We start from the raw sequence: 72,089 nt of genomic DNA, 5'->3' as shown, positions 1-72,089 counted from the left end.
CGCCACTGCGGCGGTCTTGGCAAAAGACCGCCAAACTCGTAATGACCCCCAAAGTCTTTTGCCATTTGTACATCAAAATCTTTAAGCACAGGATTGACACAGTGCCATCCTCGCCAAGCTGTAAAATGACATAAACTTCATTTTTTGTGACTTTAATGTATGCGTCACTCTAACCCTGAAAGGGTTTTGTTTTTATATATATATATATATATATATAGCTACAGAGGTTGGGGTATCTGAGGCATGTGGTTACATGTATATTATATATATATATATATATATATATATATATATATATATATATATATATATATGTTTCGGTCACACCGGACCTTGTTCACAGGTCCTGTGAACAAGGTCCGGTGTGACCGAAACGCGTCAGGAGATTCCTGCTTGTCTGTTTCTGTTGTGATTTCACTAATGGAATTAAAACTGAATGAATTATGGCACAACGATGGAGTGCGTTTTTTCTCTTTTTGAATTCGAAAGAGAATCCTTTTTTTGCAATATGGTACGTCCTGCCTAAAACCAGCACCACTGGAGCAACAAGTGCGCCTTAAACACGCTTTTCAGGACAACCTTTCATTTTGTATATATATATATATATATATATATATATATATATATATGTATATAAAATAAAACATAAAAATATTAACAATTAAATTACAAAAAATCATATAAATTACTGAAACTAAATAAATTAAATAAAAATTAAAAATTATAAAAAATATATAAAACTTTTGAAACAAATAAAAATACAAACAAATACTATAAAATTAATATTATAAAAAATAATAATAAATATATTTAAAAAAAAATTGGAAATGTATTTAAGTCTGGGAATAATACATAAACTATTCCCACTTTGGACTGTGCAACAGTAGGGAAAGCGGTACTCTTCAGAGAGGTTAAAATTACTATTCCTTCTGCAGTCTGTGCAACAGTATGGACAGTGTTAGACATTGGAGGGTTTAAATTTACTATTCCCTCTCCATTCGGTGCAACAGAGTAGGGAAAGCACTGGACTTCAGAGGAGTCAATTTGCTATTCCGACTCCCATCTGTGCAACAGTAGGGAAAGCGTTAGATTTCAGAGAGATTAAAATGACTGTCCCCTCTGCAGTCTGTGCAACAGTAGAGAGAGTGTTAGACTTCAGAGGGGTTACATTTACTATTGCCTCTCCAGTCTGTGCAACAGTAGGGAAAGTTCTGGACTTTGGAGGGGTTACACTTACTATTCCCACACCATTGTAAGCAACTTAAGGGATAGCGCTGGAGGGGCAAAACGTACTATTCCGACTCCAGGCTGTGCAATAGTAGGGAAAGAGCTGGATTTTGGAGGGTTTATAATTGCTATCGCAGATGTCAGATGCAGGTTGCATGATGTGCCCTGCACCTACAGCGTTGAGTGAAGGGGTTAGTTACCGAGCTGGTCACCAACAAGCCTTGTCAGCTGTAAAGGTGCAGGAATCCTTTGGGAAGTTACCGGGTTCCGAGGGAGTAAGGCAGCAGCCTGAAACTTGAAGGCAAGCTGGACTACGACCCCCAGAAGACACTGGACCACCTGGGCCAAAGTAACTTCGGATCCTTCTGTCGTTTTTACTTGCAGTTTCAGGGCACTGGTGCCACCAGATCAGGGGAGATTGAAGGCACTTCGGGCTTCCTGAAGTGTCCCTCTGGTCGGGAGTGAAAAGTTTCAGCCAAGGACGAAGGTTCAGTTGTCGATGATGCAGAGCTTCTGTGGGTCCTTGTTTGAAGTTGGTCGATCAGATCTGAGGTTCAGAGGTGTCCTTTAAATCCTGGATTTAGGGGAGCTAGGGGTGGAAACTAGTGGCCAACAGGCAGCTAGCTCCTACAGCTAATCCGCCCCTCAGGTGACCACATCTTGTGTAACTGCTCACCTTTAGCTACCCAGAACCCTCTATTCTGCCACTCCTAAAATGGCAGTAATCAAATTATAGTGCACAGACTGGGCTGCTCACTCTAGAGGTGTGGTGAGCCTGTTGTTGGTGTGGAAAGTCCTGCATACCTAATTTCCTACCTGGCCACGGACAAATGTCCCTGGGGCAGAGGGAGGGCTATTTCATCACTGGACGACAGGGCTGATGGCTTTCAGGGGCAGTGAAGTCTTTGAAGAAGAGGTCTACTTTAGGGGTGTCTGATATACTTATAAGGCAGTGCATGGGACTGTGCCACCTTGGTGGGTGCAAAGTTGAATTCAAGCAGTTTGCGCCGCTCTGGCAATCTGCAATGGCAGGCCGGCCATAAATACTTTGGGAGGGTCAACCAGGGTGGCACAAACTGGTTCTGCAGCCCGGGGGACCTTGTTACCACCTATGCTCTGGGTACCATATTGCCAATCAGGTAATCACCAAGTCGACATAACAATTTAGGGAGTGAGCACAGGCACTGGGGCCTGGATAACAGGCTTCCAGCCCACTAGCAGAGTCATACACATCAGCATTGGGGGCAAAAAGTGGGGGGTGACCATACATAAAGAGGCACCTTCCTACAAGTAGGACAGGTGCTGGACTTCGGAGAGGGTAACATTTACTATTTCCACTTTAATCTCTGCAACATTAGGGAAAGCGTTGGACTTCGGAGGTATTAAAATTTGTATTTCCTCTGCAGTCTCTGCAACAGTAGAGAAAGCATTAGACTTTGGTGGGGTCACATTTACTATTCACACCCCAGTCTCTGCAACTAGACTTTGAAGGGGTTACAAATTACTATCCCCATTCCAGTTTAAGCAACATTAGGGAAAGTGTTAGACTTCTGAGGTGTAAGATTTAGTATTCCCACTCCAATCTAAACTACAGTAGGTAAACTACTGACTTCAAACACATTACATATTTACCTACCCATATTAATTTAGAAAAAATATAAAACTCTTAATATAAATCTTGTTTCTTAACATAATATAAATATATATATATTAAAAAAATAAAAACAATTAACCAATTTACAAAATTCATAAACAGTGTAATTATTAATTTTCAAATTAAAAGTAATAGTTATTCAATTATTACTTAATGAACTTGCAGACCTATACCCCTCCAAGCCTAGCAACCCACAACTATTGTAAGTATAACACAATTTACATAATTGATAAATAAATAGCTAAAAAGAAATATTTAATTATACTATAATTATTATGTATTAAATGTTACTTAATTAACTTCTCACCCTACTCCCCTACAAATCTAGCAGCTAGCAATTAAAATACAACTAAATAAATTATTACATAATGTGTATAATTAATAACCACTTCAATAATTTATAACAAATTAGGAATTTATTATTAATAATTACCTAATAAACTTCTCACCCTGTACCCCTACAAACCCAGCAGTCCACACCTAAAATGTAACTAAAATAAATTATTATTACATAAGTTACATAATTAATAATCAATTAAATCGTTCATAAAAAAATAAAATTAATTGGTAATTAATTAATACCTAATTACCTTCCCACCGTATACCCCTATAAACATAGCAACCCGTACCTAAAATATAATAGCCCTATCCTAGAGATTCGCAGGCCAAAGGTGGTGCCCAACCTGGTATACGGAAGCAAGACCCTTCGGGCGTGGTCTCAAATATCCTGGACACAACCATCGCAAGAATATACTGGGAAACTTTACAACTCTCTAACTACACATCACCTGACCAAATTAGGCTGGAGTTCGGTTTAGTCAAACAGTCATTCGCCAGGTGTGCTGGGTTCGCCATTATTTGCTACACTCTCAAGTCTGCCAAGAAGAACACCATAAACAACGTATGGTTAGAAATAACTAATAGATCCCACTCAGCGGACAGAGATGACCTCAATGGATCAATTGACTTATTTGGACTAGCAGAACTGTGGCCTGCAGCCCCTAGCTACATAATCTTCAAAAGAGCTGTCGTCAAAACGTCAAAACTACTATCGTCTTTAAACATCAGGGCAAGTCTAGAGAGAAGTGAACATGCCTAGATGGTATTAAACAGCTACACATCCCTGAAGGAAGCCACAGCAGTACTTGGGATTGGCCTTTAGCAGTTCTTGAAATACCGTCTAGGGGTCCTTCTGTCAAATTCACACGCCATCCCCTGGTCAAGGGCAGAAGGGGTGGCGGCCTGCAGGCTGTGCGGTCACCCAAAGGAGGATGCAATTGACACCATTTGCATCAGCAGGTCTACTCTAAGCCTTGCTGCTGGCTGTGGCCCCCTTGGAATCAGGCAGGGGTGCACTACTGCAGACAAGCCATTCTAGCCTGCCTAAAATTAGCTGATCTACAATTCATTTTCTGAATACTGAAGTATCGCCAGAAGGTCGAAATGGCCTTCAGGAATCACTTGACCAGACTGAACATAATAACCCCTCCTGAACCTCTGCCCCATTTAAGGATGGGAGAGATACACCCACCTCCCCAGATGAAACCAGTGACACCAGTTAAGCAATCTCTCTGGCACTCCTGGGCAGACTGGAATTAAACTCCCCACATGAAATACCGCCCCAACAAACAAAGAGGGAGAGGCCTCTACCTTAAGACCAAATTTGGCACTTCAGCTAACAATCTAGTGGCTCTCCGGGGTAGCTCAATTGCACTTTAACCGTCATTTCTTTCACAACCTATCCCCTCCAGGCCTGAACAAAGTACAACAGAAGGCCAGGAACCCAATCCAAGTAAAGACCAAAAACCCAAAAACAAGTATCCCGGGCAAGCTAGCCTGCACACTGCACTGCTAGAAGACAATCACTTTTAACTTGCTGCTTTAAAACTGCAGTTTGCATAAGTTTGTTATTGCACAAGCATTTCTTCTCTGGACTAGAACTCTGTTCCCAGCTGGGGCACACTTGCATGTAATGACCTCACAGATTATGCCCATTTATGGCGTTGATTTAAAATGTGAATTTATTCAAGGCAACCTGACTTTGTAGGCTTGCCCTGACAAACAATAACCCATCTCACCTTGTTTTAAAGCCTTTTTATTGCTTTCAAGGATGAGTCTGCTCATGAAAGGTTTCTGCAATTTGCACAGAAGACTTTTCACTACCTTACCTGGCTAAAGTCAAATCCAAAAGGAGAGTAGAATAGGACACTGCCTACTCCATTTCTTTTTATGCAGTCCGCTTACGATCGGTCCCCATCGCCAGCTGGAAAGCCTTTTTTTATTTATGATATTAAAAAGCCTTTTTATTGCCCATTATTTATTTTATTGTATGTATATCCCTAGTATGAGGTACATTGTAGTGACTTTAATTAATCGAACAATAAAGATTCTATTATATTCTAAATCAGTATTACATAACATTCATAATAAATATTATTCACATACTTACTTAAAGATTATTGATTGACAAATAATTCGTATTTAATTAACGTCCCACCCTATCGCCCTACAAACCCAATAACCCACTACAACACTATAAATAACTATTAACAATTAAATAAAAAATTCTAAATCACTTAAAACTACAAACTATTTTTTGAAAATTAATAAAAATTATATAGACAATAATACATACAATTGATACATGAGCAAAAATACACTAAAATAATTTTTAAAACAATATGCTTTACAACCTTATTATTAAAAACTATATTAACAACGATATCCTTAGTAACGATATTACTTACATGAAAAAACAATATTCAACAAGGATATTTCTGCATCACAATATTTTACTATCACAATATTTTTTTCTGATATATCTGTGTTCTGATATTCAATATTTTGTCCATATTCCCATGAAAGTAGAAGATGTTTAGTCAGTACCTGGAGGCTCCTTTGACAAAGAAAGCGGTTCCCATTCCCTGATGAACTTCTTTAAAAGATGCATGTGGGCCCTTTTTCTAAATAAACGTGTTTAGAAGTACTTGGATCTTCTCATCTTTGACAAGCCTAGGAACAGACAGTCCATAAGAACCTCAGAGGTCTGAATAGCATTAATACATCTTGGTAGCATTTTATTTCTTTAGACCCGTCAGCACCAAATTATTTTGGTTTTCACAAGCACATTTTTCTGCTTTCCAGACATCATGGCTCCTTCAAACTCATAGGCTCTTTTTCGTACGCACTTGAACATGTGACTGGGGTTGGCAGACGTACAGACCTACAGCTTGACGGCTGATAGCGTGTCCAGTCCTTATAAATTACTTATACTTGGACACGCCGGAGGTCGGTGAACCTTTTGACCGGGTTGAGTTCTCCTCATCCAAAGAATTGTCGGATCCCTCAAATCAATAATCAATAATCATTTATAATCAATAACCAATACTCAATCAGTAATCAATCAACAAATTAAACAGAAAATCAGTAATTAGACACCCCATGATCTTTCAGTCATGAATAACCACACCTGTTTATTAAAGGTTAATGAGTTTATTTCCTTATATTAACAAAGCTAAGACAATGTAAGTAAGTCTCAAAATCAAATGATATACGTATACGAACATTATTAGCTGTCCATAACGACGGAAGAAATGCAATCTACGCAAAACCTGGATTAAAATGCACTCGGCTATAGCAATGCAAATCACTAATAAAAGTAACTGAAGTTGACTAATTGCATACATTGCTCAGCATAACAAGATTTCAATTCAGCACGATGCATCAAATGAATACCTCAACTAACCTCTGATTAGCATTGGCATGTGGGGCTTCATGCAAAAAATGAATTTAATCAACATAAATTTAGAAAACTTCTAGCTTAGGCTCTGTCAAAAATAAGCAGTTGGTACCTAAGAAGGAAAATACAACGAATAATACATTTATCCTTTTATAATTACCAAATACAATCAGCATTCAAGGAAAGTCTTCGTCCTTCAGGTACCGGTTGGATCAGCATGGGGCAGACTTCAAGGGGCAAGGTTTAAGGCAAGTTTTCCTTGCAGCAGCAAGGAAAATGGGGGTGCAAAAGTTACTGAATGGGCAAGGCAAGGTCAAAGTTAAAGTTAAAGTCTCTAGGGTGAGAATTCTCTAAAGTCTCTCTCTCTCTCTGGGATAGAGAAAAAACATCAAAGTGTCATCAATATGGCTTCTCGAATCTGGCTTCAAAATGGCATCAAGGAAAATGTCTGGCTTCTCTTTGTCCGGTGGGATTAAGTAAGAAACGTTCCAAATGCTTCAGGTTCTTCCAATGGAGGGTCCATGGGGTGATTTCTCTTTGACCAATGAGTAGTGTCTTTTCTCCTAATACCCATCTACGCATAAGGTGTCCTTGGAGTTTTGGAACACAAGTAGCAACAAAGTTGCCAATTAATTCTGCATCAGTGTCTTTATTGTCTGCACCTGCAGAAACTGACCTTGCTTCAAAGGGGATGAAAGGTGCCTAACACGCAACCTTGAGATAAGTGTATTAGTCATTCTACTGGAAAAATACAGCTTTTAAAGGTTTAAAACACCTCTTTGTTAATACAAGTGAAAACTACGCAGTTAAAATTGAGACCAGGCAACTAGGCCAAAGCCTCTGCTAAATTTAAGCTAAGCATGTAACAGTTTAACAAGAAAATCATAGAATATAGCTGCAATTATGACATTGTAATACATTTGTTGTTTTTCATGATTAATTAAGCTTGTTTATACTAATGCCGATCTACTTCGTGGGCACATTTTCTACATACATTATTTTTCTTTGCTAAAATCACATTGTCTTATACGATTTTTTTGCATGATATATGAATGTTTGTTAGTCTTTATTTTTCCTCTTCATCACCGCATTGGCCACGAACTCTGCATCCGAGGTCCTGTGGCTTGGGTCGGTTGGTCGACCCTCACCTTCCCTACTCTGTTTGCCTGTCTGCTCTGCTCCAGTCGCTGTATTGGGGGCCTCAGTCTCTTAGGATGGGTGGCCAAAAACAGGAGCGGAGCAGGCTGTGTTGGAGATCCACGTCTGGTGTGGCAGCCACCGTGAAGAGGCGAGGTTGCAGCGCAGTGGAAGCGGCACACCAGAGCGGAGAGGCGAGGTCCACAGAGGCGACCAGCCCATGTGTTTGTGTGGCCGGCTCACCACACAGCCTTTCCCGCCTTCTTCCATTTCGTTTCTCTGAGCCAGCAGCGTGCAGCTACATCCTGGCCACCCCTGGTTAGGACTGCTATGCCGCACCATAACGACTGGTCGCGAAAGGTGAGGAGGAGGAGGAGAGGCTCAAGCGGGGCCAGAAGGCTCAATTTAAAGTGTGTATTTGCTGCCAGCTACCTAGATGCTACCTCGCCCAGCTTAACAGTGGAACTACACAATCATGCATGTGTGAAGGCTGTCCGAATCTGAGGATTCACTCAATAAAGTGATGTTGTAAAGGAACTGAAGATGTAAGGGACGCCTCTTTCAATTACTTTTATGTTTATGTTTACATGTGTCTGCTTGCACAATCTTTCACCACCTTTGAGTCTGATTTGGAAGCAGTAAACCAAAAACCTGTGCTCTTCATGGGATGGTGAAAGCCGTTGCTATTGACCTACTGTGTTGCTGTACTCTTCCGGATAACAGAACTATGCACTTCAGGATAGGGTAAGGCACAATGTAAAGCAATCACTCTCAGACACCCTACTGAGTAGAATAATCAAGTTTATTTAAGGGGCAAATTCTCATATGGCAAAACTAACCACACTAATATATCAAGAGAATAACATGAGAATAATGGTGAGAATATAAGCACTCTGTGATATCATGAATAATAGCATGAAAATATCTGCAAGAATAAGTGCATATAACACACGCACACACAATATACTTCAATGAATAATAGCATGAGAATAACTGCAAGAATAAGTGCATATAACACACAATATACTTCAATGCTTATAAATTGAAAGGCTTCACCGAAAAGAGATTCTGCATCCCTCCGCCGCACACCAAGCCGGGGAACCCAAATCGACTGGCACAGGGAGTCTCCTTCGGGACAATCAGTCCTCCTGGCGTTGCGTCCAACCCAGAAGAGAGTTCCTAAACCAGTCCATCCAGGCTCCTGACCTTTATAGTATTTACTAATGCCCAGGAGTCTTTTCTAGAAAAAGACCCCCTCCTTTACAAATTGTGCAATCGGCGGTACCTTGTTCACCCTTCGAGACGTCTCCTCAGAACGGGCCAGGTTCCCAGGAGAGGGCTCCAAGGTGAAGTTTGCATTCCTCCTTGAGTACAGGCGCATCCCCCTGTTGTCCTAACTGATAGCTCGTGGAATGTAAATAGCGCCCTTCGTATCAGGCAGATGGAGCGAAGTTGAGCAGAAAAACACCCCACCCTGCAGCTTGCCGAAGCTTGTGGAAAAACACAGAACAGTGCCTTACGCACAGAACCAGACCCGACAAAATGGAGTCGTGAACCAAAATGGAAGCGAAGGCCAATGGAAGCAGAGGCCAATGGTCCACACCCTGCACCACTGTTTACCTTGCACGTAGTGCATGTAGCAATACATTCCACCCTTGGACCATTTGGCCAACTTACAACTAAGTATATCCTATGAGCTGAAATGGCAATGCTCTTGGGTGACACTGAGATAGAAGGTTAGGCACACACTGAATACAACAACATATCAAAATTAAAATAACTGTTACGATAATGATTACACCAAGGATATAACGCAGTTGGCCTAAATTAGGCAGCCATCCAAAAGCCCAATCCCACCACCCCTTGTCAACATCCTGCTGCACCCCCTTCACTAACTTATGCAGGGCCTCTATATGGGAGTTGATTGATATGGAGTGGTCGGATAAATTGAAGCAACACAACCCTTCAAAATCACTGCAGCCATGGTTGTGTTTAAGCAGTAAATAATCAATAGCAGCGCGATTCTGCAAAGCAGCTTTCCTAATTCCCTGTACATCTAATAACAGCTCAGCTAAGGCAGCTGATGTATAGTTAATATTCTTGACTACTAAACATGCAAGTTTATTAATAACTCTGGTATTATATACTGCAAGTCCTGGCACCCCTACGATAGAACCAGCTAAACTGACATATTCTGTTTTGGAAAGCAATGAAATTTCAGAATCACAGTCCGTAGGTAATTGAATAGTGTCTCTGGTATACCGAGGGTGTAGAGCAGTATCCATAGGAAACATGAGAAAGCCTAAGCGTGACCAGGCACAAGGCCCTCCGGTTAGATTGGCTGGAATATAAGTAAAAGAAAGGTTACCACAAGAAAAGAGCCAACCTTTAGGCAACTTAACATTTTGAATGTGGCTGGCAGAAGGCACCACATTCTGGCAGAACATTGAATTATTTACATTCAAACAGGTCAGGTCATTCCGTGAGTGGCACAATGTCTGTTGTGCAGCAGTTAAGTTTTCGTCTCTTTTCTCCAATTTGAGCTGAGCACATTTACCTATCTTCATAGGATCATAGGTCAATGAATAGCACACATCCCCATTTGAGATGTTAAACGTGAGTATAGATGTCATGTTCCTCCACAACCGCCTGCCCACCTCCGGGCAATGACGGCAGTACTCATAGAGTGACAGATGGGAGCGAACGTCACTCACATCCACCATTCCATCCTGGTTTGTATTGTTAAAGATGTGCAATAATATAGCAGCAGGAGTGGGCACTGCCACTAGACAAGTGGTAATCAGATCTTGAACGCTTTGCATGTTACTCATACAGAAGTGAGATATATTCAGCACTTCCTGCGCTAGATGAATCCAAACATTGTTCGGTTGATGCAGTAGCGTCAGCATCTGCGGCTGACGGTTGAATTTTTGGGCTATGAGCCCCTCCCGCTCCCCGGTGGAGTCTCCCGAACGGGCTCCATACACCACACTCATGGCACAGGCACTCCACAGGATGATCTGAAAAGAACAAAGGACAAAACACGTATTATCATTCTCGCAAATAGCATTTGTCAGTGGGAACATGTTCCCATTTGTCTTGACCAGGTCGCATAACTACCAGGACATTGTCTGGTCCAGTGGCGATGACATCAGCGGGTTGAGGAGGGTTATTTGGGGATTCAATCCACACTTTGGCTCCTGGGTTCTTATCAGTAGATCCGAACCCTCCTTTGCCTCTTACAGTGAGAAGAGTGGGGCGCTCCCCTTCTTAACAACACCTCCATAAACCGGCATGATGACAATTTGGGCAACGCGATCACCAGGTTGCACCACTAGGTCTGCGTCACCACTGTTCAAGAGAATGACTTTTATCTCGCCTTGGTAGTCTGCATCTATCACGCCTCCTAAAACTTGGATGCCTCTCAGGGCAAGCCCAGATCGAGGGGCGATCAGACAGTAATGCTCAGGGGGAATCTGAATTCCCACCCCAGTTTCAATCAGAGTGATGTCTCTAGGCTTCAATCGATGCATGTGTAAAGCATGCAAGTCAAGTCCTGCAGATTCTGGTGTAGCTCGATATGGGGCCAAAGCTCCTGGAGCTGTTTCCCAATACACAATGGTATTGCTCGCTGTAAACGGATTAATCTGTAAAGCAGGTGTGAGCATTCTCATGAGAGGTGTCTCGGCATTTGTAAGGGGTCGGTTGTTCAAAATTTGCAAAGCATCGTACAAATTATCCCTCCACCCCTTCAGTGTCCCATCAGACAGTTTACGCAATTGTTCTTTCAACAACCCATTCATTCTCTCAATCAGTCCTGCTGCTTGTGGGTAGTAAGGTATGTGAAAAATCCACTCAATATTGTGTTGTGCACAATAGTCCTGCACTAGTCTGCCCTTAAAGTGGCTGGCGTTATCACTTTGAATCTGGAGTGGCACCCCATAGTACAGTATCAACAGATCTAATGTTTTCAGGGTGCTCTGCTGGGTTGCGCGCTTGCAGGGAAAGTCTATGAGATAACCAGAGTAAGTGTCTACCACTGTGCAGGCATACTGACACCCTCTGCTCACTGGCATTGGTCCAATGTAATCAATCTGCCATATCTGTCCTGGCAATTTACCTCTGCCTAGCTGGCCTCTCACCACCTGTGGGACCGGTCTGTGCTGTGTATGCTGACAAATGGGACATTCAATGATTGTTGTTTTAATCAAATCTAGGGGAAGATGCATCCCTCTAATCTCGGCCCACCTGTGAGTAGCCTTTTCTCCAAGATGTCCGCATTTCTGGTGTGCCCATTTAGCCATTCCCACCAAATCAGAATTCTGCGCCTCCACTTCAGCCTCTTGAATCTTGGCTCGATCGTCTGCAAGACAATTGAACCATCGGTCTAATGAATCAGTTGGACAGTGAGCGTCCACATGATAGACAGTTATGGTGCTTTGAGGTAACATTTCCCAGATCTCCTGCCATAACTCCTTCCCCCATACCTCTTTGTTATGGATTTTGTACTGATGTGCATGCCACGTGGGAAGCCAAGTAGCTAACCCATTGGCGGTAGACCAGGAATCTGTATAAATGTGACATTTTCCGGATAGCTCTTGTTTTAAAGCCTGATACACGGCATAAAGCTCTGCAAACTGGCTACTTCTTCCCTGTCCTGTAGTTGTCAAAAGCTTCTTTGTAACAGTATTATAGGACACTGCCTTCCAGTGCCTTTTCGCTCCAACATATTTTGCTGAGCCATCTGTAAACCACACATGTTTTTTGTCATCTGCAGACAAGTCTGCGAACGGCTGGCCCCACCCTACTGGGGATTCACACACTGAAGGTACATCGTGCAACATTTCGGAATTCTCCACTGGAGCCTGCGCTACCTGCTCATGCAAAACGGCGGTTCCTTTTGGACCCGCTCGTGCCCTGTCCTGGACATACCATTTCCATTTTATAATGCTGGCTTCTTGTGCATGTCCAATTCTATGAGTCTTAGGGGAACTCATCACCCACTGCATGATGGGAATTTCAGGCCTTAAAATCACATTGTGTCCCAGTGTAATTTGCTCCGTATCAACCAGGGCCCAATAGCAGGCCAGCAGCTGCTTCTCAAAGGGAGTATATCGCTCTCCTGCCTCGGGTAACTTCTTTGTCCAAAATCCCAGGAGCACCCTCTTTCTTCCTTGTTTTTGCCATAAACTCCAATTAGCATGCTGCCCCTGGACTGTCACATTCAACTCGATGTCTCCCTCCCGAATCGGCCACAAATCCAAAGCATGCTGAATGGCATCTTGTGCCAATTCAAACGCGCGCTGCTCCTGCTCTCCCCATTCAAACGCATTCTTCTTTCGTGTAAGTTTGTACAATGGGGCCAAAATCTGAGACAAATGGGGTATATGCTGTCTCCAATACCCGAATAGTCCAATAAAACTCTGGGCTTCCTTCCGATTTTGCGGCACTGCAAATTCCTTAATCTTTTGTTTCACTTTTGGCAACACTTCTCTGTGTCCCTGATTCCACTGAATGCCTAAAAATTTCACGCTCTGAGACGGTCCCTGCACTTTCTCGGGGTTAATCTCCCACCCTTTATTCTGCAAATGTTCCACCACCCTGTCTAGCTGAATCTGCACCTGTTCTTGTGTCTCTCCCTGCATCATCACGTCATCTATATAGTGAGAAATTTGCACTCCGGGAACCACTGGTACTTCATCCAAATGCTCTGCCACCAGCCGGTGACAGATAGTGGGGCTGTGTAAATACTCCATGGGCAACCTACAGAAGGTGTACTGGCGCCCCGCCCACTGGAATGCCAGCTGAGGCTGGCTCTCAGTAGCTATTGGTATCGTAAAGAACGCATTGGCAATGTCAATGGTGGCATACCAAGTCCCACTGTGTTTCTGTATGTTCTCAATCAAGGTAATGGTGTCTGGGACCGCTGCAGTCAGAGGAGGTGTATATTTATTCAATTGGCGATAATCAATGCAAATCCTCCAACTGTTATCACTTTTACGAACAGGCCAGAGGGCATTATTCCACGCAGTGGTGGTGGGAATTATTACCCCGGCCTCCAGTAAGTCATGTATAGTCTGGCTAATCTCCTCATGTCCTCCCGGTATTCTGTACTGTTTCATTTGAATCACCTTAGTATCTTGGGGAAGTGTTACTGGAGGAATCTTCAACAGCCCCACCCTTGCGGCGGCTATTGATATAAATCTTTTGGAACCAAATTGATAACATCCATCTTCCAAATGTAGGGTCATCCCTTTCAAAATGTCAATTCCAATAATGTACTCGGGAATGGGCACAATCAAGACAGTGTATTCTCTCTTTGGAAGTGCCCCTATTTTCATGGGAACCACTATCTGCAATACGGGGGTTTCTTTTCCGCCCAATCCCGTAATGGTGAAGTACTGTCCCCTGAATTTTCTTGGGTTTCCATGAATCAAAGAGGCCTCCGCTCCGGTGTCAACAAGGGCTTGAACTTTTTGAACATTTCCAAGTTTCCAATAAATTTCTACTTTGACATAAGGTCTGTTATCTTTGCGAGCCCATCCCTGCACCAGAGTTTGACCTGTTTCCTAATCTATTTTCACTCTGCGCACATCAGAGTCTGCCCAAGTCAGATCTGGATACAGTTTGCGGTAATTCTCAGGGAATTCCTCCTCCCTGTCTCTGCTTCGCCACCTCTCTGAGCTTACCAGCTCCCTCTCCCACTCTCTTCCTCGAGTTTTCTCAGAACTTGTCAGTTCCCGGTCTCTCTCCCTGCTCCGGGTTCCCTCTGAGCTTTGGTGCTCCTGCTCCCAATCTCCATCATCTGGGGATCTCTCTCTACTGTGGGGCTCTCTCTCTCTCTCTCTCTCTCTCTCTCTTTTCACCCTCACGCTCCTCCCATCCTGCCTTTCTCTGGTTCACCACCTTGTTATCCTTCTTGTTCCCTTTCCTGCTCCCCTCCTTTTTATCCAAACTGCGTTTGCGGTACATCTCCCACATGTCCTTGGTGGTTATCCCATCAATGTCATCCCTGGCCACCCCATCTTTCAGCAAGGCTAGAAACATATCCCGCCTTGACACCCTGTTGTTATCAGTATGATTCTCGGACCGTGAATTCCTCTCTGGCTTAGCCCACTCTCCTAAATCACTTAACTCACGCACCGCTTCTACCACCTGAGACAATGGGTTACCCGTCTGATTGATTAACAAGGTCATGATGACATGCTTATATGCAGGAGGAGCGGCCCTAATCAACCGGTTTCGCACAGACACATTCAAAATTCCATTCATCAAATTATGAGCATTACCCATAAAGATAGCTGTTTTCATCCCTTCTTCCTTCAATCTCTGTACTGCATCTCTCAAAGTATACCAAGGTTTATCGTTAGGCGGCTAGTCTGACTCTGTCGGATACTTCTGAGCACACCCTTGCGCTGCTAACTCCAACAAATTGGTCATGGGACCATTCCCTGGATAAGTTCTAAACTCATTTTGGATAACCGGGTCTGTACTTAACATACAAAGCCTCGGGGCGTCGCCGTGATCCAATTGGACCCCCTGAACCCCCATATCATGCACTCGCACCATCCATGTAAGCAATGTTTCCCCAGACCTCTGTCAAAATCTGTCTATCACATCACTTAGTTCTTGCTGTGTATAATCCTCCAGGGCATCCAGCATCACCCCTCCAGGGTTAGCTGGGCTATGCTGTAACTTTCGCCGATATATGAGCTGCGCACGGACAACATTCCTGCGCTCTGTCTTTTCCTGACTAACATCTTGCCAGTTATCACCCCCGGACTCATCTGAAAAATCAGACGTATCCCAGATGTTTCCATCCCAAAATTCAGGGTCAAAGGCTAATCCTACCTGAGAGATAGCTAAATGTACCTTCTTTTTATTAACTTTCCCTCTTCGTTTCTTGTGTTTATATTGAGCGACGCTAACGCCCGTTCTCTCTGCAACCAGCTGGTACATTTCAAGCTTATCACTTAACAATTTATTTTGACAAGCTAACATGGTAGAGGAATTTCTCCAGCTGCTCGTGGTCTTTTTGTAACTGTAAACATTTTTCATACAACTTTCGGTACGCGGAAAGCAAGATCCAGCCTCGCCTCCCCAACGCACAAATCTCCCTTCCCTTGTCAATTGACACTTTTTGTAAACATGTAAGAACATCTTCAGGTTCTGCATTTAACATACACGCATTCCAATTTTCACACAAACCAGCACAACGTGACCATTCCTGAGCTAAAAGTTTATACGGGGCAGTTTCCCACCCCGGTATTTCTATGTCCGGATTTGCTACATGAGAACTTGCTTTTGAGCTCGCTTTAATCTTATTAAGCATTTTCCTTTTTTTTTTTTTTCGAATCCTGCCGACTACGCCAATTTGTGTTGCTGTACTCTTCAGAATAACAGAACTATGCACTTCAGGATAGGGTAAGGCACAATGTAAAGCAATCACTCTCAGACACCCTAGTGAGTAGAATAATCAAGTTTATTTAAGGGGCAAGTTCCCATATGGCAAAACTAACCACACTAATATATCAAGAGAATAACATGAGAATAATGGTGAGAATATAAGCACTCTGTGATATCATGAATAATAGCATGAAAATAACTGCAAGAATAAGTGCATATAACACACGCACACACAATATACTTCAATGAATAATAGCATGAGAATAACTGCAAGAATAAGTGCATATAACACACGCACACACAATATACTTCAATGCTTATAAATTGAAAGGCTTCACCGAAAAGAGATTCTGCATCCCTCTGCCGCACACCAAGCCGGGGAACCCAAATCGACTGGCACAGGGAGTCTCCTTCGGGACAATCAGTCCTCCTGGCGTTGCGTCCAACCCAGAAGAGAGTTCCTAAACCAGTCCATCCAGGCTCCTGACCTTTATAGTATTTACTAACGCCCAGGAGTCTTTTCTAGAAAAAGACCCCCTCCTTTACAAATTGTGCAATCGGCAGTACCTTGTTCACCCTTCGAGACGTCTCCTCAGAATGGGCCAGGTTCCCAGGAGGGGGCTCCAAGGTGAAGTTTGCATTCCTCCTTGAGTACAGGCGCATCCCCCTGTTGTCCTAACTGATAACTCGTGGAATGTAAATAGCGCCCTTCGTATCAGGCAGATGGAGCGAAGTTGAGCAGAAAAACACCCCACCCTGCAGCTTGCCGAAGCTTGTGGAAAAACACAGAACAGTGCCTTACGCACAGAACCAGACTCGACAAAATGGAGTCGTGAACCAAAATGGAAGCGAAGGCCAATGGCAGCAGAGGCCAATGGTCCACACCCTGCACCACTGTTTACCTTGCACGTAGTGCATGTAGCAATACACCTACGGACAGTGGGAGAGATCGTACACAGTGGTTACCGCATTTCTTTCCCCCACTAAATAAGTGACAGCTGTAGGCAATGGGAGTTTGCTTATCCGAAACGAGTGTTTGCCACACATGTTATCAAAACTTGGGATCTGCAGGTAAATCTAAAGGATCAGCTGTGCAAACTGTAATGCATTCGACAGACGTAGCTAGAGCTCAAGCTGCCATAATAATAGGACATGATAAATGCCTTATGCAGAGGGATGACGTGGAGTCATCTGCTATTCCTAAGCTGGTAAAACCCAGCACCAGACAACGACTGATACATAAATGTCTAAGGAAATCAAATAAAACATTAGGTAACTGATTGTGCTCTAGGTTCACCATCATTTGTATTGAGGGAGGGCCCTCTGGAACTAGTCCATGAAGCTGTAGCATCTAGTAAGAATCCTCATGGAATTACTACGGTTACTGAAATATATTCACCTCCATCCTCTACGAATACCTCCAAAGGAGAGTACATTATCTCAGAACTACCTGTTGATGTGGAGAATCTGGAAACCGATTCCATCTATGGTCACAATTATTCAACTGCAGTAGCGATGTTGGACCCTGAGTATAAATATGATCATACTGGAACAATGACTAGCTCATTCAGCAATTCAAAACCACTGAATCAACTGGAAAGTCTGAGGGACACAGATTGCCAAACATGCCCCACTCAGGCACCAGCAAATGCCTAGTTAAATCACCAATTTCGAGGCACTGACAGATCAAGCACAATTTTTTAAGCAAAAGACGCCGGAAAAAATAAAAAAGACTTATAAAAACCGACTCATAAATCAGGTAAAGCCACGTCAAATTTCTCACTCAATAGTTTTAAAAAATTCCTATATTTAACAAACCAAATTCGAAAATGGTCTCCAATAATATAAGTGAGATGAATACCTCAACATCTGCTGTGAACTTAGAAGCATCTATCAAGGTGGATATGGTTCGGCCTCCCACCTTATTATCAGATGATCAGTCTAAAAAATGAACGGCGACGTGGATTCCTTCTCTTTTAACGACCCTAATTCAATAACATGTGCAGCAAAAACAGCATCCCTCAGAGGAATTTGTCAACAACAATTCTTTCCATCACATCAGTGCTAACAGCCAACGTTCCCTCAATGCTAAATACCCAATTGAACTTGTGAAATCAGGATTTCCTTTAGCAAGGGCCAAAGATACGAAGGGAGATGCAATCCCAACCCCAATGCAAACAAACAACTGGAAGGTACTTAAGCATACAATGGATCGTGTCACAATGATAGCTAAATCATTTGCAGCCCTACCCCATGATAAACCACTTCCAACAAATCCAAACCCAGTCCCTGATACAGTAAAACCAATACATACTTAATGTTTCAGTACTGGCCTCCGAGGAAGTATCCTGCATCTACAAAGGTTAAACAGAGACTGTGCTCATGTGTCTCAAGGGAAAATCATGGCTGTATATGAATAAGGCGGAGCTACCTGTGCAAACATCCAAGCTGCGCACAAGACAAATGAGGACATGTGTAAAATAGATTTCACTCCCTGTACAAATCAGAAGGTTATCATGATATACAAAATTGTCAAAACATACTAAAACTAATAAATTCTCTTGACAAACTAAAATATCTTGACTCTAAATCCCTGTTAAATGTTTGCTTTCTTCAAAATCACAAGGCTATTTCGATGGTGAAGCCACCAGGACAACCTGATCAGCACAATCTACGGTCCAAAGAATATGGGCTCAGAAAGACTTTTTGCGGACTGGGGGAATCACACAAGTAGAAAAACTGAAATCCCCAAACTTGTTCAAGTATAAGTGGTATCCTATGACTTCAACCTCCTCATTGTCCACTATCCCAAATTATGAAGGCCCTGACTCGAACACAATGTTTGTAAATCTAAAGATTACAACCAATGTATCTTCATGAAATAAGTGAGAAATTTCCTAGCCAGTGGACTCTTGTGTACAGGGTCAACCATTAAACCCAACAATTAGCTACATGATTCCAGAAGTTTGAATTATTCCCTCAGTGAGCTATCCATAATTTCCTGAAATTTGGCAGGCTTTGATAGGCAATTAAATTAAACAGCAGGAAAATTGTTAGCTTTTTTAATGACCATTATGTGGAGTGTAGACAAGAAATACGGAAATTGTCAAACTCATTAACACCTACCTTCATTACCCATTAAATCTTTGCAAGCAATAATGACTCAAGAAGAGCTAGCAAGGGGGTGCTGACAATGATTAGTAACAAACTTCATACGATAAGCATAAAACGTAAATCAACTACTGATTATACATTAGCAGTTTTATTAAACATCATAATATTACAAAATTCTTGATCATAAACACCTACTTCCATTTGCACCTCTCAAAAATAAACATAATTATCATGCCACCCTAGCAGAGCTTGACCTCCTCATTGGGAAATATGACTGGTTATTTATCATCATAACCATTGACTTTAACCAAAATCTTTTGCCATCGGCAACTCATGCTCTATGCTATATGCTCTGAGGATCCTGATTTAAGATATAATACCCCCTTACCAATATAACATGGTCAGCAAGCGTCCAAATCCATTGAAAAGATACACCTGTAATCCATTTGATTCTGGTTATAGGTCACTTAACAGTAGACTAGCAGAAGACCTGCCAACTAAACCTACATTCCTGGGTCCCATTGAACACACCATAGTGGATTATACTTTCATTCACTACTCTAATATTCAAACTTGTAAGAGTTTTGCAATAATACAGAGAACTGAAAGTGATCATGACGCACAGAGGATGGTTTTTAAATCACCAGTTAGAATTGAGGAAAACCGCAAATAATCTAGAAGCTTAAATGGAACACAGAGCTCAAGAATAAAACTTCAAACGTAGGCAATGAGCTCTGTCTGTTAAGATCACGCTGTAAGTACGAACAGTCCAATAACATGCGCAAAGACTGGATTCAAATCTGACAACACATCTTAGAGATCATCTTGAATCTTTTAATGACAAATGTGTGGAACATCACTTATTACACAACTATTATCCAAGAAATAGGTAATGCAAAAAGGATTCATTGCAAGTCACTATGACAGATACTAAAACAAGCTCCTCCAAGGGATTGCTACACAGCAATTAGGAAACTGAAGATTGTGCTCAAATGGAAGACAGTGAAAATAAAGAACAAGCAGGAAAAAGCTTTGGCCAAATTAATGCACGTAATCCCAACTCGTAATGAGAAGGCATCTTGGACCCTAGGTTGTGAGGGTTCTGGGATGTATCTCCAGCCTAATGGCTTTACTATATCAAAAGATAAATGGGAACGTCATATAAAGACACTACATAAATCAACAATCAATACTTCATCAGAACGCCCAACTATTACCAAAGAAGAAGGCAAAGCAAAATTAATCAAAAGTTCCCATCCCTCAAAAGCTGCGGGACCAAATGGCATTCCTATCGACTTGGTTATACTTCAGCTGCTATTTTTGGACTCAGTATTGGACCATGTATGGATCCTGCAACATGGAAAGGTTCAGTGACTCACCCAATATATAAAGGGGACTCAAAACAAGATCCAACAAGTTATCGATTAATAAACTGGGGTGGCATGGTGAGCAAAATAATGGATGGATTAAACCCAGATCTGTGACTGGGGGTGAATGTTTGATTGGTTCCGCATTCCGTCCATCCAGTTACGCTATCCCACAGCGTTTGTGTTTTGCTTTGCTTTTGCCGCCCTATGTGCGCCGGGTATGCCCAGACGTGGGTCCCGGGATCACTGTGCCACTGGATTCAAGCTAGCCTGGCTGATGAGGGGTGAAACCCCGAAACCGGTCCCAGAATACTTGTTTCCGGTCCAGGGAGAACCTGGCCTGGCAGTTCGGGCTGGACTGTTCCCATGAGGAACAGGGTCAAGACTGATTTGCATATGGCTGGGTTCAGTCTGGGGTGGCATGGTGAGCAAAATAATGGATGGATTAAACCCAGATCTGTGACTGGGGGGTGAATGTTTGATTGGTTCTGGATTCCATCCATCCAGTTACGCTATCCCACAGCGTTTGTGTTTTGCTTTGCTTTTGCCGCCCTAAGTGCAGCGGGTATGCCCAGACGTGGGTCCCGTGCTCACTGTGCCACTGGATTCAAGCTAGCCTGGTTGATGAGGGGTGAAACCCCGAAACCGGTCCCAGGATGCTTGTTTCCGGTCCAGGGAGAACCTGGCCTGGCAGTTCAGGCTGGACTGTTCCCATGAGGAACAGGGTCAAGACTGATTTGCATATGGCTGGGTTCAAACTGGGGTGGCATGGTGAGCAAAATAATGGATGGATTAAACCCAGATCTGTGACTGGGGGTGAATGTTTGATTGGTTCCGCATTCCTTCCATCCAGTTACGCTATCTCACAGCGTTTGTGTTTTGCATCGATTAATAACCCACCTTGATTTTGAGGGGAAACGTTTTGCTAAAAGCCTACAAAATACTCTTACACATTCACCAACAAAACAATGTTTAATGCCACTAATTCAAACGGTATTCCATCTGGGCGGTTCCTTATTTGATAGTATTGTGGCAATGACTCTTCTTGCCAAAAAATCACACAAAAATAAAACAGCTCTGAATGGCTGCTACGTGCACTGTTCCACTGCTTTTGATAAGGTAAACCATCAAAAACTGTGGATAAAACTCAAAAACTGGGAGATTGGCCCTTCATTATTACACTTCCTTGTCAAATTGCACACAGACACTTGTTTACAAGTAAGGCTCTCTACTGATAATGTTCTGCCATCTGAATTGTATGCAGAGAATGTCCTGAAACAAGTCTGCATCCTGGCCCCTTTACTATTTTCTTTATATATTTGCTGACTTGCCTGAGTTTCTTAAAAAAGAATATGGAGTACCACCCAAGTTGGAAAAAGGAAGGGATAACACATTTGGCCATTGCTGAAGATCTTGTGATACTGCCACACACTTTCATAGGGCTACTGTATCTATTAAAATGTTTAAATTAGTTTAGTTCAGAGAATTTAGAGAATGGATTCATTGCCAATTTATCAGAAGCAAAGCTCATGATATTTGAAAATAAAAAAAAGATGGCACCCTGGGTTTTAGGAGATGCCATAATTGAAACAGTCAACCATTATGATTGGAGTTACAATTGACAATAAGTTATCATGAATGAACCATCTGTTGACAAGGAAGATTCTATCTATCAGGATCACTAAATCCATAATGAGATTTTCCAGAATGTTTGGATATAGCAATTAAATCAGTGATAAAAACATTAAGTATGAAACATACCCCTTTTTTACTTTATGCATTGCCTGTATTAAATAGTAAGGACATACCTATTCTTGACAAACTTATATGCAGATTTTATTAACTATTTGCATCTTCACACAACCACCCCTCACTGTGCCAACAGATTAAAATTGAACCTTATATCTCTAACATCACTCCATTACAGGGCCACTCTGAACTATCTATGTGATTGTGTGGGGCAGATTCCACAACTTTAATAGCCTTAATTTACACTGAACGTAAAAAAATATCACACAAGGATATGGGATTGAATGTTATATCATCAAACAAGGTTTTAGAAATTTCTAATTTACCTGACTTGGAGACGCTAGCTAAGTTAAACAAGGCCGTCCTAAGCAAGAAGAGGAGAATGACATGGTAATGTTAAAAAATACAAACATATGGATCTCATTTGAGAAACCTTTCCCTCTTCAGATCAAGAATATATCAGGCTCACTCTGCCTGGTCAGTTTAAATTAAAATATTCAAGAATTTAACTGCTTTATATGTGTGTTTATGAATGTGATGGGGCCATAAAATTGAATCTTCAAAGGAAAGCCCGCTTGTTGACTCTGCAGGTATATAATGGAAACCCTTATGCACATATCATGTACTTGCTCAAAACGTATGTATTTAAGAAAACATTTCTTATGACCAATTTTTAAAGATGCAAAAATAAGATCTACCTCTGCCAGATACTGTTTTACCATAAAAAATAACAGTTTTATTATAAAATGGATTAAATTTTTAGACAATGCCTATATAGTGCTAGGATCCTGTGTTTAATAAAGTTTAACCATCCTTATTTCATATTTATGACTCATGTTTACTACATTTTAACTATTTTCCTATTATATATTTATGATGACAGTGAAATGCATTTTATTGTAATCTGTATGATTAATACAATAAAGTTGATTCGTTCATTTATCTGTTGAGGCTGTAACACCCATGCTTAACAAAGTTTTCTCCACCTTTAGCACTCCCACTGTTGTAAAGTCGGATTATGGAACCCCATACCACAGAGGTGACTTCAAGGACTTTCCTGTCCACCTAGGTTAACATCACCATAAAATCACTCTGTAATGCCATGATCTAATGACATAAGGAGGCGATTTGTGCCCATTTTAAAGAAGGCAGTGAAGTTCCCAGACCCCCAGATATTTAGGGCCAGATTACGAGGCTGGTGGTCCGAACACCGCCAGCTTCGCAGTGACTGACAGACGCCCGCAGCTGTGGTGGTCCGACCACCACATTACGAGGTTGGTGGGCAGATCCGCCAGCCTCCTGTCATTCCCACCAGGATCTCAGATCCTGACAGCTGATAGAGGTGCAGGTTTCACTTGGCCAGGGCGGCGCTGAAGTCAGCACCACCCTGCTAATTACAACCTTGTTCTCCACCAGCCTTTTCATGGCGGTACCACTGCCATGAAAAGGCTGGCGGAGGACAGGTGGAGGGGGCCACCGAGGGGCCCCTGTCATGCCCAGACAGTGCGCATTTCGAGTGTGCTGGTGTCCCCTGCATGTGTCAACATTGCTGCCGGCTCTATTATGAGCCGGCAACAGTGCTGCCTCCCCTTTCCCACTGGGCTGACCGGAGGAAAGCAAGGTTTCTACTGGTCAGCCCAGTGGGAAAGCTGTGATGGAGCCAGCGGGGAGGACATCCGCATGGCTGCAACCACCCTGTTGGGAGTTTGGCGGATGGGTGTCCCCGTCCCCCAAACTCTTAACCCCTTGGGTGCCCTGGACGTAAAGGTTACGTCCTGGGCAGCCCCGCTCGGGTGCCCAGGACGGTGCTGCTCAGGACGTAACTGTTACGGCCAAGTAGGGGCCCTCGGGGGAAGCACTGGCGCTCCCCACAGGGGCCTCACACCCCCCTCCTCTGGGCAGGAATGGAAGGGGAATTCTTACCTTTCCACCCCCTCAGGCCCCCCGTGGCATCTGACGACGTCAGCGCCATCAGAGGCCTACCCCTCCGCGATCGGAAGAGAAATGCTTAAGCATTTCACCTCCGATCATGTGAAGGTGCTGAGAGAGGCATCAAAGGAAAGGAAAGTAAAGGCCTTTTCTTTCCTTTGATGTCTCTCTCTGCATTTCTGCTGCCCGAACGTAATGCGATCGGGCAGCAGAAATGCCACTAGACACCAGAGATTTTATTTTTATTTTTTATTATTGAATAAGGGGAGCGGCCCCTTGGGCAAAGGCTGCAATTTATTTTTAGGCTATTTCTGCCCTCCCCCGGGGGCAGATCGGCCTATTATAATTAAGTCAATCTGCCCCCAGGGGGGCAGAAACCCCCAGACACCAGGGATATTTTTTTTTGTTTACTTAATTTTTTTATGTTTCGGGAGCAACCCCTTAGGCAACGGTCGCTCCCCTGGGGGAAAATTGTGTTTAGGCCTATTGTTATAAGGCCAATCAGCCCCCAAGGGGGGCAGAAACCACTAGACACCAGGGATTGTTTTTGTCAGTTTCACATGAGGGCAGCGATTCCTTAGGCAAGGGTCGCTCCCCTGGGGGGGCAAATTTGTTGTAGGCCATTTCTGCCTCCCTTGGGGCAGATTGGCCTATAGTAATTAGGCCAATCTGCCTCTGGGGGGACAGAAAACCCTAGACACCATTTTTTTTTTTTTTTATATGTGTGGGGCGACCCCTTAGGCAAGCGTCGCTCCCCTGGGGGGCAAATTCTCTTTAGGCCATTTCTGCCCCCCCCCCCCCCTTGGGGGCTGATCGGCCTATTTTTATTAGGCCAATTTTAAACCACTAGACACCAGGGAGTTTTATTTGTTTGCGTTAATTTCACGCAAGGGGAGTGACCCCTTAAGCAAGGTTCACTCCCCAGGGGGTGCAAAGTTATTTTAGGCCATTTCTGCTCCCCTTGGGGGGCAGATAGTCCTATTTCTATTAGGCCAATGTGCCCCCGGGGGAAGAAACCACTTAGGCACCAGGGATTGGTGTGTGTGTATGTGTTTTGTTTGGGGGGCCAGCACCTTGGGCAAGGGTCCCTCCCCATGGGGACACATTACTGTTGGCATATCTGTCCCCCTTGGGGGCAGATCGGCCTATTTTTGGAAGGCCCACCTGCCCCCAAGAGGGGCAGAAAGCCCACGAGAGACCAGGGAAGATTTTGTTTGCAAAATAAGAGGGTGGGGGTATGACCATACCCCTACCCCTACCCCAAATAAATGGGGCCAAAGTTGTTATGCCCTCCAGTGGGCAGATAAGGCAATTACGCCCGATCCATACCCCGGGTGGGGCAGAAAGTCTACTAGATGCCAGGGAATTTAAAAAAAATAAAAAATAGTGGGGTGGTGGCTACCAACCAATATGGGCCTGGTTATGCCCCCACCACAACTGAAGGGGGTAACAGTCTTTAAGCTCTCCCCCGCACACTAAAACATCTTATCCCACGGCAATCAAGAGGACATTTGATTAATTTGGGTTTTGGTTTTACATTTGGGCCATGACAGCTTGGCTAACTCTCAAAATCGTCCCACTTGGAATGGTGAGGTCTGCAGTTTTTCGACTTTGGGACGCTGCCATGTAGGAAAATCCACAAGACCTAGAGAAATCTGAAAACGAAACATCTCGGTGATTCCAGGATGGTGTGCTTCACATGCACCCCGCACCATTTTCTTCCCCCCAATGCCTTGCAAACCTCCAACTTTGCTGGCAATCACAAATTTTCCCCACATTTTTGTGATGGAACCTTCTGGAATCTGCAGGAATCCACAAAATTCCTACCACCCAGTATTGGCTCATCTATACCGATAAAAATTATGCCCCATTTGACAGTCTAAATATGTTTTTTTTCAAACCGCCCTTTTGGACCCACTTTGGTTCCCCCTCAATTTTGACATGTTTTTGGCTCTTCCCTGTCACTGGCACTTGGCTTACCTACTCAAGTGAGGTATCATTTTTACCGGGAGACTGAGGGGAACGTTGTGTGGTAGGAAATTTGTCCTGGCGCGGTGATCACACACAGAAATGTGGGAAAAATGTGATTTTCTTTAGCTAAATTTGAGGTTTGCTGAGGATTCTGGGTAAGAACACATTGGGGATCCATGCATGTCACACCTCCCTGAATTCCCTCAGGTGTCTAGTTTTCAGAAATGTTTGGGTTTGGTAGGTTTCCCTATATGGCTGCTGAGCCCAGAACCAAAAACGCAGGTCCCCCCTGCAAAAACAGGTAGTTTAGTATTTGATAATTTTAATGTGTCCACATAGTGTTCTGGGGCATTTCCTTTCGCGGGCACTAGGCCTACCCACACAAGTGAAGTACCATTTTCATTAGGAGACTTGGGGGAATGCTAGGTGGAAAGACATTTGTGGCTCCTCTCAGATTCCAGAACTTTTCCATCACCAAAATGTGAGGGAAAAGTGTTTGGCCAAATGTTGAGGTTTGCAAAGGATTCTGGGTAATAGAACCTGGTGAGAGCCCCACATGTCACCCCATCCTGGATTCCCCTATGTGTCTAGTTTTAAAAAAGGCACAGGTTTGGTAGGTTTCCCTAGGTGCTTAGGTGCTAGTGGGCAAAATCCACAGCTTGGCACTTTGCAAAGAGAAGCTCTGTTTTCTTTGGGAAAACGTGATGTGTCCACATAGTGTTTTGGGATATTTCTTTTTGCTGGAATTAGGCGTACCTACACAAGTGAGGTACCATTTTTATTGGGAGACTTGGAGTAACACTGGGTGAAAGGAAAGTTGTGGCTCCTCTCAGATTCCAGAACTTTCTATCACCGAGATGTGAGGAAAAGGTTTTTTTTTGGCCAGATTTTGAGGTTCGCAAAGGATTCTGAGTAACAGAATCTAGTGAGAGCCCCACAAGTCACCCCATCCTGTATTCCACTAGGTGTATAGTTTTCAGAAATGCACAGGTTTGGTAGGCTTTCCTAGGTGCTGGCTCAGCCTAGGCCAAAATCCACAGCTTGGCTCTTTGCAAAAACAGCCCTGTTTTCTTTGGGAAAATATGTTGTGTCCATGTTGTGTTTCGGGGCATTTCCTTTTGCAGGCATTAGGCCTACCCACACAAGTGGGGTACCATTTTTATTGGGAGACCTAGGGGAACGCTGGGTGGAAGGAAATTTGTAGCTCCTCTCAGACTCCAGAACTTTCTTTCACCGCAATGTGAGGAAAATGTATTTTTTGGCCAAAATTTGAGGTTTGCAAAGGATTCAGGATAATAGCACCTGGTGAGAGTCCCACAAGTCACCCCCATCTTGGATTCCCCTAGGTGTCTAATTTTCAAAAATGTGCAGGTTTGATGGGTTTCCCTAGGTGCCAGCTGATCTAGAGGCCAAAATCCACAGCTTGGCACTTTGCAAAAAACAGCTCTATTTTCTTTGGGAAAATGTGATGTGTCCACATAGTGTTTTGGGGCATTTCCTTTCGCGGGCACTAGGCCTACCCACACAAGTGAGGTACCAGTTTTATCGGGAGACTTGGGGGAACGCTGTGTGGAAGGAAATTTGGGGCTCCTCTCATATTCCAGAACTTTCTGTCACCAAAATGTGAGAAAAAGGTGTTTTTTGGCCAAATTGTGAGGTTTGCAAAGGATTGTGGGTAACAGCACCTGGTGAGAGCCCCACAAGTCACCCCATCTTGGATTCCCCTAGGTGTCTAGTTTTCAAAAATGCACAGGCTTGGTAGGTTTCCATAGGTGCCGTCTGAGCTAGAGACCAAAATCCACAGCTTGGCACTTTGCAAAAAGCAACTCTGTTTTCTTTGGGAAAATGTGATGTGTCCACATAGCGTTTTGGGACATTTCTTTTTGCAGGCATTAGGCCAACCCACACAAGTGAGGTACCATTTTTATCAGGAGACTTGGGGAAACACTGGGTGGAAAGAAATTTGTGGCTCCTCTCAGATTCCAGAACTTTCTGTCACAGAGATGTGAGGAAAAGGTTTTTTTTGGCCAAATTTTGAGGTTTGCAAAGGATTCTGAGTAGCAGAATCTGGTGAGCGCCCCATAAGTCACCCCATCCTGAATTCTCCTAGGTGTATAGTTGTGAAAAATGCACGGGTTTGGTAGGCTTCTCTAGGCGCTGGCTGAGCTAGAGGCCAAAATCCACAGCTTGGCACTTTGCAAAAACAGCCCTGTTTTCTTTGGGAAAATGTGATGTGTCTATGTTGTGTTTTGGTGCATTTCCTGTCATGGTGCTAGGCCTACCCACACAAGTGAGGTACCATTTTTATTGGGAGACTTGGGGGAACGCTAGGTGGAAGGAAATTTGTGGCTCCTCTCAGATTCCAGAACTTTCTGACACCGAAATGTGAGGAAAAGGTATTTTTTGGGGCGAATTTTGAGGTTTGCAAAGGATTCTGGGCACCAGCACCTGGTGAGAGCCCCACAAGTCACCCCATCTTGGATTCCCCAAGGTGTCTAGTTTTAAAAAATGTGCAGGTTTGGTAGGTTTCCCCTGGTGGCGGCTGAACTAGAGGACAAAATACACAGCTAGGCACTTTCCAAAAAATATGTCCTTTTTATTTGGGAAAATGTGATGTGTCCATGTTGCGTTTCCTGTCGCGGGCAATAGGCCTACCCACGCAAGTGAGGTACCATTTTTATCGGGAGACTTGGGGAAACACAGAATAGAAGAACAAGTGTTATTGCCCCTTGTATTTGAGATATGCCCCATAATTCACACGCTAGCATGGGGACCCCAGAATTCAGAGATGTGCAAATAACCACGGCTTCTCAACACCTTATCTTGTGCCCATTTTGGAAATACAAATGTTTTCTTGATACCTATTTTTCACTCTTTATAGCTGACCAAATTAATTGCTGTATATCCAGTATAGAATGAAAACCCTTTGCAAGGTGTAGCTCATTTATTGGCTCTGGGTACCTAGGGATCTTGATGAAACTACAAGCCCTATATATCTCCACAACCAGAGGAGTCCATCAGATGTAACGGTATATTGTATTAAAAAATCTGCCATCGCAGTAAAAAGATTCAGAGTAAAACGTGAAGAAAAATGGCTGGTTTTTTTCACCTCAATTTCAATATTTTTGTATTTCAGCTGCTATTTTCTGTAGGAAAACCTTGTAGGAGCTACACAAATGACCCCTTGCTGAATTGAGAATGTTGTCTACTTTTCAGAAATGTTTAGGTTTCCGGGATCCAGCATTGGTTTCACACCCATTCCTGTCAATAACTGGAAGGAGGCTAAAAGCACAAAAAAATAGTAAAAATGGGTTGAGTCCCAGTAAAATGTGAAATTTGTGTTGGAAAATGTGGTTTTCTGATTCAAGTCTGCCTGTTCCTGAAATCTGTGAAGCTGGTGAGTTTAGCAACACAAACCCCTTGTTGATGCCATTTTCAGTGAAAAAACCACAAGCCTTATTCTGCAGCCCTTTTTCCCATTCTTTTTTTTGCAGTATTTTGGCTAATTTCTTGGTCTTCTTCAGGGGAACCCACAAACTCTGGGTACCTCTAGAATCCCTAGGATGTTGGAAAAAAAGGATGCAAATTTGGTGTGGGTAGCTTATAAGAACAAAACGTTATGAGGGCCTAAGCGTGAACTGCCCCAAATAGCCAAAAAAAAGGCCTGGCACCTGAGGGGGGGGAGCACGCCTGGCAGCAAAGGGGTTAATCAGCCCCTTAATCTCAGAAACACTGTGTCAGTTCCTGAGAGAGCATTGAGACATGCCACAAGCACCCAAGGTACCTTGCATGCTGAACTTCTGTTTGGCCAGAAATTGTCGACAAAAGTTCTTAATATCGCAGAGTGTGGCTTCACCATACTAGAGCAAGTGAAGCTGCAAGAGAATCTTCGAAAGAAGAACATAAAGTCCTGTCCATCCTGGAGATGATGTGCCAGGTCATCCACCCTTTGGCAAGGAGATCAGGTACTTAGTCATTCCTAAGTTCTCCACAAAGGTGATCTCACTTTTGGCCCTCAGTCTTTCTTGATAACTCATGTAAAGAGGTGCATGATCACTGCACGTGGGGAGGGACGGCATCACTTGAAACTCTTCTACTTTTGCATGCTCAGTGGGAAATCTGGCGCTCTGTCATCAACAAATAAACGCTCTGACTGTGATGAAGGCTTGAGGCCTCATTTTGCCTATATTTCTGTCCCTATGCCTTCTTCAGGACTTGCACAAGGTATTTCTTCCATCTTTTCCCACTTGACAAGTTGATCCAGAAAAAAAAAATTCTGGCTCCCGAGACTCATTACCGTGACAGATTGAGTACATGATATTGTTTAAGTTGTGGGCAATGCAATGTGGCATTTGTTAGCGCGTCGGTCCTTAATAAGTAAACTTACAAGGGGACGCATATAGGTAGATTAACTTTTGAATCGTTTAAGATGTTCTTACCATAGCTCCAGAACCGAAACAAAAATCAATATGCAATAATTATTAATCATTAGTCAAATCATTAATCAATGGAGTCAGTAAATATCACACACCATGACTTTTCAGCCAAGAATAACCACACCTTTGGTAAAGTTGAGTAAGTTTATTTCCCCTATATTAACAATGCTAAAATCATGTAGATTAATCTAAAAATCAAATGAAACACATATAAGCACAATACTGGTTGACCAAAGCGAAGAAATAAATGCAATCTAACACTAGCTTGATTCACAATACACTCTAATGTTATGGCGCACATCAATAGCAGAGTCAGTTGTAATGAGCTAATAACATACATAGACTTCAGCAAGATAGCTCGTCAAACATTGGTCCCTGCAAACTGTCAGTCGTAATTTAGATAGACTCAACTAACCCAGACAAGCATCACCATGTGGAGCTTCATGCAAAACAACTTAGAAAACAAAATTTTGAAAAACATCTTGCTAAAAAACTATTAAAGACAGTGCAGTTGGTACCCTTGAAAGAAAAGGCACAAAAATGCATTTCAGTCTTTTTGTCATATCTACCTATCCACGGTATGGGTCAGCAAGCAGAATCAGTCTTCAACCTCAGGTCATCAATCGATCAGCCACACATCAGGCTCTCAGTCAGAGAGTATGAGCCCAAAGACAGAATCTCAAATCTCTTCTTCTCCTAAAGTCACTCTAGATCTCTTGTCTCATTGTCCTTCTAAGTTCCCCCTGTCGCGTTGTTATATCAAAGTCACGCAAACTATCCCCTAATTTCCTATTGGTCAATTAGTCAATTACTTGTACATTATTACTCTACCCAACAATAATTCTATACCAAATCTATGAATTCTAATATTTCGCCCATCACATGACTTTGATTGGTCTGCTTTACGATGTTCTCATCATCCGGCTCAACAGGTATCAAATTTGTTGCATCTTCTTCTCCAGTCAGTGTCTTCATTGTTCGCGTCCTGGGGAAGTACTTCCTGCACACCTTACACACAATTATTACACTTTTAGGACACTGTCTCCTGTTAGTTGGTTCTCATGGAAAGCTTTGGCTAAGCATTTTATTAAAACAATGAACATTTCGTAGTTAGTTCACTCTGTCAGCATTTTTTATTAAACGCTAAGTAATACAGCATCTGCATGAGGCCTGACAAAACCAGGCCAAGACACTCCCTAAGTTAAGGCCTAGCATTAATTAGCTAGATCATTCTTCATAACCCTTTATATAATATATTACTACATTAACCTAATACATTTTCAATATTTGATAAGTATTAGTTATTAATTAGTACATTTCATGAACACTGGTGGCCGTTCTTTCGAGGTCACAACTTCAAACGTGTGCATTATTTTTCTCTACATTATTCATTATTCGAAACACATAAACACTCATTAATAATTTCTAGTTAAGACATCTGATTCAGCACATTAAAGATGCTTCGCTCCCAAGGTGCTTATCATGTCACAATTCTACTGTGCCTCTAGAGAACGTGTTGACAGAAAGCCAGGGGGTGGGCCAGCTAACACACACACGGCCCATCATGGAGTAAGAGGACGTGTTTGGGAGGTCATGAAAAAAAGAGTCCATCTCAACATTAGTACATTGCCGCTTTCCTCACTTCATTGTAAAGTACGACAGTTATGGGTACAACGATATGAAGTATTTGTGTCCTTCCCTGCCTGTTTAATCTCCTTGCAGAGTATTTCTTGTAAATATACATAGATGCTGGAGCCCTTTATTCTGACTTATGACTTGCTGCCATACAAATAACGCAAATTTGATGTCTGTTCACTTATGATAGTATCATAACTACTTCGGGCATCATTGTTAATATTTGTCCCACAAGTACAATTATGCTGCTTCAGAGTTCATTGGATAGAAGACAAGTTCTTGCTGAGAATGTGATGAAAACATGATCTGTTATATTGTTTTATTGTTTATTTTAATAGTATATATATATATATATATTTTCAGACTTCCAAACTGGATTCCACCCAGGAAGAAGCACTGAATCAGCACTCATGGCAATCTGGGACGATCTTAAAAACACAGTTGACCGAAATGGAGTTGCTGCACTACTTCTCTTGGACCTCTCAGTTGCCTTTGATACGGTTGACCATGACACCCTAACTCAAAGACTCCACGAAGCCGGCATACAAGGGATTGCTCTCGACTGGATTACTTCCTATCTTAAAAAAAGATCTAATATCATCCACTCACCCCCCTTCTCGTCCGAACCCTACCTCACAAAAGCAGGGGTCCCCCAAGGGTCAATCATCTCACCTCTGCTTTTCAACATCTACATGATATCTTTACCAGAACTGATCAATGATTTCCATCTCACATGCTACAACTATGCAGATGACACACAAATACTCCTTAAATTAGAAGGCCCCAAAAACATTGAAAACTCACAAATCTTCAGTTGCCTCAGAGCCGTTGATCAGTGGATGACCTGGAGCCATCTCAAACTAAATACCTCCAAAACAGAAATACTCATATGTGGTGACTGGAAAAATTATGACCCTCTGTGCGTCTGGCCTGACGATCTCGGACCACCTCCTCAATTATCCAAGGAAGTTAAAAACCTAGGAATCACCATGGATTCCAAGTTAATTATGAATGCCCAAGTAGACAAATTAGCACGCACAAGCTTCATCACCTTAAAGACTTTACGACGCATCTTCTCCCACCTCGGATTTCCACACAAGGTGCAAGCTACTATCTCGCTTGTACTATTCAAACTGGATTATGCCAATAGCCTCTACCATGGATCATCTCTATCTGTTATGAAAAAACTACAACGTATCCAGAATTCCGCAGCCAGGCTACTATTACATATAAAGCCGCAAGCCCACATCTCCCCTGCCTTGAGAGCACTACACTGGTTACCCGTTGCCAGAAGATGCACTTTCAAGCTGCTTTGTATCACCCACAAAGCTATACATGGAACAGGACCGCTTTTTATCAGAAAGAAAATTACCAAATACATCCAACAAAGAACCCTCCGCTCAAGATTGGCACCCCGCCTTAGAACACCACCATACAAGAATAAGACTATAGGTGGTACATCCTTCTCCGTCCAAGCAGCCAAACTATGGAATTCATTACCCCCAACTATAAGAGCCACAGATAACTTTCTTGTCTTCAGAAAACTACTCAAGAGTTGGCTCTTTCCTTCATAACCACCTTTTTCAAACAACTATGAACTGCATATGCCTATGTGGATAAATATTTTTTTCAGATTATATGTATATTTCTATTTATTTATAGTTTCTTTAGAAAATATGTATTGCTATTATGTCATAACAATAAAATACACACACACTCTTTAAACCTGTCTGACTAAGTATTTTTTTACCCATGATTCTAATTATGTATTGTATGTGCATATGTATGTGTATTCATGTGTGTGTGTAGATATGTATATATATGTATGTATGTGTATATGTTGTTTCTGTGCTTGGCATGTTCGTGGATCATTGCATGACTCCTGGGTGGGTTGTTATACTAGATATCTATGAATTCCTGCTCTCATCTTATCACACTTATCTACTCATCACTCTTATGTCATGTCTCTATCAAACTATCCTCCATTCTCACTCTGACTCATCCCAAATCCCTTCTACCACTTTCATCTCCTAAATATCTCTGCCTAAGCACTTCCCTCCGCTTCCACATCTAACTCACCAAACCTCATTCTACTACTGTGACCTCCCACACAACCCTACTAAATTCTCCTGCATTTATCTCACCCTGCTACTATGCTCTCCCTAACCCTTCCACATACTGTTCCCCCTCCGCCCCCCTTTACTCATCCCAAGCCTTTGGGTTGAGTAAATGAAGGATATACTCCCACTTAACACTTCTGGATTTCTTTCCTCCTCCGCCCCTCCATTACTCCAGTCAATCTAACTAACAAACTCTCATATCCGCGGCTCAAATTAACTCATAATAATACTAAAACTGTACTCATTATTTAATGATACTAATCCATCACTAATTCTTGTTGGGTTCCAGAGTAGCGTGCTACTCATCGAAAAGCACTTCAACGCCTCGTCAGGGGTAGTTAGCACTATCTTGTATTGTATTGTATTGTAATCGTATTTATATAGCGCTACTTGGGAACCCAAGAGGAATTAGTAGAGGATTAGTATAGGGAAATATAAGTACAGTTTTAGTATTATTATGAGTTAATTTGAGCAGAGGATATGTGAGTTTGTTAAATGGACTGACTAGAGTAATGGAGGGATAGAGGGGTGAAGAATCCTGAAGTGTTAATTGGGAGTTTATAGTAACAGGATGAAGCTTGGGATAAGTAAAGGAATGATGGAGGAGGGAAGAGTCTGGGGAAAGTGTTAGGGAGATCATAGTAGCAGGAGGGGTTTTGGATGAGTCAAAGGTGAGATAAATGGGGGAGAATTTAGTAGGGTTGTTTGGGAGATCATGTAGTAAACTAAGATTTGGGTGAGCTAGATGTGGAAGAGGAGGGAAGAGCTTGGGCAGGGCTATTTTGGAGATGAAAGTAGTAGAATGGGTTTGGGAAGAGTCAGAGTGGGAATGGAGGATACATTGATGGAGACATGACATATGGTGATAGGTAGACAAAGTAAAGCTTAAAAGAGAGTACATTTATATTATGTAATTATAATTATACATATATATATATATATACCTATATATTGCAACAGAAAGCCGAAGCACCAATCCACAGCGAATAATGCCTTATTTGCTCAGTTGCAGCAGCACCTTCCATACAGAAGGTCCTTTCAAACAGATGATGATGCGAAATCTTCTTTTGTCAAATTGTTTGTGGGTTTCGGGGGGAAATGACAGATATTATGCTGCTTATACTTAACTGTTATTTCCGATAAGAGCTGGTTATCCACGTTATAGTTTACAATACGTGGTAGTGTTTTAAGGATTATATGTAGTGTCATAAGCATTAGATAGAATGCATATTAGGAGCATCCTTAATTCTGTATTCTTTGTATAGCTAGTGGGATTGAAATGTTAGAGTCAGTATGCTGGACGTGCCTGCGTTCCGTAACTGCCGTGGGTTGATAATATTGGCGTATCCAGAGCATAATGATTATTCGCGTTATGTGTTAATTGGAGGAAATCACATATTGCTTGCCACTTTTAAAAATTTAGAATGCACTATTTTACTTCTGAATACTGGAAAATAATGCAGTGTGTAAGGAAACACCATTTTATTTCAAGATACGTTCTCTTGCTCTCTGTCGCAATATGACTGCCATGTTTACAGCTGCCAGTTGCTAGGCATCAGAAACATAGAAAAGGGACTAATTTTTTTAGATTATAAACTCACTCGTCAACCTAGGATGGAAATAAAATGCGCCTCCATTTTGGAAAAGGGACCGAACAAATTCAATTCACCCGAATCTTTAGAATAGAATATGCTTCAGTGTTAACGTTCAAACTATGTAAGGCATGTATGATTGTTGAATGGTTTTAAACACCTACTAGTGATCTGAATTAATATTGTATTACAAATAATGTTATAGTTAGTTTAATAATGGCCCTTGCACTCAAAAAAATAATTCCGTTAGCGTACTCCTTAGTGCGTTGTGACCGTTTATGCTTACCAGACAAAAATAACCAGATAGCTTATTTGCGAAACCTCCTAGAGACGGCTCTTGATAACAAAACGTTCCTTCACACGTCAAGACGTCACGACGATGACGTACGAGGTATATATAACGGCAGCTTCACAACAAGGAAGTGAATCGCAAAACCGGAAGAGAGACAAAGACAGCAAAGGAGCGGAAACAAGTGAAAGAAAGATATCGAGGATATCAATAAGCGTAAAACGTCAGCAAAGGAAAGCTAGTTCTCAAATTGGGGATCGTGCATAACAACATGAACAACAAAGGTATGGCGTCGTCCTGAATGGGCGGGGATTCAAGCAACGGAGTGGGGACGGGACGGGGTGTTCCTGATAGCACCCACTGAGTCCGTTTAGTGTCCGGATTTAACGGTGAGGAAGCTCTGTACCAGGTTTAGTACCGACCAAAGCGAGGCTGTCGCAGGCATTGGGCGGGGCCTCTGTACTCTGCGGTCTTTTGACCAGCTGCGAAATGGTGTGGTGCGAGCTCTAAAGCGTCACCCGACGCTTTACGACTCTTTCTAATCAGTTATCGGTTAATCTCCCCCTCTGGTTATATTGGTTCTCGAACTATGCTGCTTTTTATCTATACGTATTGTTAGCGTAAATGTATCATTATACCAAATAATATATATGGGGCTGTTTTGATTTGTGTACATTTATCAATGGCTTGCTGATCACACTAGATCTCGTGCTATTTTATTTTTAACCGGGGTTTATAATACACTCGATTTGTAAGTGTGGCCGGGGCATCGATCTAAGATCAAATGGGGTTGAGTAGTACGTTGTCGTTGGCCCCGATGTGCAGGTTTTTTCTCCGTGTTATACAGATAGTGTTTTTTTAAAAATTTTTTTACCCTTCTGTAGTACCTAGGCGTAGGTGTGTGCACGCGGTGTTTTTTTTCCTTTTTTTTTTTTTTTTTTCCTGGCCATGCCTTAAATTGGCCTACGCAAAGTCCCATTCAATCTGTAGAACCTGCTTCTCATTCTGGCACTCACGGCCATGTTCACTCCCCAAATCAGGTCCCCGCTGGTTGATGTGAAATGGCTTTTTAAAGGACATAGTTATTGGTTCTTCATTGCACGACTTCGCCGTACATGCGTTCCACTGTACCGGGATGTGAATCTCTTCATAATGTACACGCACTTATCTCCCTGTGATCCGAAGTATCGAGGCCCTTTGGCAGTATTTCATTTTGCGATCCATAGTCTCCACATGTCTAGTTGGGGGCATGTAACTAATTTGTGACTTAAAGGAAGGGTCCCCGCATTTCGTTGGTGTATTGGGTTAGTACGTGTTCGGGACCGGATTGCAACAAAGGGTGGAGAATGATAGTTTGTCATTCTAAAAATCTAAACGGAATAGGAAGATTCTTCATGTTTACTGTTATCTAGACATACCATATCCATTACGATATGCACTTCGTATGTTCATAGTTTAAGGCTGGCGAATTACCATACGACCCCAACTACTTTTTGTCTATCTGGACGAAATACCTTTTCGCCTTTGTTTTAGTTTAAAGTCTACAGTTCGTGGTAAAAAGTATACGATGTAAAAAAAAAAAAAGCGTTTGTTTGGATCTGTGGCGCTTTCGGTTTTGAATTTATATTAATGCGACTACAGTTGCTCATGTAGCTTTATTAGTTACCCATCAGTGTGCTGTCTATAAAAAGGAAAGAGGCAGTTAACTTGTTGGTGATTGAACATGTCACGTTCTTATTTCTCTCAAATCTCTGCTGAATTGTCTCGCCAAACTAGATACTTAAATACATGAAACTATAACCTCAAAGAATGCACCCTGTGACTTAAGACAGGGTCATGTATCTTTCATATTGCAACTAATATAAACCTTTTGAAAAAATCACATTTCCACACTAACATTCATGATCTTCCAAATTTTTCTGTGTTCGATTAACTGGGCATTAAGGATCAGCTACTTCGATTGTGAAGCAAAGCAAGTGTGTGTGTGGGGGGGGGGGGGGTGGAGAGGGGTAGTGACTTCAGCCAGCAGGTTCAGTGACTGTCACAAATAAACTTTCTGACATGAGGTGCTGCTTTCCTTCACTTTCCATAGAATGTAGACCGTGCCTATTTTCAACATTTTGGACCTAGGAGTACCAGCCTGCCAGGAAGGAGACAAAGTACCGCAGTTTTAACAACATTTTTATTTTTTATCCGCAACTTCATACAATTAATGAATTTCGTACAGAATGTATTATGCAATTGATAATCCTACACTTTCCCCACAAATACATACTTAAATTGTAATCCAGACATGGGTATTAGGCCAGTCTTCCATGATAAATTACTTTTTTTATTATGACTATCATTGCACTGGACCTAAATTAAGTACTGGCACAATGAGTGAAAGAGAACTGGTGGGGGTGGCAGCTCAAGTATGCAGACGGTTTCTTACTTACTACTAGGGCTCAGGGCAGATTCTCGTGGCTGGGAGTAAATGTTCTCAAAGTAGTCATCCCACACACATAGCTGGATGAATGGCTCAGCTGGTTTTGCTAATTTCCTGTTACTTTGTCTCACTAACCACTAAAATTTCTTCGAGTCATCATCAATGGAGGATTCCAAGAGATCGTCCCATTTATTGCTCTCTATTTGCCTTGGCTCACCTTAATTCAGAATATTGAATTCTATGCTCCCTGATCTCTTGCTTTGCTTCTGTTTCATTGCTTTAGGGCTGTTATTCCCTTGCCTGTTCAGTTGTGAAAACCTCCCAATCTGACTGGCCTTCTCATAGACCACCTTGAAATTCTACATAGAAGTTCTAAGCCCAGCAAATTGTCAAACATGCTCAGTGACAATCCTGTCTGGAGTCCCCCGATTGTTGGATATAGCTCCCATGTGGAAATCAGTGGCGGCATACATACCCAATACTGCCTTAGGAGAGGGGCACGCAGCTTCTTACTTCACATTCCTGCAATTTGTGAAAAAGAGAGGAGAGTCCAGCCAAGTGACTTCCTGAGAATGCCGAATTCATAAAGAAATTGTAGGAACTATAAACCGGGAGGTCTGGACCCTTAGCCTCCCAATATGTACTAGGTTAAATAGAGGTTAGTTCCTACGTCAAGAAAATATATTTTTTCTATTAATGGACAATTTTTTTTTTTGAATTTGGTAAATATTCAACAGTCATTTATTTTGTGGTAGAGGGAAGAATCTTGAACAAATGCAGAGAAAAACGTTGCACAAATTCCACTGTTACCGGTGGTTCTCCAAACGAATAATACCAGGGTTGAAGAGAGATCAGGTGACAATGTTCGGAAGAGTAACAGCCAACACGTGTTTCGCCCCTTTGGCTCATAAGCAAGGGCTTTCTCAAGGCTGTAGGAAATGTATAAGTACACATACCGAACAAAAATATTTCCAGATTAGAAGAATACATCCGGTGCAGGTCATGCAGAACATAATGTGCTCCCTTTTAGATGGAACCAATAAATAGAAAAATATAGCCCGGACGTAGTCCCAAGTCTGAGCCTACAACTAAAAGTCATAACAGATAGTGAGGTAAGGCCATGTGTAGGTTTAGAACAAAATATAAGAATGTTATTCATTAGTGTGAAGAGAAACGAAAAGAATTGTTCAATGGAGCAAGGAAGAATTATCATGCTATCTCAAATGTGAATAAAAATGAATAAAGAAGGAAGGTAACATGCTGGCACTCTCGTGAAGTTAGTGCATGCATGCCTGACAAAGGTGCACGCCAACTATATATTGTTTGAAACGTATTATGAGAAATGTAAGTAAGAAAAGAATGAAATACACTCAAGAATAAAGAACCTACCTAGTTCAATACATAATGAAAAACTTCTGACATAAATTGTCGATCTAAACATGGAATTGTAACATATTTAGAGAACATTCATATAAAAGAAAATATTTACAAAGATAGCACAGAAAAAGGCACCCTAAGGTTAATGTAATCAAAGGTGCCCCCGTTCTAATGTATCACCTATTTATAGACCAACAGTTTAAGAAGGGGCTGTGTAGTTAAGAAAAAATCCGAAAATGTCATTGTGTGAAGAATAATTCTGGGCAGCATGCTCGTTATTTACTACGTAAAACAGTGATCTAATAATCTTAACATGGTGCCCCCCAAAGTCTGAAACAAAGTAGCATAGTTAAATAAACGGAGTCTAAGCACTCCAAGCATACAGATAAACCAATTGTTACCTTGCGAGGCGGCGAAACGGCGAAGGAAGCCGAGGGATCCCGGCGCGTCCTGCGATAAATCGCTAAGGTGCCGTCGGGCAACAACACGGCCTTAAGAACTCGTCGTCCTTTCTCCGTTTCGACGAAACGAAACAGAGGAAGGGCCCTAGGTACAATGTTTAAATACAATAGCGGCGGCCATTTTTGAAAGGCGAACAAAGCTTCTCATATTAATAGATCCAGCACGTGAGGAGTATTAATAACATAGTAAAGATCTTTGAAAATTGTAAAATAAAACCGTACAAAAAGAGGGAGAGTGTCAAAGGATGAGTAATAGAGAATTTTGAAAGACGAACTAAACTGCTCATACTAATAGATCCAGCAAGTCAGAAGTATAATTAACACAATAAAGATATTTAAGAATTGTAAATTAAAACCGTACAGAGAGGGGGAGAGTCAAAAAAGTGAGTAATAGCCAAGGAAAAATATGGAAAAAAGTTAGAGAAAATTGCCTGCCAAAGTAAGTTCAACACCCTATAAAAGTATACTACAGGTCAAAGAATAATCATAGGTAGCAAGAATAATCAAAGAAGGGAACAGCCAGTGGACATTATAAAATGTTTTGAAAAAAAATACACTTTCTATAATGTATTCGTGAAAAGAAAGTGTTAAAGAATTAGACAGAAGAAAGGAAATAGATAAGTGAACAGATTGGAACTCATGAAAATGAAAAGAAAAAAAAGACATTAATAAATCAAATCAAGGGTACATTAAATGCAGTCCATCAAAGCAACTGGGACAATACAAAATTTACAACAACCAATAATGCCATTCGTAGTCCTTATTCAAACCATTGTTCACTGTGTCATATTGAATGATCATCCTACTTTCTTCTTGGCGTAGTCGTAAGTGTAGGTTGCCACCCTGTGGGGACGGAGTGATGCGGTGTATTCCACTAAATTTGAAGGATCGGTCATCAGAGTGGAATGCTTTGTAATGCTCCACTAAAGGCGCCTTGGCATCCAGTTTTAGAATGTTCCGGAAATGTTCTTGAATTCGTAATTTTAAGGGGCGAATCGTACTTCCAATGTAAACCTTTTGGCATGGGCAATATATTAGATATACCACATTTCTAGTCTCCTAGTTTATGAAGTCCTTAATCAGAAGTTCTTTATCATTGATATACACTGTAGTTGATTTGTTAAGTCCCAATTTACAAACTGAGCACTTGGTACAGGTGAAAAATCCTTTTGGTTTGGGGAAATAAGGTTCAGTACTTTTATGTTGAAAAAATGAAGGGCAAAGTTTATCTCGGAGATTTGGGGCCCGACTGAACCCTATTTGTGGGTGTTGATTAATAAATTGCTGAATAGAAGGATTACTCTTGATAAGGTGCCAATGTTTTTGAAGATGTTTCTGTACCGAGTGATGGCCATTGTGAAATTGGGTGATAAAACGGATGGTAGTGTCTTCTTTGCGTCGTGGTGGTGAATTAATCATCTTGTTACGATCCATTTTACCCAATTGGATATTGGAAGTGTTCAGCAATGTTTGATTATATCCCCTAGTCAGAAGTCTCTCAGTAATTTGTGAAGAAAATAAATCATAGTCACTAGACTTTGTGCAATTAACTCTAGCTCATCTATACTCGCCTTGTGGAATGTTTTTAATTATACTCGGAGGATGACAGCTAGTGCCGTGCAAGATTGAATTTGCCGCAGTTGATTTTCTTAAAAAAAACTGGTCTGTAATTTCTCATTTTCCACATAAATCAAAAGATCCAGGTACTCCACCTGTGAGTCCGAGATATTATATGTAATGTCTATGTCCCATTTGTTGGGTACTAGGGACTGGAGAAATTGAGTAAGAAGGGTTTTATGCCCTTGCCAAATCAACAAAATATCATCGATATAGCGTCCCCAAAAGATGATATGGTGAGAAAAACATTCATTCTGATCACTCCACAGCCATTCACGTTCTACAGCTCCCATAAGAATAAGCCCTTGCTTATGAGCCAAAGGGGCGAAACACGTGTTGGCTGTTACTCTTCCGAACATTGTCACCTGATCTCTCTTCAACCCTGGTATTATTCGTTTGGACTCTATTTTTGCCGTCCCCAGGAACTAACTGGGTTACAAATTTGTAGAACCACTGGTAACAGTGGAATTCCTGCAATTTGTGGTTGCCTCTAACAGTTGACCACAGGACAGGGCACGTACTGATGAAACAGAAGGGATCAAGTCTTTTTCAGTTAAGACCAAGGGGTTGTGGTCACTCCTCCTTCAGTTGCCGTATCCTGGTGACTAAGATAATATAATCAATGTGATTTGAACAAGCCCCACTTCGAAAGGAAGGTATAGGAATAGCATCAGACCTTGAGCAGCCGTTGCAGGCTGCATGCAAGGGAAAGGTATCCCGTGTGGCAGGCAGCCCTTGAAGATGACACTTTCCTGGTCGTCTTTTTGCTAAAAGGCTAAGGCTTCCTCATGGCACAGGTCCTGGGTAATACCCTTCAGTTCATTAGTTTAGATCGGATCACCAACCACAATTCGGTTTTGGGACTTAAAATGTAGAGTTAGAATCTTGTCCAATAAATAGAGATGGAGATTCCTTTCTATTTCCAAGGCTCTGATTGTACATATTAATCAGTAAGGATAAGTGTTCTCTTGGTAAAAGTAATAATTAACCCTTCGAAATTGGATGACAGTGGGAGCTCTGTTTACATAGGAAAACAACATGGTATTCACCCATGCAAGCAGCCCTCCTTGTGGATATTATTTCAAAGTGAGGGACGGAGAGCAACTTTAAGTTTTATGGTTTAAAGAGATTCTGGGGGAGCCAGGCTCAGTGGAAGGGTAAATGCCTCTTACACGGAAGCAGTCAGCAGTAGTGTTTCCCTGCCACTTCAGTCACCAAAGGAGAAGGGTACTTGAAGTAAGAAACTGCCTAAAGGGCTTGCTGGCTTTATTTCAGAGACGTGAACACTCACAAATGTTCTTTTCATAAAACCAAGGTGATTTGATAAGGATACCAAAATAGTGAGTTCACAAGTGCCACTGGGCATAGTTCTTCATATATATATATATATATATATATATATATATATATATATATATATATATATATATATATATATATATATAATTATTTTTTTTTTTTTTATTCTTCTTTCTTTAAACGAAAATGTGGGTTGCTCGATTAGGCTGAATCGAGCAGGAGTGCCCCTCTTGAGGTGGTTTCACAGGGAATTCTCTACTTTCTTCAGTAGATAAGGATATTGAAGAATTTGGCAGTCCCATGTCGCCTGTAATGTTGCCAAACTCTAGGGGTTTAGCTTCAAGTATAGTAATGTCCATGGCACCTGGGACAAGCAGTCCGTAATTGGTAACTATGGTGTGTGTGTATATATGTGTGTGTATGTATATTTGTGTGTGTGTGTATATATATATATATATATATATATATATATATATATATATATATATTTTTTTTTCTCTCTCCACATGTGCATATCCAGGCAGTAAAGAGTAAGTTTACTTCCTCTAACAATGCTATATTTTTGTGGGGAGTTTTTTTTTGTTTGATTAATTTTAAACCACCCCCCTGATTTGGAAGGTTGTTCAGTAAAAAAAAAATTATGCCAACCAAAAGGAGAGTGAGAATTGCCATTCTGATGTGAACTGGATATATTTTTTTCCTGCTTTCAGAGTTCTAGAGCAGTGGTCTTCACACCTTTTAATCCCTCCCACCAACTAGTTTTCAATTGGGCAATATTTCTCCTGTTTTAAAACAAATACTTATTTTTCAGTTGTTCATATTACACAGTATCTACTGACCACTGGCAGCAAGAGGCCTGCCGTTAGTAAATGTGACACTTTGAAATGGCCGAAAACTAAAATGAAGTTAACCTAATCAGTAAGGTAACTTCATTTTAATTTTCTCCCGTTTAACAGCATTCAGAAGCATTTTGTTCTCACCCTCAAATATTTGAGTTAAGGACTTATTTTAAAGAGTTGAATACCTCTTTGATCTGCAACCTGGTGATGATGCAAAATTAACACAGCCCTAACTTTGAAAAAAGGAGAATGCAACCCTGTGTTTTTTTTCTTCACCCACCCAACTCAGCGACTCTGAAGGTGCCTGGGAGCTACTGGTATCTCATGATCAACTGGTTGGAGGCACCTGATCTAAGGCCACGGGCCCAGACTTTGTTGGACTCTAGTGGGATAGACAGATTGCTTGATGAGATTATACACTATTACTGGGTTTCCCTCCATTGGAGGTAATTTCATATCAGTTATTAAATACATTGAAAGCCTTGCATCTCCAGCTCCCCTACATGGAACCCTCAAAAACTTGACAGAAGTGCTTCATGCTACGTCTTCTCTCAAACTACCATTTAAAAAAATAAAAATCCTTACAGGGCCTTTTCTGGCTGTGTGGGGGAAACTTTTCTGCTGTTGTATAGATTAGCACGAAGATAAAGATCTGCCCATGGCGAGCACATCACCAGACATCCTCATAGTACTAACATCCTGCTTGCCCAGGCTCTCACTGAAGGCTGTCCCTGCAATTCCATCAGGCAGTCCGAGAAGAGAGCAGTTTGCCCAAAATCTTTTTTTCTGCAGGCAGTTGGCTCTGAGGCCCTTAATTGAAACCTGCATCATGGTAAATTACACACATGATGTCTGGGATATGGCCCAGCTTGTGTTGTGTAACTTGCCTGACCCCACTTCAACCTGATTTCTCAGAGCTGGTAAGGGAGACCCATGCCAAGCTGCAGCAAAGCGGGTCATCTAATCTGTGCTGGACACAGCAGATCACATTGCTTGGGCCTTGGTAACCTCAATTTTCCTTCTCCACCACACGAGTGAGAGGTTAAGACTTTACCAGAATGGCCACTCCACCCTTATAGACTTCCTTTTTTATGGTCGATGCCTCTCCCGCGTAAAGGCTGTCTCCATCATTGATCTTTAAGCAGAGCAAGGCAACAGCATGCTCTCTGCCTCTAAACTGAGTCTGCTGGCAACTAAAAAAAAAAAAAAATGTGGATTCACCAGGAGTTTTCCTTTTGAGGCAGACAGTAGCATGCCTCTTAGCATTAACACAAAGGTGATAGCAGTGACCCATCACAGACAAACTAGGATTCTGGTTTTCTGTTACTTGGAACAATGGGTTCCTCAAGGCCAGAGCTCCAAAGATGGTGTTGAACCACCTGCAGGTCACAACTCAATTGTCGTTCAAGCTAGATTTTTTCCATTGCCTGGTCCATATTTTAACCTGTGTCCTCGAAGGGCGGTATTAGACACCTCATTGAGTCTAGGACATCCAGCCTATGATGCAGATGTTTCAGAACAGAGCACAATTCCTAGCACTGATGGTTTTTCACCTACTAGCCTTAGGCATTCTTTTGACCATTCACAGAGGCTGGTCGCATGAGGGACCTCCCTCCCAGTAGTGCCTCCGCAGCCAGTGGCTCTAACACGGTAGTCTTCAGAGTTATCTCAGGATCTTGAGAGACACTGGCAGATTTCCAGTGGTAGAGGTTAGTAGGCAATCCAATTCCGAGGTAGCTGGTCAAACTCCCACAGGCAGTGTCAACAGTCATAACACTTACCTCCACTTTAGGTTGCATTGCCCACCTTGAGGAACCTAAGACCAGAGGCCTTTGGTCTCCGGACGGAGCAGCAGATGTTGCATATCAATTTGCTGGAACTTGGGTCAATTAACAAAGCCTTCCTTGCATCCCTTTGTAGCCAATATGTTAAGATTCTTGACAGACATTGCAGCAGCAATGTGGTACATCAACAAGCAGGGAAAACAAAGGTCGCAGCTTCATCTTACTCCATTGCCCCTTCACTGGCTCACCAAGGGTGTGTGCTAGATACAGCCAAGGACGTTATTGGGGTGGCAGATAATGGCTGGCACTCTTGGAAGTACCCCAAAGTCATGAGGGTTTTGAAAACTTTGTGGATACGTTTTCTCCATTGACACTTATAATGTCCAAATGTTACCTAAATCTTCTAATTCTAACCTTTTTAATGTGTGCTGTGTTGTTTTTTTTTTTTTGGGGGGGGGAACCTTCGCACAGTTGACCATTGCAGCTACTTTTAAGGCAATGTTTTTCTCATTGCTATTATGTCAGCAGGATATGTGAGGTAATTGCAGTTTCTAATTGTGAAGCCCCCCCCCCCCCTTTCATTAATCGTTCTTGACAAACTGGTTCTCAGAAGCAGTGCTGTCCCTTTCATCTAGGCTAATCCATCATTTATCATCTTTCTTTCCTCATCCCCTACATCAGAGGTCTTCAAACTGGGGGGTGGGCCCCCCTAGGGGGGCCTGAAGTGATCCCAGGGGGGTCCCCAGACTCTGGCCAAAATAAATATCATACAGATAACAGGCCTTTGTTGTAAGCAGAAGCGTGTTATTGCAGTTTTTTAAAAGGTAACAGTACTTAACTGCTAGGTTAAGACATATTTGAACATTGCCATGTTTATAAAATAATTGTGAAAAATTCTGAGGGGGGCCCAGTGATTATTTTTCAACTGGGGGGGGGCGCGGCATTCTAAAGTTTGGAGACCTCTGCCGTACATCCTATGAAAGAGAAGCAGCCCAACAGACAGGACTCCAAAGAAAGTAGCCGGCTTATGTTGACAAAAACAAGGAGTTTAGAGTTGGTAACCATTTGTTTATTGGATATGCAGGCCAATTGAAGGGCATCGTAGTACACATGGGCTTTCTTGTGCTGAATAAGTTCATGCCTCGAAATATGCTATGCCTTGGCACCCCAGGAATTACTGTAAGCCATTTGGTCTCAGCTCTGGAAAGGTGGGGGGGGGGGGGGGGGGGGCAAAGAGTGTCCTGGTTCCAGAAGTTTTCAAGGTGCCATCTTGGTCTTCCCTCTACACTTTGGCATTTCTGCTTGGACATAGAAGTTCGAAGGGAAGGCTGCTTTTCATGATCAGTCACCAGTTGAGTGACACATGTTCTAGACTTCATTGTAACTGAGTTTAAGAAATGTTAGAATTGTAAATCTTATACAGCATTCCCAAGGTGTGCTGAGCAAAGGCCGATCATACATACAGATGTTGGTAGCTTCCCCCCCCCCCCCCCCCCCCCCCCCCCCCCCATGGAAACGTTATGGGAGTGAAATCCAGTCTTAAATAAGGCAGTTTTAATCACCCAAGTCGTGCTGTATGATCACTAAGAGCTGAGTGGCCTAAACTCCACTGCAAACCTAGGTCAGGACCATTTATCTTAGAGAGATAAGTCTGATCTACTTAACCAGTTATGGTGTTCGAGCGCACCAAAGTCACTCCAGGGTATCATTGTCGTACTGTACAAAATCTGAAAATAATGTTGGGAGCATGTATGAGTATCAGTGCACCTAAACTGTTTGTTTTTCATCCCCATCCATTAGGCCAGTATCCGTCACAGCCTGGTTATCCAGGCCAGCAACCTGGTGCACCCCCTGTGTATCCACAGTCCATGCATCTTCCTCAGGCTCCACCCTACACTGATGCACCTCCAGCTTACTCAGAGGTAAGTAGCGTTCAGATGCACAAACTGTTCTGTAATGGAAGTGGGTATCTCTAGAAAGAAGACATTTTTATTTTTTGTCAGACTTTGGGGTGGACTTGCTCGTTGTATTGACTAATTATTTGAGCATCTTTCTGTTATCAAATACAATAATTGACATTGGATTTAGGCCATATCCAGTGTAGTTCGTCTGTCTGTTTAAAAAAAAAAATATATATATAATTTATAAGCCAAACATCCTGGCTTATCTGAGGTGTGCAGCTGCCACGTGCTATTAAACATAGCTTCACCCATCTCAATTGTCTCTCCTCCAAGGTTAGAAACATTAAGTATTTGAACTGGTGGAAATAACCTAATCTACAGTGAGATTTGTTTCTTTGGATGTATCCTCTGCTCAGTGTTTCAGCTATCAAAATAAAATATATATATCTCATCCTAAACACTAAATGTTCCATCTGTGAGGAGAGCAACCCCCAGACTAGACACATTTTGCTTACATATTTAAAAAAAAAAAAAAGGAGCATTGGCTTAGCCAATAGGTCTACCCTTTGGTACCTTAGAAGTGTTTCGCCAGGCAGCACATTATCCTGGGCCCTTCAATTATAGCTTAATTCTTCAATGTGTGAAAGGCTTTATGAAGCTAAAATTGGATCCACTTATATTTTTAAAAAACATAAAAATAAACGCCACACAAAATAAATGTGTGCCAAATTGCAGGCTCATGACGTGTGAAACAAAGTAAACAGGCAGCATTGGTTTGCTTAGAAAAGCAAAACTACAATCTACCTAAACAAAATCCAGTTCCTCACGCTGCAAGCCTGTCTACACGTACATCCTCCATTCAGCTGGACGTCTAAGTTTACACGGCTCATAGGAACCTGGAACTGTTGTGCTGCTGGCTCCAGCACTTCCCTCGTGCAACAGATTTGCCAGGAATGCTGCTGGCATTCCTAAGCAAATTCTGAAGCACAAGCATGATATGTTATGCAAATCAACCAAATGTAGACAGAAAATAAACTGGTTACGGACGAGAAATGGTGTAGGATTGCATCTAGCATTAACAGTTTTATTTGTTGTTACTAATAACAGCTTCTTTTAGAAGACTAGAACATGGTAAATACTAATATGAAGTAAAAAAAAAAATATATATATTTGTGCATCGATTGACTTTGGGGTGAGGGCCTGTTCTATCATCAGAAGGCTAAAGTTTTCTGAGAGGTTGGTCTCAGGAACACCGTATTCCATCAGGGGTAACTGAGTGGAAAGGGAGACAGGCATGCCAATTTAAATTTTTTACAAAAAAGGTAATAGTTCTCTTTAGGGGCCAAAAAAAATCTAGTGCGTGTGACCCAATTAATTTTGGGGCAGGTAAGAAGGCTTAAGAACGGCATTAGATGTAGTTTTTACATTTAACAAACACACAGAGTACAACATGTAAGTGGATATTACATATTGCCACACCCTTGTCAGCGATTTTGGGCGTGGGTGGCTAAGCAATTATGCTAAAGGGAAGGACATGGTGATGGTTCCAAACAGGACCTCCTGGAGGAAACTAGATGCACAGATCAAGGGAGGGGCTTGGGGCGAGGGAGAGCTGCCTTTCCCAAACTGGCGATGGAAACATCTGCGATAGATGAGCACTTAAAATGATGAAATGGTCTTAAAACAGGTGTTCAACGACATCATTGCAACAAGCATTTGCAAAGCAACAGGCCTCGCATTTGCTTGAGTTAGAGCTAATGCATTATAAATTAATAACTGGTCTTTTCTTGCCACATAAATTGGTCAACCCTGCCTCATAATTCCGTCTTTTCTTGCAATATAATTCAAGTAGTCCTGCATATAGCTAGATCACTTCCACTTACCTTCCTCCTCTATCTGCAGGAAAATTTAAAATGCTGCATTTAGCTTTTTACTCTAAACCAGCATTACATGGTTAACGCCCACAGAATAGATCACAACAGGGCTGCAGCTTTTGCGCTCAACCTGAAAGAGGCCTAACTGACCACTAGCAAGTACGATTTTTAACTGACATTGCAATGTACAAACAAAATGGTTCTAAGCTCGCAGAAGTATACAAGAGTTTGGATGGTTGTGCTCAACCTAATAATTCTAAAGTTCTGCTTCTAGAGTGGATGTGATCATGCCATGACTTCGAAGTGCAAGACAACAGCAATTTAAAAGTAAAAAAAAGCTAAAAGCAGAAGCATAACAATGTGTCATTTTCAAGATCTGTGTCAACATGCGTAATAAAACACCGAAACTTAAGGCAAAGCTCATCTTGGTCCCATTTGTATCTAGTGCAGTTCATAAGGAAACGTTTCTTTAATTTTGGGGATAATTCTTTGAAAACAATAGCAGCTGCCAGTCTGCAAAGTAATACATTCTAATGGTATGCTAAATGTAATATTGTGAACATTCCTTTACAGAGTAGCAGACATTAGCCCCTGCATACATTTGAAAATGTCTTTCGCAGATATTTTGTATTGTATTGTATTGGTGTATTTATAGAGCGCATTCCAGCAAAAGCATCGAAGCGCTAATCAAACCGAGATCTAGAGACAGGCCTAAACTACCAACTGGAACACCTTTTGAGCAAAGAGCCAGGTTTTAAGGCACTTCCTAAAGCAAAAATTAGTCGCCATTTGTCGGAGTGAAAAAGGCAAGGTATTCCAAAGCCCTGCCGCTTCCACTGTAAAGGCACGGTCACCCCACCTGGCCTTATTACAGCGGGGGACCGAGATCATATATTTAAAAGAAGATCTCAGATATCTAGTCGGTTGATAAAATTGTAAAGCAGACTTCAAATAGTTATATCCTTCCGACTGTAAGGCTCTATGCGTAAGACAAAGTGTCTTGAAAATAATTCTTTTTAATCGGCAGCCAATGGAGAGAACTCAGACAGCCACTAGCTGATGCAGACTGAGGGAGATTCAGAAAAAGGCATGCTGCTGTAGTCTGAATAGACTGTAGCTTGTCAAGCGAGGATTTATTTGCATTTAGCAACAACGCATTACAATAGTCAAGTCTTGAGGTGACCAACGCCAGCACAATCGGCCGACTTAAATCATTCTCTAGAAGGTGTAAGATTTTCTTAAGTGTTTTTAGAATCCAAAAGCAGACCTTGACTGTATGATTAATCTGTGGTTTGAAGGAGAGGGTGTCATCAAAAATGATGCCTAAGTTTTTAGCAGAGGGTACAGGAGAAGGACAACCCCCCATAAACCGAAGGCCACCAACTGTTGTTCCAGGGTGAATTTTTGCACCTGAAACACAATCACTGTCTTGTCCCCGTTAAGTTTAAGCCAATTATTGGCCATCCAATTGTTGTTTGCTGTCATACTGCATTGGAATTTCTCCTTTGTGTCCTCCCAATTATGTGGAACGGGCACAATTACCTGCGTATCATCTGTGTAGGAAACAATCTGAAAACCAAAGGAGCGTACCAGATTCGCCGGAGGCGCCATATACAAATTAAAAAGCATAGGACTAAGGGAGGACCCCTGCGGAACTCCACACGGAAGATGAAAAGGGGAAGCACAATGGTCGCCACAGGCCACCGTGATCTTTCTATCTGTAAGAAAGGAGCTGAGTAACTTCCAAGCCTTCCCTCTCCCTCCAGCCTGGGACAAATAATTAAGGAAAATAGAATGAGAAATAGTATCGAATGCGGTTCCAACAGTGAGGGCCAAGCTGCCAAGAAGGCGTTCTTGGTGCCCGGCGGCCTATGGAGAAGGCCTTCAAAGGCCAGGCTGCTATGGACTTTAATTTTAAAATAAGTGCTTTCACATGTCTGAATGCTGCCATTTAGTTCAGTTAGCGAACAGCTTAAGTGATTTTTTTTTAATTTTTTTAGAATAATGGCTATTCCTCCCCCACCCCCCCTCTTTTTCCGTTCTTGTCATGTCTAACGAAGGAACAGCCTGGGGGTGATGCGATTAAAAGGTCCGGGTCAGAGTCGGCTCTGGCCCTGTTTTCCATAATAAAAATGCAATCAAGGTCAGCTGAATCAATCCTATCATTGATTTCAAGGGCATGTTTAATGAGAGAGCGGGCATTAATTAGGCCCCAAATCATAATGGGTTAGGGAGACTTCTCATTCGTAGCTGGATCTGAAATCAGCCTTTCTTCCGAGTGGTGCATAGGCTTCCACTGACAGAAGTTACAAGAAGCACTCATATTTACCTCCAGTTCTAGTTGCCTGCAGCAGTAGTTGGAAGGGACTTTTTGTAGGGATAATAAATCATGATTGAGGTAAGCAATACGGTGTGGGGTATTAGGGGCATAGTGACCGGCCCCTTCTGGACGCAGACGGGCTTGCCTTTGGCGCGCATCTGCTTCAACGGCCCCATAAATAGCCAATATTTCCCCCCCCACCCCCGGAAGCTAAGGCGTTGGCCGGCAACTAGTCCGCTGACCCGGATACTGCCAGGATGTCTGCCAGCTCAAAGCCAAAAGGAGGTGGGCTCTAACAGGCCCAGACCTCGGAGGCAGTGGCAGACCACGCAACAGAGACTCTGCCGGGGTGACAAACGAAAAACCCCCGTTTATATAAAAAATTCGAAAGATAATTTTGACACAGATATACCCTGGAGACACAAACTGGAGAACCACTTGACCCCAGACTTACTACTTTCCAATTCCCTGTGAAAACTTTCACATCTGCATTTTGAAATCCCAATCGTGTTTAGGATACACATATTAAAAAGTAATTTTAAGGCATACAGTCACAATGCAGCTCCTGCAATCTGTTAAACCAATCAATAGTATATTTTACTAGCTTATTTTATAAGCCACAATATAACAGGTTGCAGCACATTTATGCGCGACAGACATTATTTGTGCCACTGACAGCTGTCCATTGACCTCATGCCACGTGTGGCACCGTCAGCCAGTACTGGCTTAATGGCCAAGCAGACATTATGTTTTGGGACTTTTAATTTCACTTGTCAAAATCACAACAGGAAAATCCCACATACAAAATGTTGTATTCCAAAAAGCCAGGGTTAGCTGAAGGTGTTGAAAATAGCAACTGGCCTCCTAAACCATAAGTTAAAAAACAATCTGTCTCAAACATCATGCAATCCATCGTGCTTAGCACCAGCACAAAATATCATAACCTTTCCACTGTATGTGCAGGTACACAGTCAGACCACTCCAAATATGCGGATTCTGTGTTCAAACGCAGTTAAGTGTCTGCAGAAACTAGAAACAAATGCATGAAACAGAAACCTAGACCTTTCACTGTAGCATTTTGCTTTCAAATCTACCTGTTGCTATGTACGAGGTTTCATATGTGACTTCCTGGCTATGTTAAGAGGTGGTAAACACAGACTGGGTAGCACAGTGTCAATGTTTCTAGGTCTTGAAAATGAACTTGCGGCTGTCTTAAAATCACACTGGGAAAGGTGCCCAAGCTTTTCGGTCGTAAAAAAAACAAACAGCCAATTAGAGCTTTTACTGTTGTAAATTTCTAACCGAACATTTCTTGCCACATAAATTGAAAATTAAAAGTAAAATAATTGACCTAAGCAAGCCAACTCAAAGCGCCACTGCCGCCATGAGCATTTGCGTGAAGGAGGGGACACAGAACAAAAACCAGGCTCAACAGTTTAAAAAAAATAAAAAATACCATTGAACACGAAGCATAGCGCCGAGCTGTGAGGAGAAAGGAGCATGGGATTAAAGGGAAACAAAAAATTATAGGAGGTGAGGCCATCACACGCTGGAGGAAGCATGACATAGAGGACAACAAAAATGTTATTAATGAATGCTCCCTGGGCGGGAACTTAGCACGCCAAGGAGGGACATTTAGTACAATGCACCAATAAAAGTAAAGCATTTAAGGCGAGCACAAGAGATCAAATGGCAAGAGTGGGTGTGGCTTAAGCCCCTATACTGAACACATTATGTCTCCCAAGGACCATGCTTGTGCTGCCTAGTTTTGACCTAAAACAAACCAAGCCAGCTGCGTGTGAACATTAACCTGCTCCGCCCAGTGCAGCATTTCTAGCACCATTACGAGCCCTCCCTTATGGTAAAATAAATGCACAAGCAGTAGGAGAAAGGGATAATAAAAACCGATTTAGCGGCTACGATACAAGATAGCTTCTGTCAGCCTTTGCTTTGCTGGATTTCACTAAGTGCCGACATTCACCCCTTCTGTAAAAGATGAGTTAGCTTTAAAGTTGCAGGTCGAAAGTGGAAGAGGGGAAAAAAAGTTGGAGTGTGTAATGAGAGTAACTTAGCAGTAGGTTGCTGCCTCAAACGTTGGGCACTAACAAAGCAAAGAAACATATTATTTTTTATTATTTGCAGTGGCATACCTGTGCAAGTATGGAAATGCAAGCCAAAACAAATGTCAGCAACATGGGAGGAATGGAGTGCCGCAACAAGGCTCAACAGTTTAAAAAAAAAAAAAAAAAAAAAAAAAACACACATACTTTTGAGCATGGCGCTGAGCCTTGAGGAGAAAGGATTGGGCTTCTGGTTAAAGAGAAATCTGAAACTAGATGGGAGGTGGGGCCATCACACGCAGGAGGACATGTGGCAGTGAGGTGGCCAACAAGAATGTGCTGTTTGTTAATACTCCCCGGGTGGGAACCCATTGCTCAAAGGGGAGGGACACTTAGCACAATGCACCAATAAAAGTGAAGCAGTTAAGACTAGCACAACAAAGAACAAATGGCAAGAGTGTGTGCGGCTAAAGCCCCTATACTGAACACAGCATGTCTTGCAGAGACCGCACATGCACTGCCTAGGCTGGACCTAAATAGGCTATCTAACTTAATTTAGCTATGTGCAATGACTTGAAACTTATGTCCAACTAATTAGTTTCATGAATTTGGGTGTACTTTCTGGACATGTTTCAACCATTGCTACAGATCTGCATGTACATTCATCATACTTTACCTTATTAGCAAAAAGTTTTGTCCGGTTAATTCTCTTATTAGTGTTTAACAAATATATTTGTCTTATTCTCAGCTCTTTCGCCATGGCTACATGCCTCAACCTGCGCCAAACATCGCTCACATGTCTCCACCCTATCCTGGTACTTCTTTGTATCTTCCTATGGCGCAGCATATGGGCCCCATGGGACAGTCTATGCCCATGGCCTATTATCCTATCGGAGCAGTCTACCCACCAGGCTCTACAGTCCTCGTTGATAATGGGTATGATGCTGGGGCTCGATTTGGTGCTGGTGCGTCACCAAGCATTCCTGTAAGTATAAAATAAATTCTGGCTAACTTGTGGTGCCTGTACTTTGTGGATTTTATCTGTTTTGTTAAAAAAATTAACTGAGCGTGACCTTTGTCTTACACACCTTAGAATTTGAGCAATTCACCAGTTGTGTAAATTAAAGGTATTTATAGGGTATTCTAGTGTTATTTATTTAACATTGCCTTAGTAAGCAAAGGCTGTCCAGGCTGACTTGTGGTTCCCACAGTGGTGAAATGGTCTGAACACAACTTGAATGATTAGGTTTTACCATATACATGAATCTCGAGTGCATTCGTCTCATTCCACACATTGCCTCTCGTTATTGTGACGATAGGATTAAATGAACAATAGATTTGACTCACTGACTTGAGGTATTCTTAAATGTTCCCTTGCAACCTTTTAAAGGGGTTAAGGCTCCAGGCCCAGGTTACGTACGTTTCTTACGCCAAATTGATTTTGTGACTACAGGTTAATGTGCAAGCCCCCATGTAGTCGTAGCTTCTGAATTTGCAATACAATATCATGCCGTATCTGCTTCTGCCTCCGTCCAGATAACACCAATAAACAGTTAAAGACTTTTAGTGCTGCAAGATAGTGGGTGCTGACTGTGTAACACTTTGATTTGGTCACATGAGTCCATGGAGCAATGTTGAGACCGACATTCGAAACTAGTCTGGGTACCACACCTTAAGTTAAAAACATAGTAACTTGTTCAATCTCTGTATTGGGCATCCTTCCTCCTGTACAGCTGGATAGTTCTGCTTTTGTGAACACCTGGATAGTACTGCTTTTGTGAACACATCTGTTCAATATACATATTTTTATAACTGGCCGTAAAGCTTAACATTTTGCAAATATTTTGAAGAACGCGTTCGAATATTAATTGCATTTGAACTGCTTAATACTTAAGCAATTTGTTCTTAATGTGTAGTCCGGAGGGTCTGAGACATGTACTGCGGAAATCTTCCGCAGTTTAGAAAATAAAATAGCAGTAACAGAGTAATAAAGTGTCCTTAAATAAAGGAGCAAAATGTGCAATGGAAAATGTTAAGTGCTCTAAATAGAAGAAACTTGAAATGGGACACAATTAGGTTGGTATTATCAGATTTATTTGTGGGAGCGGTGCAAGCAACAGAATATGCTATGGATTAGCTATGTCCTCAGTGAAGTTAGGTAAGCTCCAACCTTCGCATTAACATTTTCTTTTGTTTTTCTTATTTGTGAATTAACAAACCTATTGCTTGATTTGTTCGTTTCCTTCATGAATGTGTTTCTTGATTATTTATTTTGGATTGTTTTGTAGTTCAAATCGTCAGTTACTTAGGTCTGAGTAGTCTGATTGCAATGACTCTGGTTCCCCCTAATTATTAGCTAGGGATTTTGATAAGTCAAAATGGTACAACCACTGACTTAAACTATTTTAAAATATTAAAACATCTGTACAGGTCACTGGTACTGCCACATCTGCTCGGTAGTTATCACTCCACTGTGCACAGCTGTTGGATGGTTAAACTTGTTTTATGAAAACATTGATCTCTGGTGCAATATTATCCCGTGTGGAGGGACATCAGTGGACCAATGTACTACCCTTTGTGATATGGGGCCAGCTGTATCAAAGGGTTTTACTCATTCTGTGTGTACAGGGAAAATGTGTTCATACATATGGCCTTTGGTGTCTATTGTAAGTAACAACAAACATTATTTTAAATGAAAAACGTAACTGTCAAGCCGGCATGATTAGGGCGCTGACATCCCTGGATATATATGTTTTCAGACTATGTGTAGGGGTACAATATTTTTATTGACATGTTTGCTAGACGAATAGCCATCTGCATGTTTCTGGCTGTTCTAATCCTGTTTGTGGTGTCGTGTCCTGAGCAATTTAGCTCAAGTTGTTTTCTCTAGTTATACTAAGGCAGGTACAGTGCTAAGAAGCAAATAGAACAAGCTGGCTATCTTTACCCACCCTCCTAAATATTCATTTTCTTATTCATTAAAACTTTAATTATTGGTGCTCTGGTTTCTTGATGATTGGTGTGTGGTTGTTAGAGCTTAGACATTAATGCCTTTGTTGCGTCTAGTATTTGTCTAGCAATAGTGGTAAATAAACAATATCACCAAAAGTTTTTGCTCTGAGTGATGCACCCAGGAAAACATATTTATTTCTTGTTTCTAGCTATGCTGCTAAGGGACTAGGTTGAGCACGTGCAAATTTGTGTTTAGGAAAAGTGAAATGTCTTTCACCTGCCGCAAATGACGTATTGCAGCAATCCGTGGTGGTGAGTAAAGAATGGTGTTCTCGCACTACAGAGTTCACTTCGAGGATTTTTATAGGAAATCCCTGTGGCTGGGCAGTAAAATGCAAGTAGCTAACACATGGGTTTTCATGCAGAATAACAATATGGATCAGGGCAAATTTAGGCAGAGTGACTATGAAGGTTACCTCCTCAAATGTTGGTGGTAGTTTGTAATGTGCGTGGGATACTTCATCCTTTGGCATGAGTGGGGCATGGGTACCTATGAAATATGTATTTCATACCATATAATGTGTGTGTATGCCAATATTATTATTTTTTCTTTGCTTAAACAGATTTTTTTTTGTTCCCAAAACCCCCCACAGCCACCACCTCCAGGATGCCCTCCCAATGCAGCCCAGCTGGCAGCCATGCAGGGTGCCAATGTGGTAGTGACACAACGGAAGGGCAACTACTTCGTGGGCGGCTCAGACGGTGGCTACTCCATTTGGTGAAGATAACCACACCCACAAGGAGCAAACATCACATCCTGTCAGCACTTCTCACAAATGTACTGCTTTAGTCATATTAACCTAAATCTGTTTATTTAGACACATGTGTGTCTTCCTGGTGCCTGAATTACGATGGCTCTCCAATACACAATCTTTAATCAAAGGACCGGTAGGTGTGACCCTTTTAGAAGGGCTTAAGTAAAGCAGCTTGGCAGTCCTGCCACCTTTGTAACCAGTGGCACTGGGTTTTGGCATGCATTGTTTAATGTTTAAAAAAAAAAAATGCGGAGGCAAGTGTGACTGTGCAGAACCAAAAGAAATTCTGCTTGACCTTCTCTGTTCCCTTGAAAGTAGGTGTCTCTCTTGAGTGGGATAATAACTTTTTTATTTTTTAAGTGGACCCATAAATGTTTATTTCTCCCCCTGCCACCCATTTGAGCACCTTAATCTCCGTGGTGCTAGGTCATAAGTGAATGTTTAACCTGTTGATTAATCGCTTCATGTCAAGAACTTCCTGAAAAAGAGGGGGGGGGGGGGAGTATTTTTTTTGGGCAGTAGAGGAAAGAGTGGGCCTTGATTATCCTGTATTTTTATGTACGGTCTTTGAGAGTCTTGCTTGTCAAAGACCTTTAATTACGAAATGCTTTGCCATTTACACAATTGGAGGGGATTCCTAGTAGACCGGAAATGTTAATTCTGCATACTTTTACTGAAAAATGTGACTCATCCCTTGTGTTTTATTTGGAGGCCGGTCATAGCTCTCCTTTCCCATAAATATTTTAATTGATGTTTTGGGCATTTTGTCTCTTTGATTTATATCTGCAATATAATTCTGATTTCTGAGCTGCGCTTTTTTTTTTTCTTTTTTTTTCTCCCCCCCCAATATGTGCTAAAATGCAGTTTAAGGATAACCTGTAGTGGCACGGGAGAAGCATCAGTTTGACTCCATCCTTCTTTCTAAGACTGTTTTATTGTCAAACCACCTTCCTGTGGTGGAAAGAAAGGGAGGCTGTGAATCTTGCATTGTAAAGCACCATCACCCCCGTAACAGTCCCTTACTTGGTCTGGCGGTGGTGACGAGTCAGCTGGCAGTGCCAGTATTTATTGGTTCAAATAGGTCTCTTCCTTACACAGTTAAGCTGTTTTTTTTTGTTTTTTAGTTTGCAGTCTCCAGGCTAAAATCTGGTTGGGTTGGGGGGCGGGGGACGGAGGGGGAGGGAGAGAAGAGAGAATCGCTAAGGAATGGTTTATGACCTTGTGCATTTTTAAGTTGCACTTTGGACTTTCATGCTTGTATTTTCAGGCCAATCTCTTCTTCTCATGCCTTATGAGCATACTTGTAAATGGCGAAGAATCAAAACCACTGCCAGTTGGGCAGCTTTTTTTATTTTATTTTTCTCTTGACAGTGTGGTCATGTGAAAATTATATTGATATGTTTCATTTTCTGTCGCAGGTTGTATGTTGGCATTAAGTTAAGCGGAAGGGCTCTGACTTCTGATGGCATCAATTCTTTTTGTGTGACCTAGCACCTTTGTTATCTGTGTGTCCCTAATATTGAATTTTAGCCAAAGTGCATCAAATATATTCTCCAAATGTTCTTGGTGGTGGGTATCACTAACAAAGAGGTTACCACCATCAGTGAAATGAATAACCTAGGGTGTTTCAACATTTTTGACACTTTAGTGTATTAGTGATGGGAGCAAAGTCATAAGAGGTTGTGTATTCTTTTTTTTTTTTTTTTTTTTTTTAATTTTGGTGTCAGAGTGATTTAGGTTTATTGTTACCTTGGGGACCTAAAGGGCGAAATTATAAAAATATAAGATTTTTCTAGGGCATGGCATGTTATAAGAGAGCAGCTGGAATTCTGTATTCTCAATGCACTTTGTGGGTTTGAAAGAGCACATGATTTATTTAATAGTCTTGCTGTGTTGTGCCTTGTGAGAAGAATGCCCTGTGTGGGGAAAGTGAATACATAGCATGATGTACAATCTTGCTGCTGTCACCTGATCCTGTCTGTTCAGGGTGTTACTTGGGAATGTTTCAAACTTGGTGTCCAAAGGAGGTACTAAACTATCCAGAAATGAGCATCTTTCTCATAATGGTGAGCACTAAACTTCCTTGTGTGTCGTTAACTTCAGGGATCCTCTAAATAGCTTTTTTTTAATCTACATAATTATAAATTGTTTACTCTTTTATTTTTGTTTAAGTTGATCGTTTACTGTAAATGTGTTGGACTGTACCAATAAGTTATGGAAGGTCAGCATTCTTTCCTTCCAATGTGGTGCAGTTGTGCGTTTTATTATTTTAATTTTATACTAAACATGTAGAATAAAGACTATTTTGAAGATTTTAATGAGGTGACGAATTGCGTTTAGAACTCCCACAAAAATGACCCCTGCTTCACCCTGCATTTTTTTTTTTTTGTAAAAGTGTTCACTTCAGTTCTCGTTTCCTTACACCACCTGCCCCCCTCTTTATTTTAATGTTACTTTTTTTATATATATATATATAAATAAAGGACCCATGGAAATTCTTTTAATGAGATTCTTTTTCCCCATGACACTATGCTGGAATAGAGCTTTGTGGTGGCATTTATGATGTAAAAATATGAGTTGAGTGATAGGTTTTCCAGTGTGATCCAGTCATAGGTTTACATGCTGTGCACCTTGCCATTTGCTGGTGGGGCTTAGAAGCTAATTTTATTGGTTATACAGAGGTGTCTGCAGTTGGATACTGTAACCAGATTTTATCTCCTACTCCTTCCCCCCCCCCCCCTCCCTTTCTCTCAGCCACTGTAGTCACCCTTTTGTGGAGTGCTGGTAAGGCAGAGGTGTTGGTGCAAGAAAACACATTATGTCAGGTTATGAGGATTATAGAGCACATGGCTACCCAAAGGCCTCCCAGTGCTACTGATGAAGTAAGAATGAGGAGAGCGGTCCATCAATTGTCTGTTGTATGGACAATTATCCTGTATTAAGTCTGGCAGACTGCAATTTTTCCATGTGGGATTTGTTAGTCCTTGCAAAAAAAAAAAAAAAAAAAAAATACATTTCCTCTTGCACATAATAGTCATCCTCTGTGGGGCAGAACTAACATAAGCGTTTGCAATGCATTGGGTCTCGCGTTTGCTGAAGTGAAAGCCATTAGCGTTGTAAACTCCTAACTGGACTTTTCTTGCCTCATAAATTGAAATTGAAAAGTAAAACAGTTTCACATAACTGATAGGACTTTTCTTGCCATATAAACCGAAAAGTAAAAGATTCACGTGAGCGGGCTGATGGCCGCCATCAGCGCAACAAGGTCACACAAAGGGAAATAAGTGTTCACTTGAATTGAAACCTGCCAGCAAAAGTGCAATTACCTACGTAACTGGATCGATGTTATGCAAAGAGCTTGACTACTGCCCAGTGAGATCGCACTGCTAAAGAAAAAGTAGTACAGAAACTGGATGGAAAACATTGAGCCTCGTATGTTTTAAGTAGTTGGTCGGTGTGCTCAAGGTGGGCTAAACACTGGAAAAGGTGTGACTCATGCTTTTGACTAATGAAAGGAAATGCCCTTTTAAAGGCAAGCCCACAAACCAATGAAAGTGACTGACGTGACATGGGTGGGGTTAGAAGCCCAAAGGGGGATTGCAACACCGGACTGAGTGCTTTGTGCTTGCTCCTAAAAAGGAGTTGGGCTGAGGGAAACTTAAATTTATTACTGTTTGTAGTTTCTGAGATTAGGGGCAGAGTATGGGGTTACACCTTTGCACTGAGCCTGCATAACCTCTGACTGGGATGGGTGGAGGGGGAAGGAAGAAGAGAGGGGTGGGGGGGGGGGGGGCAAAGAAAGAGTAGGAGGAGAGCATAATAACCCTTTTGGTTTTCACTTTAATAAATGAGTCGTACATAGGTGGTCTTGTCTGTTTGGATTGACTGCTAGTGAGTTGATGAAGTTTCAGGTATGCTTGAAAGCATGGAGCTCACACTTTCAATTTTTAAGACCTCTCACAAAAAGGAGACAACCTTCTTTGGTTTATCCTTCCTTATTGATAATTTTGTATTAAATAAACAATTCAAAGAATTTTAAAAGAAACAAAAACTGGCATGAGTCTGCTGACAAAGTAGAAAAAATTATTTGAGTTATTGTACAGTGCGTTTTTTGGTGGTGGTCCACAAAGCTTCTGTTAATGTCTGTCTGGGTTCAGAGAGAACACCCCCCCCCCCCCACCCCCCTCCTCTCTCCATATGTCTTAGTTCTGGAGAGCTGGTACCCCTGCCTCTAGTTTGTCATAGCAATGTCAAGCTCATTGAGACCAGTACACGACGGCCATGTGTATTTATGGCACGGATTGATATCTAGTTCGGGGCTTTGTAGTTTAAAGTGACACACACCATGTGCACCTCCTTTTAGTGAGCTGACTACGTTCAGCTCAGTGGGCTGTAGAGGCAAGCATACTGTTGATAAGGCAGGTCTTTTCAGGTACCACTTCCCGACAGTCTCATTGCTGTGTCAGTCACCTTAATCTGGGTTGTTGGCTCTTTGGTCCGAGGCATGTATGTTGTAGGTGAGCCTTTACTGCATCGTAGGGTATTCATCAGTAATCATAAATGCGATAATTGCCTGCTGCGTTCATGGATCCCCAAACAACTTTCAATATGGTTTTCATCCGTGAAAACAGCACCTGAAATGGTCTTTTGTCCATTATTAAGATGGATACATATATCTATATGTTTGATGGCATGTGTAGCTGCAGATACACATGCTGTGCATTATCCTGCCATCTAGTGTTGGGCTCGGAGTGTTATAAGTTGTTTTCCTTCGAAGAAGTCTTTTCGAGTCACGAGACCGAGGGACTCCTCCCTTTCGGCTCCATTGCGCATGGGCGCCGACTCCATCTTAGATTGTGTTTTATTTTTTTTTATTTTTTTTTTGCCATCTGGTTCGGACGTGTTCCTCTTTGCTCCGTGTTTCGGTTCGGAAAAGTTAGTTAACAATGGGAAAATTTGACGGTATTGTTTACGCTCGGTATCTGGTTAGTGATAGCACATCGACACCGAAGAAAAGAGCTCTGGCAGCCCTTTGGGGCTTCCACTCCTCAGCGGGGCCTGGTCGGCCTTCCGTGTGCATCTTCAAGGCTCATGGAACGGACCCCATTCCGCTTCTGCCACGCTAAGTATCCTTATACAGACCAACATTTGGTCTGTAATCTGTGTTTGTCCCCCGAACACAAAGAGGATACGTGCGAGGCCTGTCGGGCATTTTGGTCCAAGAAGGCGCTGCAGGACCGTAGAGCTCGAAGACTTCAAATGGCGTCGACACCGGCCGGACACCCTGACATCGAAGAGGAGACATTCTCTATTACAGATTCGGACTTGGACGAGCCTGAGAGTGAGCAGCTGACGAGGCAACAAACTGTGAGTAAACCAGCCCCGGCAAAAACTCACTCGAAAATCATGAAGGCCCAGGGGATGCCACCGCCAACAGGCCATGGCTTTACCTGAAAGCACGGTGACAAGCATCGGCACTGAAAAAAGCCTCACAGCAGCTGAAGACATCTGACTCCGAATATACTTGGCACCGAGATACTGGCTTTGACCAGACTCTGCACCCTGAAATCCAAAAAGGTTTATTCGGAGCCGAAAAAGACTGCTGAAAAGGTTTTGGTGCCGAAACATGCAGCCTCGGAGCCGAAACAAAGCTCCTATATGGACAAACCGGGCCTTTCCTCACAACTACAAGGTTCAACAAGAACTGGGCATGGGAGAGCCAGACCATACCCAGAGGAGGCTCCATATACAGAAAGACTCTGGGAAAATTAGAACTCTTCCCCCAATTAAGAGGAAGCGGAAGCTCGCATTCCATGAGGCACAAATGCAGCCAAAAGCAAAAGTGGCTAAAGTAAAAAACACCACAGTTTTCTCCACAGCCATCGCCACCACATCTCTCCCCAGTAGCAACACCCCCAATGATGCAGTCACCAATGCACACAGGGATGAGCCCAGATGCATGGGATCTGTACGATGCACCAGTCTCTGATAATAGTCCGGATTGCTACCTGGCAAGGCCATCACCACCAGAGGACAGTACTGCTTACATGCAGGTGGTTTCCAGGGAGGCTACTTTCCATAATGTAGCATTGCATGCAGAACCTATAGAAGATGACTTCTTGTTCAATACCCTGTCATCAACACACAGCCAATACCAAAGTTTGCCAATGTTACCAGGCATGTTAAAACACGCCAAACAGGTGTTTCAAACCCAGTCGAGCAGAGCTATCACACCTAGGGTGGAGAAGCAATATAAACCTCCCCTTACGGACCCTGTGTACATTACGCAACAGCTAACTCCTGATTCGGTGGAAGTAGGAGCAGCCCGGAAAAGGGCAAACTCACAAACTTCTGGAGATGCACCACCACCTGACAAAGTAAGTCGGAAATTCAATGCAGCAGGCAAAAGGGTGGCAGCACAAGCAGCCAATCAATGGTGAATTGCCAATTCACAAGCTCTACTGGCAAGATACGACAGAGCACATTGGGACGAAATGCAACATTTCATTGAACACCTTCCCAAAGAGTTCCAGAAGCGTGCCCAACAGGTTGTAGAGGAGGGCCAAACTATCTCCAACAACCAAATAAAGTCGGCTATGGACTCGGCAGACACGGCGGCCAGAACAGTAAACACAGCGGTGACCATTAGGAGACACGTGTGGCTACGTACCACCGGATTTAAGCCAGAAATCCAGCAGGCTGTGCTGAATATGCCTTTCAACGGACAACAATTGTTTGGGCCGGAGGTGGATACAGCAATAGACAAACTGAAGAAGGACACGGGCGCGCTCTACTCCCCACAGAGCAGAGCCACTTTTAGGAAGCCACACTTTAGAGGGGGATTTCGGGCCCAAACAACAGAGCCTTCCACCTCACAGGCCAGACCCACATACCAGGGCCAATATCAAAGGGGAGGTTTTCGGGGACAATATAGGGGTGGACAGTACCCTAAAACAGGAGGGAAATTCCAAAGCCCAAAAACCCCACAAACTAAACAGTGACTCCAACGTCACAAACCCCCACCACACAACACTAGTGGGGGGGGGGGGAGAAAGACTCAGAGATTATTGCCAGAATTGGAAACGCATAACTACGGACTTGTGGGTCCTAGCCATTATCCAACATGGTTATTGCATAGAATTCCTACAATTACCACCAAATGTGCCTCCAAGAGCACACAACATGTCCAAACAGCACTTAGATCTCTTACAACTAGAAGTCCAAGCATTGTTACAAAAAGAAGCAATAGAACTAGTACCCAAACATCAAAGAGGAACAGGTGTTTACTCCCTGTATTTCCTAATTCCAAAAAAGGACAAAACACTGAGACCCATATTAGACCTCAGAACACTAAATCTTTACATCAAATCAGATCATTTTCACATGGTGACACTTCAAGACGTGATTCCCTTGCTCAAACAACAGGACTACATGTCAACATTAGATCTCAAGGATGCTTACTCCCACATACCCATACATCCTTCCCACAGGCAATACTTAAGGTTTGTAATCCAAGGCGTCTATTACCAATTTAAAGTGTTAGCGTTCGGGATAACAACAGCACCAAGAGTATTCACAAAATGCCTTGCAGTAGTAGCTGCTCATATCAGGAGGCAGCACATGCACGTATTTCCTTACTTAGACGATTGGTTAATAAAAACCAGCACTCAGCAACAGTGTCTTCTACACACAATACGTCATAGAAACCCTTCACGAGCTAGGGTTCTCTCTAAACTACCAAAAATCACATCTACAACCATGTCAAATACAACAATACTTAGAAGCAACAATCAACACACAAAAAGGGATTGCCACTCCAAGTCCACAAAGGGTACAAGCATTCCAAAATGTAATACTAAACATGCACCCAAACCAACACTATCAAGTGAGGTTTGTGATCAAGCTTCTAGGCATAATGTCTTCATGCATAGCCATTGTCCCAAACGCAAGACTACACATGCGGCCCTTACAACAGTGCCTAGCAACACAATGGACACAAGCACAGGGTCAACTTCAAGATCTAGTGTTGATAGACCGCCAAACACACTCCTCGCTTCAATGGTGGAATCCTATCAATTTAAACCAAGGGCGGCCATTTCAGGACCCTGTGCCTCAATACGTGATCACAACAGATGCTTCCATGTTAGGGTGGGGAGCACACCTCAACCAGCACAGCATACAGGGGCAATGGGACGCTCAGCAAAGGCAACTTCATATAAATCTAGAACTGCTTGCAGTTTTTCTAGCATTGAAAGCACTTCAACCGTTAATAGCCCACAAACACATTCTTGTCAAAACAGACCACATGACTACAATGTATTACCTAAACAAACAGGGAGGGACACACTCATCACAGCTGTGTCTCTTAGCACAAAAGATTTGGCATTGGGCGATTCACAATCCCATTCGCCTAATAGCACAGTACATCCCAGGAATTCAAAACCAGTTAGCCGACAATCTCAGTCGAGCTCACCAACAAACCCACGAATGGGAAATTAATCCCCTGATACTACAAACTTAATTTCGAAGCTGGGGAACACCACAAATAGACCTATTCGTAACAAAAGAAAACGCAAAATGCCAAAACTTCGCGTCCAGGTATCCACACCCTCACTCCAAGGGCAATGCGTTATGGATGAGTTGGTCTGGGATATTTGCTTACGCTTTTCCCCCCCCTCTCCCATCCTTCTGTATCTGGTAAACAAATTGATCAAAGCAAACTCAAACTAATACTAATAGCACCAACTTGGGCTTGCCAGCCATGGTACACAACACTACTAGATCTGTCAGTAGTACCTCATATCAAACTACCAAACAGACCAGATCTGTTAACTCAAAACAAACAACAGATCAGACACCCGAATCCAGCATCGCTCAATCTAGCAATCTGGCTCCTGAAGTCTTAGAATTTGGACATTTAGACCTTACACAAGAATGTATGGAGGTCATTAAACAAGCTAGAAAACCTACTACAAGACATTGTTCCGCAAATAAATGGAAAAGATTTGTTTATTACTGCCATAATAATCAAATTCAACCACTACATGGGTCCGCAAAAAACATTGTAAGCTACTTATTACACTTACAAAAATCAAATCTAGCTTTTTCGTCCATTAAAATACATCTCATAGCAATATCTGCCTATCTGCAGATTACACATTCAACATCACTCTAGAATCCCAGTCATCAAAGCATTTATTGAGAGTCTAAAGAGAATCATACCCCCTAAAACACCACCAGTTCCCACATGGAACCTCAATATTGTATTAACACGACTCATGGGTCCACCATTTGAACCCATGCACTCTTGTGAGATGCAATACTTGACCTGGAAAGTAGCCTTCCTAATAGCTATCACATCTCTTAGAAGAGTAAGTGAAATACAAGCATTTACTATACAAGAACCCTTTATACAAATACACAAACATAAAGTGGTTCTACACACAAATCCCAAATTCTTACCAAAAGTTATATCCCTGTTCCACCTAAACCAAACAGTGGAACTCCGTCTTTTTTTCCACAACCAGACTCAGTAGCCGAAAGAGCCTTACATACATTAGACATCAAAAGAGCACTAATGTATTACATTGATAGAACAAAACAATTTTCGCAAAACAAAACAATTGTTTGTAGCCTTCCAAAAACCTCATGCAGGAAATCCAATATCCAAACAAGGTATTGCCAGATGGATAGTGAAATGTATTCAAACCTGCTATGTTAAAGCAAAAAGAGACCTGCCTATTACGCCAAAAGAGCACTCCACTAGAAAGAAAGGCGCCACAATGGCCTTTCTCGGAAATATACTTATGACAGAAATCTGTAAGGCAGCCACATGGTCTACGCCTCATACATTCACAAAATATTACTGTGTAGATTGTTAACAACACAACAAGCCACAGTAGGACAGGCAGTATTACGAACATTATTTCAATCAACTTCAACTCCTACAGGCTAAGCCACCGCTTTTGGGGAAGATAACTGCTTACTAGTCTATGCACAGCATGTCTTTCTGCAGCTACACATGCCATCGAACGGAAAATGTCACTTACCCAGTGTACATCTGTTCGTGGCATGAGACGCTGCAGATTCACATGAAAATTGCACATTATATGTTGATGAAACTTGTACATTTGTATGTGTGTATATATATCACTTTTATTCACATTATGTACATACTTACTCTATTGCATGGGCACTTTTACTATATACACAACTCCTACCTCACCCTCTGCGGGGAAAAACCATCTAAGATGGAGTCTGCGCCCATGCGCAATGTAACCAAAAGGGAGGAGTCCCCCGGTCTCGTGACTCGAAAGGACTTCTTAGAAGAATAGCAACTTGTAACACTCTGAGCCCAACACTAGATGGCAGGATAATGCACAGCATGTGAATCTGCAGCGTCTCATGCCACGAACAGATGTACACTGGGTAAGTGACATTTTCCATATATATATATATATATATATATATATATATATATATTTTGAAGCTTACTAGTCATAATTTTACATGAATATTCCAATAACTCTAAAAATGTGAATTTATGGGATCGCTTTGTAGCATTCATATGCATGGAAAAAGCATTTATTTAACAAGCACATTAAAGGTAGAATGCAGGATGTACGGCTTACATTAAACACAGTAGGGAAAAATCTGTCCATTTATTTGCTTTGGAGGCAATCCATCCCACAGTGCAGTGTCCTGGGTTCTGACTTTCTGATGCAGATCTTTTTTTCTGTTTTGTTGGAGAAGCATTTCTTGAAACTGTTGATTCTTTTTCAAAAATAATTTTCGTAGCTTCACTCAATGATTTTTTTTTTTGCCATCTGCTGTTTCGTGAACCTGTTATTAGTTCTCTCTGATTTTTACTTGTTTTCCCAGTCAAAATGGCTTCTCAAAGTGGCATCAAGAGGCACAAGATCCTGCACTAGGGAAAGATCTCTATATACAAGTGTGGATCTATCTTTGTATATATACCCTTACATCATCGGCTACGTCAACCTTCAGAATATTGCCACTAGATTATATTATCACTTTTAATGAAGTAGTGGCAAGAAGGGAAGCAAAGCTTAACATACCACTTAAGACACCTCAGACATTGTTGTCTGTAATTTTGGCAATACTGCAACCAAGAGCGGCACTAAAGCCTTTTTTTTGTTTGCCTTTGTCCCAGGAATTTTGGAGCTGGCAGAGTAAGGCAGTAACACCATCCTGGGTATATAGTTGATGTGCATGTGTGGAGTCAGAGTCTGTGATCCACCCAAGTGGTATCTAAATGGAGGTTTACAGAGAGACGAGACAGATATGAATTGCGGGGTTCCTCCTGAAATTTCAGGGATCCTTTGTTGTAGGTCATAAGTTTGGGTGTGGAAGAGAGGAGACAGAGGGCCCCTTTGAAGATGAGTTTCTCCCTGCTGTTTTTTTGGCCAATTATTCTCTGAAAGACCTACCTCTGAAGGTTATCAGTAGTAATGTTGACATCCACCCTTGCTTTTGAATCTTTGGTTTGGTTTCTCGTATATACCCACCCTTTCTTCTTCACCTCCACTGCCACCCTTTCACATCCATCTCCACCACCCTTCCTCTGGTATTCTAGAACCTTATAACACTCACCTTGTTAAAGACTGACTTGGTGTCATAAGCACAAAGGTAGAACTACCTAGTGCCGATGTCTCGGGAGCTCACTTTTGCAGTGTCCAGCTACAGTCTGCAGATTTAGTGTAATGATGGAGTAGAAGCTTCCAGACAGTGCACCAAGAGTTCTCCACATGATCTGCTGAACTGCATGCAATACAACTCTGGTGTTGCCTCCATTCAGTGCTTAAAGTTCTCGCATCGTCTCTTTGGTAAGTTTCCAGAAACTTAGCCCCCTCCTATGAACCGAAGCATCTTTGGAGTCCGCGCCGAAACAAGAAATTCCATTTTCAAACAGAAAGCAGCATCTTTCTTTGCTATTTCCTTTCCTCCAAAAAGCATAGAAGTCAAAAATATTTTGGTGTCCATAAGTTGAAGCCAGCCGACAAACCTGCCTTACTTTGTGGAAACTGACTTCATTGCAGTGCAAAATGAACTGCCGGTACTTGTTTGAGTGTTCACCCAATGCACCCATTTATACACAGTCCTTGTTTGTGCTCTGTTGTGCAATGCATGGAGAGCAATATTCAGTATATCCTGCATAACATCAGATCTCAGGTGTTAGCAGGCCACGACTCAAGAGAATTTGGTGAATATTCGTGCTGCTAATGTCTTTCCTTCAGCCGAAGAGCTGAAGCTGGAAATACTAGGCATTGTAGGGATTGAAGTGGCGACAGAGTACGAAATTGCCATTACGGTTTTAAACTATTATGGTGACCAGCAGTGAAGACAAAAGGGAGACATTCTCTAGTATTTTCGTGAATAACATAAGCAGGCAGTGGTGCATGTGAGGATGGTGAAACGGCATTCATCATGTCTCTCAAGGCCTCTGTATTCAGCACAATAAACAACTGGAATTGACTATGCCTTCCTGACATGGATTTAGGGCTTCTGCTGGGGAAACGGTGCGACTGCAACAAAAGGGTACCTTATTTAATACAACCTACACCTTCCTAACATCGGTCCTTTGGAGAGGAGTCCAGTGCTCAAGGTGAGGTTGGCCCGCCAAAGTGCAAACCTAAATATCCACCACTTTACCACATCTGTGGGAGACTGGAGTTATTATATTAACAGTGGTACAACATAACTTCAGACAAATGGTTTCTGCAAGTGGTCCTTCCTCACCTAAGAATATGTTTCCTCTTAGATGTTGCAGGCTGACAGAAGAGTGATGATATTGTTTGAAATGATAGCCTCTTGTATTCACCTGGTGTTTTGTAGGTGCTATCAAAGATTTACAGACACTAGAGCAAGCTTTAGAGGGCTGTGGCTATAGTACAGAACAGCTTGTGGCAGTGAAATAGTACTTAATACCTAGTACCTTAATGGAGGCAGTTTTCATAATAGTAATTGCTTACTTGTTTCACCTTTGCCTTCCTTGACACAGGAATGGCCATGAAACAGGCAATTGGACACTGCGTGATCAGGAGGAAGGTCCACTTGGTTGCCCAACACTCCCTGTGAAACCACAGTGACATTGAATATAACATTGGTGGACCCCCATGAATGGGAACATGGCCATGTCAGATGGGGATGTGCCTCACATTTATTTACTAAAAGCGAAACCAGTATGTACCAGTCTGTGCCGAAATATGCTTTAGTTGAGGGGCATGCTCGGAGTCATTTGTGCTATCCATATCTAGGCAAGATATGCACACTGCCCCCTGATGGTCATTCTGTTCAAACTAAAAGGGGCCAGGTAGCCATGCTTCTTACAGCTGCTAAATACGTCTCATGCAGATTACATGTATTTGCTAGCATCTCCACACCTTTAGACTGTGCCAGGCCATGTCTACTATTCACCCTCAAGTCTCTGAAATGCCCAGCATTGTTGCATGGTTTACCAAGTTTTATAGTTGTGGCACTTGAAACCTGCTAGGATGCGGGGCGAATTTTCATAAGGCTACTAAATGAAACACAAAGTTGCTATTACGCAAGTGAACGATAAGGTTTGCGGCCTGGCGTTTCCAAATGTGAGAGGCATTTCGCTACCTGTGTCAGATTGTTTACAGTACTAATTTAATTCATACCTGGATTTATGCATATATAGGGGCTCCCGTAGTTTGCATCAGTGGTTTACCTAAAGACTTTTTAACTCTTAGTTGCTGGTTAGGCTTGGTTTTCTGAACGGGATCAAGTTTCACCCACCAGGTCGAGCCCCATCTTCCCATGAAAGCTAATATAGCCTTAGAACCCGCCGTAGCGGGCTCTACCGGCTATTAAAGGCCCGCTCCCCGCGTTAAATGCCCGAGCCGAAGGCGAGGGCATTTAACAAGGGAGAGGGACTTTACTAGCCGGTAGAGCCCGCTACGGCGGGTTCTAAGGCTATTAGAACATTCTGCCACTCAGGGCAGAATGTTCTA

General features: G+C 42.2%; 1 protein-coding gene across 2 annotated transcripts; it reads left to right on the top strand.

Moving 5' to 3' along the window:
- Window positions 1–36,499: 36,499 nt before the first annotated feature.
- DAZAP2 (DAZ associated protein 2) lies at window positions 36,500–58,844 on the top strand. Of its 2 annotated transcripts, none has more exons than XM_069230898.1 (4): window positions 36,500–36,649; window positions 47,971–48,092; window positions 55,074–55,310; window positions 57,931–58,844. In XM_069230898.1, exons 1-4 carry the CDS (start codon window positions 36,637–36,639, stop codon window positions 58,057–58,059), a joined length of 501 nt encoding a protein of 166 aa, XP_069086999.1. In that variant the 5' UTR covers window positions 36,500–36,636; the 3' UTR covers window positions 58,060–58,844. The 2 variants fall into 2 exon arrangements, with proteins under 2 accessions (XP_069086999.1, XP_069087000.1); XM_069230899.1 differs by having other exon boundaries at window positions 36,638–36,754.
- The last annotated feature ends 13,245 nt before the right edge of the window (window positions 58,845–72,089 follow it).

Source organism: Pleurodeles waltl, chromosome 4_2, assembly GCF_031143425.1.
Source record: "Pleurodeles waltl isolate 20211129_DDA chromosome 4_2, aPleWal1.hap1.20221129, whole genome shotgun sequence".
NCBI lineage: Eukaryota > Metazoa > Chordata > Amphibia > Caudata > Salamandridae > Pleurodeles > Pleurodeles waltl.
Note: the sequence above shows the minus strand (reverse complement) of the source record. Positions and strands in the feature narration are given on the sequence as shown.

Excerpts from the sequence above, each read along its gene's own strand:
- DAZAP2 (XM_069230898.1), top strand. Across the intron at positions 48,093-55,073 it reads CACCTCCAGCTTACTCAGAG|CTCTTTCGCCATGGCTACAT; the intron begins GTAAGTAGCGTT and ends TCTTATTCTCAG. Across the intron at positions 55,311-57,930 it reads GTGCGTCACCAAGCATTCCT|CCACCACCTCCAGGATGCCC; the intron begins GTAAGTATAAAA and ends AACCCCCCACAG.